Genomic DNA, 72,089 nt, shown 5'->3' on the forward strand with positions numbered 1-72,089 from the left:
CGCTAACAAAATCCTAGCTAACTGTTCCTAGCTAACTGTTAATTCCGTATTACCATTTAATTATCGCAATTTATTTATCGCATTTTATTTATCGCAATTTACATTCTCGCAATTTTATTTATCATCATTTAATTTCTGTTATTTACTTTACGCACTTTAATTATCGTCATTTAATTTCTGTTATTTATTTTACGCACTTTAAATATCGGGACACGTATACAAGGTTTTGACATATTATATCGACGCATCTATATATATTATTTGGAATCACCATAGAGACTCTATATGCAGTAATGATCGCGTTCTCTATACAGAGTTGAGGTTGATTCTCAAATAATATATATACTTTGAGTTGTGATCGAGTCTGAGACATGTACACGGGTCACGATATTTATTAATTAATTCAAATATTATATATTAAACTATATATGAATTACTGGACTGTTACTGTGGACTATCAACTGTGGACTACCAACACTGTACAATTAAAATGAATTAAAATATTGATTATAACATATGAAACTAAACAATTCTTCAAGTTTGCCACTTGATTTCATTTTAAACCCCATTCGTATCATCACAATTACAATCTGCGTTCAAACCTTTCATGATTCTTGAAAACACCTCAATCGATAGGATGAATCAACCGCACTTCATCTACGGGAGAAAAGATTGATGCATTTAGTTATGCATCTGAAAAACTCTCGAAAACTGAGTAAACGTTTAACACATAGTTGTGATAATTCCTTTAGTGTTATTATTACCCAAAATAACTTGGTAATTCCTTTCAAAGTAGCAAATTTTGTCACAGCTCCAACAAGTCAACTTCGACCTTTCAGTTAGATTAACCTTATTATAACCTCGATATATATGCGTGCTCTTTTATTGTTACCAGGGGAACCTTTCATATCCCACCATATTATCAGTAGACGTACCAGCAACCTCGTTGCTCCTTAGTTTAAATCCCTCCGACAAATCACTATATTTATTGAAGTCTCATCATGTACACATCCGCATCTTGTAACAAGAATTGCCATACCAATTACCGGGAATCAGCAAATCTGTATTTTGAGTCTCGCAATGATTCTACATCAACAGTTATATGTATCCATATAACATTTATCTCTTAGAACTATGATCTTCCATTCTGAAATTCTGAAAAGCACTCAGTCTACAAATCAATACTCTGAATGTTGAAAAAAAAACTGAATGAAGCAGCAGAAACTGTAGACAACCGTAAACGAACTTAATCATCGGAAGTTTGATGATAAAGAATAGTATGTTGGAAAAGCACAGAAAAGTTGGAACTAAAAAAAAAACTAATTGAGGAAACTACGAAGGAGTCTCTGAACAAAACACAAGGACTAAACTTGTACATTAAGAATCCTGATGATTCTGTTTCTGATGAAATCTTTAGCGAATACCTTGCTTTTAACTCCAAACTCTGGCGGACAAATTTTCTTCACCATCCTTCGATATTAGAAATTCCAAGATATCATCATATCTTTCATTATAAATATCCTCCATATTTCTGAAGATATTTTCATAAATATTCTTATATGAAATCATTAATCTCTTCATGTTAACAGTGTTACATAATATAGAAACTGTTAGTTTCTATATTCTGTAAACTTTCGAGCTTAAATTATGAATGTTATTGAAGTAATGTTGGGAATTGATGCATGAGTTAGTATAATATAATGACACTTGATCAACGTGACTATATTACAGTAAGTCATGCTGAGTTTCTAATGGGACGTGATGATTCACAGATCATAACGTCATCATGTGCCATGTTACATAACTCTTTCATTCTGCTTAACTTCTGAACATATCAAGAAAATATATTCTTGATAGTTCTATTCTCAGTGATTCAGGTAATTTGACAAAATAAATTGTGCTACTACCTTTCCTTTATACCTTGTATATTATGATAATTCGAAACTCCATACCTATGAATTCTGGACCATTACTTGCGAAAAGTAAACAAAAGCATGAAGCTCCGAAATAGAAAGGGGGTATAAATCGCAGCAAATAAGAGAGTGCATTAACTATGGATGACAATAATTATAGGAGACAGAAGCAGGGACATTGAAATATAAGGGAAGATATAAAATCCAACAACAACGCAGAAATTACAAACCATGGATATTAATACGAATAGCAATATAAAGACACGGTATAATTAAGAATAGTATCACCCCAATGTAATAGTAGAAGTAAACAGATTCTTCTGATGGAAAATTGAAAAGAAGGATGACAGAAATAATAATTATGAAAATATTAGGGATTAGAACTAGACTAAGCATTTTCAAAATCTTTTGGATGTATGAACTAAGAAAGTAAGTATAGGAATGGTGAGAATAATGGAACGGAAGAGCTTAATTTATAATGGAAATATCAGACAAAGTAATCAAGGCGGATCACCGTATTTGATTATAGAGATCTTAATTTCCTTACTCGCCGAAGAATCAAATCTTTTAGATTTCGAAGATTTTCTTTAAATCCCTTGAATTCCGGAATTCAACCCTGATTCTGTCAAAAGTTAAGATGAATCTTTACTTTCCTATTTCACTCTTTGGTGATAGCTTCATTCGTACTCTTCGAATAATCGAATTATTTTTATCCATATTACTCAATGATGATAAAACTCAAGTTATCAACTCATATTCGTCATGAAAACATTTTTATTGTTAGCCATGACCACCTCACTCAAATTTTGGGACGAAATTTATTTAACGGGTAGGTACTGTGATGACCCGGGAAGTTCTGACCAAATTTTAAACTTAATCTTTATTGATTTCGACACGATAAGTAAAGTCTGTAATGTTGTGTTTATATAATCAACTACCTTTTGACCATTTCCGACGATTCACGAACCTATAATCGTAAATAGAAATATTTATATATATAACTATATATGTAAATAATTATATTATAAATTAAAATAGATTAATAAACTATTTTGTCATTAGATATTATTATTTCCTTTATCATTAATAATCATCAATTGTATCAGCATTAATAATATTATTGTTGTCATTATTATTATTATAATTATAACTAGTAGAAAAAATTATAATGTTAGTTATTATGATTTATATTAGATATTACTATTAAAAATTTAATACTCATTATTATATAATATATTACATAGTTACAATACATAATATGTAAAAACAAATATATTAAATATTAAATATAATTGTTATAATAGGCTGTTGTTACTGTTAATATTAAAAATGTATTTAGGAGTTATTTGTTAGATTTTAACACTCTTTATATTTTTATCTGGGATCGAAAGCGGACAGTTGATTTAATTTTTTTTTCAATGGCTGCTTTCATTTCAAATTAAACGTGATACTACTATATGAGTACTGTGCATATTTAATTTTTTTTTTCTTTTTCTTTCTTGTTCTTTACCTTTCCATCATTTATCTAATTAACTTATATATATACATATAGTTAGATATAAAAGATATGTATATACCTTTGTGTGATATAAATATATTCCACCATACATCAAACACCATCTTATATCACCAATCATCTATCACTTTCCACCCTTAATCTACTCTTACTCTATATATATTATATAAGTATTTATATATGCATAAAGACTACAAACAGTTACGTCATAAGGTACCCACTTTCTATTAAACGCTTTAACAAAACATAGGACAAATTATTACTTTATAATATATAAATAAATGTAAATATATATTACTCCTATAATAGGTGTCTGTAGCAAACATCACGGGTGCTTAAGTGAGACTTTTAAAATTTGCAAGTGGAATTTTTATTTAACTCATTACAACAACTCTTCTATATAATATGCATATAAATATATTACAGAGATATGCCAATATACATTTCACCTATCTGCTCTCTTTCTCCTGCACGACATCTTTGTTTGAGCCACCACTCAACCATCTTTGTTTTTTTTACTGCAGCTCTTGGTCATCACAACCACTGCTACAATTCACTTGTGCAGCTGTTCTATTTCTATCTCAAACATACCACAACCCGCCTGCAATTATAGCTACTTCTGTATCCGTTTTCTGTCCAAGATAAACGACCCAAGACACCATCAAATGATGCTCCCGTGCTGCTGTTTTCCTGTCAAAAACCATTACCATCTTTTCACAACAATCACCACTCCAATTATCATCTTCATCATGCTGCTGCTACACCTCTTTGTTGCTGTCACCAAAGGTCAAACCTAAAACACCACCAAACCTGCAACTTTCTGCTGCTACTGCAGTCAATGAAACCACCCAAACAATCACTATTCAACTGCTTTTATTCTCGCAATTACCACTATCTTAAAACCACCTACATTTAAAAACTAAAACAAAGCACATATCAAGATCCTGCAACTGATTACTTTAAATTGTGCTGCTATTTTTCCTACTAATTCAATCCAACAAAAATCACCACAAGTCAAAAATTATATTGTCTCTGTCTTATCAATCACCAATATCAACCATGAACCATAAATGGAACTTACTGTGTTTATTTCTTTTTCTTCTTCGACAAATAAAACTGAACCAGGCTGTTCTTATGTTTTCTGTTGAGCTGCTACCGAACTCTTATCTGCTATTCGACTTTTGTGTGCAGCACAAATGAAACCCAATCAACCTCACAGCTGTCACTGTTTGATTCCTTCTCTTCCTATTATTTGAAACTGTTGAACCTGCGAGAACAACCCACAAACAAAATCTATACTATTATCTCATCAAATTATACATACAATCAACTCACTCTCTGGTTCACCATATTGTTCTTTAAAAATCGTATTTGGGTGTTCTCCTGATAGGTTTGTTCTAAACACTGATTCAATACTCTACTTATTTTATTTTTCTGTTTCTATTTTCGATCAAGACATATATGTAATTTTTTTTATTCGTTCGATCACAACCCTGCAAACAACCATTACCATCTATCTATCTGTTATCTTTATCTCCATTCGATCAATTAAGAATACAGAAAATAATTAGAGAGATTAAAGAAATTAATAGTATATCATAGAACCGAATACTTACTGGATTAATTGGTGAATCGATTTCCTGATTAATTGATGATGGAGGCCGATGATGACGGTTATGATCTCTAGGGTTAATGATCTTGTGAATGGGTTCTTCTCCTGATCGGACGAATCAATCGATGACATATTAAACTTTGGTGATTGCTACTTGATCGATTGCTTGATTAATGAATCGATGAAACTGTGAACCGTGATTTTCTTTTTCTTCTTCAGCGAGTTTTCCATCCTCGATCTGATTGAACTGTCTGGCTTCCCCTTTTTATTAGGTATATATATTATTTATAATATTATCAAGTATTATTATTATTATTATTATTATTATTATTATTATTATTAATATTATTATTAATATTATTATTAATATTATTATTATTATTATTAATATTATTATTATTATTATTATTATTTATTAATGTTATTATTATTGTTACAATTATTATTATTATTATTAGCATTATTGATACTATTATTATTTATTTATATTATTATTAGTGTTATGGTTAGTATTATTATTATTATTAATATCATTATTATTATCATTATTAGTAAAATTACTATTATTATAACTATTATTATTATTTTGAAAGTTATTATTATTATTTTTTTATCATTATCATTAGTATTATTATTAGTAGTATTATTATCAATATAGTTATTAATATAAATAATAACATCATTATTATTATTAGTAAAAATCATTTTATTATTATTATTATTATTATTATTATTATTATTAGTATACATTATTATTAAAATTATCATTTTTATTAAAAGTATTATTTTTATTAAAGTTATCATTTTATAATTAATATTAAAAGTATCATTTTTAACTCTATTATCATTATTATTATTTTTTATCATTACTAATATTATTTTAGTATTAATATAATTTTAACAAACAAAAGATATATATACATATATAAACAAAAAAAAATGTATTAAATACATATAACATAACAAAATTAATATTTTTTTTATTTATTTAAAATATATAAAATAAATATATGAAACATATAGGTTATTAATAAATAAAAAAATGACATATCTAATAAATTCTTATATATATATATATATATATATATATATATATATATATATATATATATATATATATATATATATATATATATATATATATATATATATATATATATATATATAGATATATATAAATTTGTTCGATTACAATTATGTGTGTTAATATATATACATGATATAGGTTCGTGAATCCGAGGCCAACCCTGCATTGTTCAGTGTCGCCGTATGAATATTTTTACTACAAAATATTGTAGAGTGAGTTTCATTACTCCCTTTTTATATATATATTTGGGACTGAGAATACATGCGCTGCTTTTATAAATGTTTTACGATATAGACACAAGTAATCGAAATTACATTCTATGGTTGGATTATCGAAGTAGAATATGCCCCTTTTTATTAAGTCTGGTAATCTAAGAATTAGGGAATATACACCCTAATTGACGCGAACTCTAAAGATAGATCTATCGGGCCCAACAAGCCCCATCCAAAGTACCGGATGCTTTAGTACTTTGAAATTTATATCATGTCCGAAGGAGGATCCCGGAATGATGGGGATATTCTTATATGCATATTGTGAATGTCAGTTACCAGGTGTTCAATCCATATGAATGATTTTTGTCTCCATGTGTGGGACGTATATTTATGAGAACTGGAAATAAAAATCTTGTGGTCTATTAAAATGGTGGAAATGATTATTTATGTAAACTAATGAACTCACCAACCTTTTGGTTGAAACTTTAAAGCATGTTTATTCTCAGGTATGAAAGAAATCTTTCGCTGTGCATTTGCTCACTTTAAAGATATTAGTTGGAGTCATTCATGACATATTTCAAAAGACGTTGCATTCGAGTCGTCGAGTTCATCAAGATTATTATTAAGATAATTATAATTAGATATATTATGAAATGGTATGCATATCGTCAATTTTTGATGTAAGGAAGTTTGTCTTTTCAAAACGAATGCAATGTTTGTAAAATGTATCATATAGAGGTCAAGTACCTCGCGATGTAACCAACTATTGTGAATCGTTTGTAATCGATGTGGACTTTGTCCGGATGGATTAGTACGGGTCCTTTCAATAGGGACGATACCGTTAGGGTTGACAAACCTCGCCCTAACGAACCGGGTGATTATTCTGTTGTAACTTGTACACTTGATAGGTGTATGCTTAGAAAGGGTAAAAGGAAGATGTGTAGCGAATTAGCTATCTGCAGGTTAAGTCTTATAATCAAGTGCTCATGATAAATGTATAATTTTACGATGTTTTCAAGAAATCTCGTGGCCTAACTTACTAAATGACTTACTAAACCTGTAGATTCACTCAACGTTTTCGTTGACCTTTTGCATGTTTTTATCTCAGGTCCATAGAGGTAATGCTTCCGCTTGCTAAAGTTGTCTTGCTTGCTTATTGCTAGTACTGGAGTGTAGTCCAGTATGTTTTGTCATTTCATGTCAAGAACTTACTTTCGCATTGAAAACTATTTACTTTAATAATGATTTGAGATTATTTACGTTGGTCATTGATGTCAAACTATTTTCAGAATTATTTTACATTTAATGACTTTGTCAGTTGAATTTAATGCGAATGCTTTTCGGAAAATGTCTCATATAGAGGGCGTGACCGTTAACTGTGGGACCAAAGTTAATACGTAGTTAGTGGATTCTGACGGGGTATTACATATGGTATCAGAGCCAAACGGTTACCTAGGATTAGGCTGCATTAGATGTCGGACTTTAGGACACCTTTTGAGTCTAAACTGTAACCGTAGACTAGTAAAGTTACATAGACTATAGTTACACTGCTTGCTACTTACTAGATTTATATCTAAATGATATAATTACTAGTGTACTAACTTTGTGTTTTTCTTGAGTGCTAGATGACTTCTTCCAATCCCATTATTCTTACCGACTCCAGCACAGAATCCGAGGAAACAGTGCAGACACAGGGTAACCCTGTGCCTAAGATCGAGGGTGATGTTACGTCAGAACCTGAGAAGGAGTCTGAACCTGAGGAGGAACAGGAGGAGGAACCCGAGGAGGACCTGGAATCCGAATCCGAACTCGAAATACCCGATTCACCTACTGGCACCAAATCACCTTTCAGGGACCCAGAAAATGATAACCCCTACGGACCGAGAGGCCACCGTAGGATACTGAAGGGACCCGCCCGAGGTAATAATCTATTTTGGAAAAGCTTTTCATATGACAACCAAACACTTCAGATGTGCCGTCGTTTCCATCTCTATGATGCTTCTACTTCCAAACCTAACACCTTCACTGCTGCTACCAATAACAATGATACCGATGACCTTAAGCTGAGAGTTGAGAACCTGGAAAAGATCGTTGAGTACCTGTTCGAAAACCTAAATAGAGATGCTTTTTTAACTTGTTCTAGTTTACTAGATACTATTTCATATGATTACTTATTACTTGGTATTTACACATACATTGCTTGATGTGGTTTTCTACTATTCATGATTTTTACGTATGACATTTGGGATATTCTATTTTTTTATTAATACATGAATAATGAATGAGGAATTTGTTACTTAAAGTGCTTGGTTTGCTATTATTCTGTGATGCATGATGAGTATTAATAACTGCAGTAAATCGTTTAACATCACTACTGTTATCACTTCTTATTGCTACTTAGTGTTGATACTCACTACTGTCACTACTAAGCGCTATGTACCACTGCTATTTACTACTATCACTACTAGAATCTCTACGATTTTATATTATTTACTATACATCACTACTCGTTGCTAGTATATTTGATTATAGCCTTGTTTATTTTTTGGAACTAGTATGTTATACTATTCTGCGTCGAAGTGCTCCCCATAGTGAAGAACATCAGGGTAGCAATGCTCTGATTAGTGTCAGGTGCAAGAAGGCGTGCTACATGGCCAATGACTTTAGAGATGGAGCTTCAGTTCTTTTTGTAAAGAAAAAGGATGGATCTATGAGACTATGTATCAATTACAAGGAACTGAATAAGCTGACTATCAAGAATAGATATCCGTTACCGAGGATCGATGATTTTTTGATCAATTGCAAGGATCAGGATGTTATTCTAAGATTCATCTGAGGTCAGGTTACCATCAGATGAGATTAAAGGAAATAGATATACCGAAGACAGAGTTTAGAACACGCTACAGACATCATGAATTTACAGTAATGCCATTTGGATTGACGAATGCACCGGCATTGTTCATGGATCTCATGAACCGTGTGTGTAAGCCATATTTGGACAAGTTTTTTATTGTGTTTATTGATGATATTCTGGTATATTCTAAGGACGAGAAGGAACATGAACAACATCTCTGTTTACTACTTGAGATGCTCAGGAAGGAGCAGTTGTACGCAAAATTTTCGAAGTGTGACTTCTGGCTGCAAGAAGTTCAATTTTTGGGTCATATCGTAGGTGTCAATGGTATTCAAGTTGATCCTGCGAAGATAGAAATGGTCAAGAAATGGGAGACGCCTAAGTCGCCAACGCAGATTCGGTAATTCTTAGGTCTCGCCGGTTAGTATAGAAGATTCATTGAAGGATTTTCTACTATTGCCCGACCGTTAACATCATTGACTCATAAGGGTAAGAAGTATGAATGGACTGAGCAACACAAGTCTGCATTTCAGTTGTTATAACAGAAATTGACTACTGCTCCGATTTTGTCTTTACCCGAAGGGAATGAGGACTTCGTGATTTACTGTGATGCTTCACGACAGGTGTCATACCCCCAAATAGGGCCGGGGGTAAATATGACATTTCAATATCACAACACAAGTATGTAAAGAGAGAACGACTCTAAATGAGACGTTTTAATTAAAATTCAAAGTATTATAGCAGCGGAACTAAATTGTCATTACAAAAGGAAGCCAAAATGTAAATGTAATTGTTCTAATGCAATAACATAAATATAAAATGCGGACTCCATAGCAGCATAGTCCAAGTAGCAAGTAATCTTTTAGCAATCTTCACCTGATACAAAACATGCTTAAAGTGTCAACCAAAAATGGTTGAGTGAACAACATAGGTTTATAATTGATTTTAAGTTTTTAGACCACAAGATTTAGTTATAAAGTTTAATCAGTTCTTTAGTAGTGCTGAGGTGTATGATATCGAGACTAAACAAAATTACCCCGGGACACCTTGAACTGTCAGTGTCGTTTTAATCATTATTATGTAACCAAAGACCAACGGTCAAATGGTTAGAGACGTCGCTCTCAGTAGGCCTACTCACAATAACTAAATTTGCGTTTATACGTAGCAATTAACGATATCATGGCAGGGATTTAGCAGGAATCAAAGCATGTCATAGCACAGTTTGAACTAATCAAAATAAAGTTTTCATGTACTTGTGTCTAAGCGTAAAACAGTTTGAAAGCAATCATGTGTCTCCCCCCAAAAGTTCAAAAATAAGTAATAGAAACAGTTAAAAAGTGGGGCTATGAAGTTCACCTTAAAATAGCAGGAGAAGATATAACAAGTACACAAATAATGAAGATCAAGATTGATCTAGACTCCAACCTAAATATTATGATAGGTCAGAATATATCTAACTTACGTCATGTCATTGTATGATAGTCCTAGTGCTTGAAGTGGCTTTGGAATTATGTGACAAAAATTTTAAATAAGTTATATGCGTACTTTCTATATTTAGTAAGTTTCTATGTTTAGAAAGTTTTTACTTTTAGTAAGTTTCTATTTTTGAAAAAGTTTCTATTTTTAGAAAATTGCCTTATATAGCAAGTTTCCTTACTTAGTAAGTCAACTCAAGTCAAACGAAAGTCAAACGAGAAAGTCAATTGAAAAGTCAACTAAAAGTCAAATCTAGTCAACATAAGTCAACCTTGATATTTTATGTATCATTAATGTTAATATCATTTATTATAACGTCGCTTGATATAATATAAGTTACATTATAAGTTTACTTATATTAGATGAATTTTATTAAGTTATAATAGGTTTAAATGATATAATTATAGCTAATATAAGTATTTTATTTAATAATTAACTATTTGCTATACTATAAGCATTTTAAATAAATAATTATATATTAACTATAACATAAGTTCTATAATTGTAATTACTATGTCATAAGTATTTTAATACTTAAATTATATCATAAGAAATAAATGATCAAATTGTTATCATTAGTTTTAATTAATTAATTAATTAATAATTAAACTTTTATCCTAAGTATTTATTAAATTAATAATAAATTAATACACATAATAAATTTAGTTATATTAGATATCATTTCTTAATATAAATAATTAAATAAAATAATTAATACTATACGCGTTAAATAAAATTAGTATCTTTTTTTCAAAAGTATTATTAAACCATAATACAATTTATCTATCCAAACTTCGATTAATAATAAATATATTTTTTTATATAACATTAATTTATACGAATTAAAAAAACCCGTATCGTGCAAACCGTACGTCGGTTTTCAACGATCTCTATATACTTCTTGAATAACTCGACAACCTCGTTACATTGGTTAAGTTAGTTTTTCCAGACCTGGAACGCAAACCGAGGTCATATCTGATCAGTTTCGTCTTTTTTATATATATTTATTCCAAAACTTGATTTAATCGTATCTTACAAACCGTTCGTCCGATTTTAACGTTCTTTATATATTTTTGAGTTGCATCATCGATCCCGACATGATGGTGACGTTCAATCAGCCCAAAAACATCACGTTTTTTTGAGGCTATATCAGCTGTGATTATATATATTTAAATATAATTTTATATAAACTTTAAGAATTCATATCTTGAGTTCTACACATCCGTTTAACGCAAATCTTATGTGTAAATTGCACTATTCATCAAGAGGAACACGATGAGCAAGAAATTTTTATCATGAAATCATGACACAGTTCCCAAAAACACAGGTATAGCTGCTGTCCAAATTTTATATACCCGAAAAATATGATTTTCAAAAAAATTTAATTATCGAAACAATACCACATCAAACCACAAGCACTACAACTAATCATACAACTAAAATAACATGATAATAATTAATAATTTAAAAAGATGAAGTTTAGGTCTACCTCAAATCAAGAAATTCAAAGAAGATAGTTGTAGAGCGCGAAGAGATGAACCCGAATACGTAAAAATTATTGAATGAAGATGAAGGAATTGTATGATGATGAAAGTTGACTTGTTTGATGTTCGTGGGGTTTTTATCGATGCAAGAAAAAAAAACACAGGAACAAATTGGCAAGATTTTAAGGATTAAATTTTGTGGTTTTAGATTTAAGGTAAATGGGATAAATACATATTTATATAAAATTTTTACCAAAATTAATTTTTGGGATAAACTTAAAAAAAAGCAACCGACCTTTAACCCATCGGCACATTTTTTTCTTAAATTTATTTTTTTATAAAACAAATTAAATTCAAATATGAGATAAGATTCCAAAAAAAAAAAAAATGATACATTGACTAGGTTAAGAGAGAAAGGGAGCCGAGATTTCCATACATAACATTATTATTATTTTTCTTTTTTTTTATATATATATATTTTAAACCTTTTCACAAACTTATCTAGTTAAAAAATAATAATAATACTAACATGAAGTGGTTACTTCAACCGAGATATATGACATGCATATATTTCTTTTTTTTTTAAATCTTATCCATAAATATTATCTACCAAATTAGTTTAAATTAAAATGGACTAAAAAAAAAGGACTAGTAAAAGAAAGACTTGGGCTTAGAAAAATTTCGGCCATTTGGGCCTAGGATGGGAGCCCACTTCATTAAATTTAGATTTTATACATTGGCCCAAAGACGAAACGAACTCGATCCGATAATTAGAACATTACGCGATTTATTATACGCGAGAAGAATAATAATTCATGAAATAAAATATAGGAATATTTTATTATTAAGAATGACATAGGAATGTCATATAAAAGAATTCGGATTTGGAAATCACGAATATATATAATCATTGGATTGGAAACCGAGACAATTAATTGAAATATAATCGTTTTACGTAGAAATGTACTAACACGTAGTCACTCTTTAATTTTTAATACTTGTAATATTAACTAAAGTATATTATAAAAATAATATAAACTTTAATTAACAAAATGTGTCGACTAAAAATTAATATTTGGTCAACGTTGTATTAAATTAGAGTAATTACTTATTAATTTCAATATTAATATGCATGCAGAAATGCTAGGGGTAAAATAGTCATTTCAAGTATGAAAATTTGAGGGTTGTTATAGTAACCCCTTGTTAATGGAAACTTCGTCCCGGAGTTTTAGGTAGACGTCTCGGATGCATCAGCGGTTGAGAAGAGAGAGATGGGAATATTTTCCATTTCATTTGGTCTTCACGTTCCCAGGTATACTTGGGGCCATGTCGTGAATTCCAATGGATTTTTAATATAAGAATATTGTTCCTTTTCAAGCATTTGAATCTTACGATCCATAACTTCTACAGGTTCTTCTATGATGTGCATTTTATTATCAATGCGAAAGTTATTCAAAGGAATAACAAGAGTGTCATCTGACTAGGTTTCCTCAAAAGAGATGATGATGCCATACAAGCTGGGTGCATGAAATGCGGCATGAACATTACTAGGCTCAAAACCTTGAGTGTTTATGCCATAGTATTAGGGCAGACAAACAGATAGGAGTTTGTGGAGATCATAGCCATGAATTTTGATGCATGGCTTGTGTTTGTTAGAGATGGTACCAACCTTCAAATTCCAGAAGGTAACCATAGAAATTCCTAATGTGAATCGATAAAAGGAGATGTTAGCTGAGCAGTCACTAATCAGGCTTATATACAAGTATGCCATAATTACTAAGATGCCCTCAGGATGGTATGAAAGATTAACGAAATATTATAATACATGTGAACTTATCCTTGGAAAGAGTTTTTGAAAGCACATTTGCAGAATGTATCTATAGCTATATGTTGAAACAGAGGTCGAAACTTGACTAGGATAACATCTAGTTGTAACTAGTGAGGAAGAAATGTTTAGTGTAAACACATAAACACCATAATCGTTTAAAGTACTACTTTAGAGAGGATAGCGAGGATCATAAATTATATTTCTGATAGGAAACCACACGAAAGGTGTGATCTTTTAATGAGAAAGACGTTCTCGCACCTATGACAAGTCGATCTATCATTCACTTATGAGTTTAAGTGCGGATGAAAAGAAATATGAATCACTGGCTACAAAAAATAATTTACACCGGGTGAGGAAATATCTGAGAAATGCTTTCTTGTGCCAAAAAGATATTAAATCATAGTATTGACGTTTTACGAGGTCGCCGTGGTTTAGCCGTGGGATATCAGAAGTAAAATCTTCTTAACGGTCAACCTTACAAGAGAAAAGTTACTGAGAACATAGAGGTTTGAATGATGAACTCAATGGTAATTTTTGAAGGGCAAGAGGAATTGTGATTACTACGTGGTGTAGAATAATACGAAAATTTTTATACAAACAAGTAATGAAAATTTTATAAAAGTTCGAGTCGTTTAAGGTGACAATGTAAAAAGAAACGAAGTTCTTAGTAAAACTAGAGTTATGTACAACATGTACTATTTTAAGAAAAAATATCTTTTGAATAAAATAATTGATTTGTAAAAGTGAGAGTATAATTTTTATATGTACTAGTCAAGAATAAGTAAAGGTAAATTTTATTTACTTTATTATGTAAACATATTCAATTTATAAAATTTGCACGAATGGAAGTAAATAAATTTATAAAATTTCGAGAGGATCGCACAGTAAAATAGTGTGTGTAAAATTTTGGTAAGCAGAATTTTCATATTTTCGAGGTTACGAGTTAGAGAAAGACTAAGAAAAATCGAGTGAAGGACCTTAAAAATTCCGGGTGATATTTGAGCAAAAATGTTACGAGGTAATGATAACAATTAAATTTTAGTGTGGTTGATGACTAATATAAGTTCTTCGAATTCAAAACGTTCATGTGTGAAGCTGTTGCTGTCAAGTGAGATATGAATGGTAGAGTATGAGAACGTGAAATTAATCCCTTGTTGACTTTGAAATGCCAACAGGCCATGACTAATATTGGAGTCGGAAGGCTAGCTGTAAGTGCCGTTATTATATACTTATGGATTGAATCCATCGTTAACTCGAGCATGAATAATCCGATGTTCACATAGACAAGTATGAAGACACGCTAATGCAACTATGTGATGATCATTGAAAAATTAAGTTATCAAGCTCCCGCTAAAGCTGTGATTATTATCGGGATGGTATGAATTTTCCCAATGAGTAAGGGCGATGTAAGGACACGGTGTCACTTGCCTATTATTAGAACCATTAATATATAATCATTTAATGATACATCTAACATGCTTTTAACACCGAGGCGAAATCGTAAGATTTTTAGAAAAATGGTTAACGGTTCAAAGGTCGTGACAAATCACGCGATGTTTGACCATAAGTAACGTAATGATAATCATATCAATGCTACCTTTGATCATATGGAGCGTGTGAGGGATCACGTGCTTTTCAATATGGTGATGGAAATATATGTATACTTCAGCCTTAACTGGCCAGGAATGTGGATACTATCTACTAGAGTATGATGGGGTTCTTTTAATTGCTATAGTAGTTTTCAGATGTAATTGGGGGGGGGGGGGTATAGCTCAAGCCGCAGCTCGCGAGAAAATGAAAAAACTTCAGGTGGTGTATCTAACCCTAGATTTTGAATTAACAGTGATCGATTATTGCATGGTGCAAAGTAATAAATGCATGAGCACAAATGTGACGACCCGAAAATTTTCGATCAAATTTAAACTTAATCTTTATATGATTTCGACAAGATAAGCAAAGTCTGTTAGGTTGAGTCTCAATAACTTTGAACTGTGTTTCATATATTCATTTGACCTTTGACTGTTTCTGATGATTCAAAAAACAATTGTGCGTTAATAAATATGTAAATATATATATATATATATATATATATATATATATATATATATATATATATATATATATATATATATATATATATATATATATATATATATATATAAATATAAGCAGATATATAATAAATTGAATTAATAAAGTACACTTAATCAATTGGAATTAAAAATGTAAAATAATAAATAAAATAATTAAGTTACTATTATATGTATATATATAAATATATAAATATATATATATATATGATATTATTATGAATCTATATATATGATTTCTACAAATAATTATTATTATATTGTAAAGTATAAATATTAAATATTAAATATATGTTATTAAACATATATATGTATTATATATAATTATTAAATATTACATGATTAATAAATTGTAATATTAATATATTTAATTACAAGTTAAAATAAATGTTATAATAGTATTATTGTATTTACTTTCATTATTAATATTAATATTAATATCAGTATACTATTATTTAATATAATATACAGAATTGATACATTAGAATTAATAGTAAAATTATAATTTTAAGATATTATGATTATTTGTTATTATTATTTCCTTTTACCAATATTATTATTATTATTATTATTAATATAGTTATATTATTATTAAATAATACAATCTATTATTATTATCTTTAATAATATAATTATTATCATTTTTATGATTCTAGTATTATTATTATTTATTATTATTGTTATAATAAAAATAATTATTAATAATATATTTTATTAATATTAATTTAATTATATAAATTATAAAAGTCTACAACTGGTACGGTTTTGGATTGATTTCGCCATCAAAACTTCTTTTAAATTTGTTCTTGTCTGCAATTTGATTCCAATCAACCTCAACTTATAGGTATCAAACAAATTCAATTGTATTCTTGTTATTTTTTTTTACGGATGGAATATTTCCTGTCTTTAAATCGTTAAGCATCAATTTCAAATCACTGTACGACACTGGTGATCAATTGTAACAACTACTCTTTATATTCAATCATTCTATGTAAACCCCTTACTGCAATTTGGGAAATTAAAACAGAAAAATCAAATAAATCAGTCGACTTCTCTGTTTCTTGCTCATTATATCAAAAACTCAATTTCGAAAGTAATTTCAAAATCTTTAAATGCAAAAGTGTTAGAATTTATCCTTTTAAACTATCTGCAAAGTCTTAAATTCCAATTTTCTATATCGAATTCAGATTTTGAGGTCAAAGTTTTTAAATAAAAAGTCAACCGATTGTTCTTCACCAAAATTCGAATTCATTTTTGTGTTTCAAGTTAAATTGATGATTCCTACAGTTTGTAGGAATGAATTAAAAACTTTTTCATGAAGGAATCCAGAGCTAAAACAGTCTATAATTGAAAATCAAGTTTGAAGTGATGTGTTCTTCGTGAATACTGTACTGCCATATTATTATTATTTTTTTATTTATTTCTTTCGTTTCTGTTTTGATTAATCCCCAATCACCACACATAAACGTTTAGGTAATGATTGAAAATTCTAAAAACCGTTCACTTTTAATAGCTATTAAAATGGTATTTAATATTTTGGTCGATTGAATTTGGTTGAAGAAGAAGAGGGAGAAACGGCTACAAGAAAACGGGTTAGATAAATTTGGGTGGAGAATTAAAACAGAAATAAAGGGATAGAGGGACAGTTTGTATGGGTTTCGGATGAGCGAGAGGTCTCGGGTTCGAGTCCCATCCTAGGCAGTTTATCTGTTTTTAGTGTTTCTAAGGTATAATTTGATTATTATTATTATTATTATTATTATTATTATTATTATTATTATTATTATTATTATTATTATTATTATTATTATTATTATTATTATTATTATTATTATTATTATTATTATTATTATTATTATTATTGTTGTTGTTATTATTATTGTCATTGTCATTGTTATGATTGTTATTACTAGTGTTACAATTATTATTATTAATATCATAGTTATAAATATTATAATAATAATAATTATTATTATTAGTATTAGTATTAGTATAATCATTCGTAGTAATGTGATTAATAAAATTATTATCATTATTATTAGCGTTATCATTGGTACTAGTATTATCATTTAAAAACTATTAGTATTATTACTAACATTATCATTACTAGTATTATTATTATTATGATTATGATTAAAATTATTATTATTAGATATTCATCAATATTGTTAGAATTATTATTGTTATCTATATCAAAATCAATAAAAGTATTTTTATTAAAATTCTAGAATTATTAGTATTATTAATATAGGAATTTCTACTATCACTATAATTAAGATTAATATTATTATCATGAAAATAATCCAAATTATTTTCATTAATAGTATTACTTGCATCATTTTATAATTATTAGTATTATTATTATCATTAACATAGGTATTATTATTTGTATTATCATTATTATTATTAATATTACAAAGTATCATTAATCGACTTATCAGTTAAACATTAATATTAGTAATACTGTATGATTACTGAAATTTCTATTAAAACTATTAAAAATTACCATTGTTATTAAAAGTATTATTTTTACTAAAACTATCATTATTAACATTATCAGTATTATCTGTATTATTATTATTAAGATAATTATGAATATAAAAATAAAAGTATTAATGACATTATTAAAGTTATAAGCACAAAAATAAAGATTATATATATAAATATATATTTAATACACATAACTTAACTATATTTATATATCTATATATATAAATGAAAATATATATATTGAAACTTATTAATCTACGGTATAAATGAATTACATCATTAATAATAACATATAGAATTATTCGATTACAATAATATGTTTTAATATATATACAATTGATATAGGTTCGTGAATCCGAGGCCAACCATGCATTGTTCAGTTTCGTCGTATGAATATTTTTACTACAAAATATTGGATAGTGAGTTTCATTTGCCTTTTTACCCTTTATATTTTTGGGCTGAGAATACATGCGCAATTTTTATAAATGTTTTACAAAATAGACACAAGTAATTGAAACTACATTATATGGTTGAATGATCGAAGCCGAATATGCCCCTTTTTGCTTGGTAGTCTAAGAATTAGGTAACATCACTAATTTTGAGAATTAGTGCACCCCTAATTAACGCGAATCCTAAAGATAGATCTATTGGGCCTAACGAACCCTATCCAAAGTACCGGATGTTTTGGTACTTCGATGTTATTTTTATCATGTCCGAAGGATTTCCCGAAATGATAGGTGTAGTGACCCGAACTTTTCCATGTTTATATATATTAATTGAGATTGATATTTACATGATTAAATGTTTCCAACATGTTAAGCAATCAAACTTGTTAAGACTTGATTAATTAAAATATGTTTCATATAGACAATTGACCACCCAAGTTGACCGGTGATTCACGAACGTTAAAACTTGTAAAAACTATATGATGACATATATATGGATATATATATAGTTAACATGATACTATGATAAGTAAACATATTATTAAGTATATTAACAATGAACTACATATGTAAAAACAAGACTACTAACTTAATGATTTTTAAACGAGACATATATGTAACGATTATCGTTGTAAAGACATTTAATGTATATATATCATATTAAGAGATATTCATACATGATAATATCATGATAATATAATAATTTAAAATCTCATTTGATATTATAAACATTGGGTTAACAACATTTAACAAGATCGTTAACCTAAAGGTTTCAAAACAACACTTACATGTAACGACTAACGATGACTTAACGACTCAGTTAAAATGTATATACATGTAGTGTTTTAATATGTATTTATACACTTTTGAAAGACTTCAATACACTTATCAAAATACTTCTACTTAACAAAAATGCTTACAATTACATCCTCATTCAGTTTCATCAACAATTCTACTCGTATGCACCCGTATTCGTACTCGTACAATACACAGCTTTTAGATGTATGTACTATTGGTATATACACTCTAATGATAAGCTCTTAGCAGCCCATGTGAGTCACCTAACACATGTGGGAACCATCATTTGGCAACTAGCATGAAATATCTCATAAAATTACAAAAATATGAGTAATCATTCATGACTTATTTACATGAAAACAAAATTACATATCCTTTATATCTAATCCATACACCAACGACCAAAAACACCTACAAACACTTTAATTCTTCAATTTTCTTCATCTAATTGATCTCTCTCAAGTTCTATCTTCAAGTTCTAAGTGTTCTTCATAAATTCTACAAGTTCTAGTTACATAAAATCAAGAATACTTTCAAGTTTGCTAGCTCACTTCCAATCTTGTAAGGTGATCATCCAACCTCAAGAAATCTTTGTTTCTTACAGTAGGTTATCATTCTAATACAAGGTAATAATCATATTCAAACTTTGGTTCAATTTCTATAACTATAACAATCTTATTTCAAGTGATGATCTTACTTGAACTTGTTTTCGTGTCATGATTCTGCTTCAAGAACTTCGAGCCATCCAAGGATCCGTTGAAGCTAGATCCATTTTTCTCTTTTCCAGTAGGTTTATCTAAGGAACTTAAGGTAGTAATGATGTTCATAACATCATTCGATTCATACATATAAAGCTATCTTATTCGAAGGTTTAAACTTGTAATCACTAGAACATAGTTTAGTTAATTCTAAACTTGTTCGCAAACAAAAGTTAATCCTTCTAACTTGACTTTTAAAATCAACTAAACACATGTTCTATATCTATATGATATGCTAACTTAATGATTTAAAACCTGGAAACACGAAAAACACCGTAAAACCGGATTTACGCCGTCGTAGTAACACCGCGGGCTGTTTTGGGTTAGTTAATTAAAAACTATGATAAACTTTGATTTAAAAGTTGTTATTCTGAGAAAATTATTTTTATTATGAACATGAAACTATATCCAAAAATTATGGTTAAACTCAAAGTGGAAGTATGTTTTCTAAAATGGTCATCTAGACGTCGTTCTTTCGACTGAAATGACTACCTTTACAAAAATGACTTGTAACTTATTTTTCCAACTATAAACCTATACTTTTTCTGTTTAGATTCATAAAATAGAGTTCAATATGAAACCATAGCAATTTGATTCACTCAAAACGGATTTAAAATGAAGAAGTTATGGGTAAAACAAGATTGGATAATTTTTCTCATTTTAGCTACGTGAAAATTGGTAACAAATCTATTCCAACCATAACTTAATCAACTTGTATTGTATATTATGTAATCTTGAGATACCATAGACACGTATACAATGTTTCGACCTATCATTTCGACACATCTATATATATTTCGGAACAACCATAGACACTCTATATGTGAATGTTGGAGTTAGCTATACAGGGTTGAGGTTGATTCCAAAATATATATAGTTTGAGTTGTGATCAATACTGAGATACGTATACACTGGGTCGTGGATTGATTCAAGATAATATTTATCGATTTATTTATGTACATCTAACTGTGGACAACTAGTTGTAGGTTACTAACGAGGACAGCTGACTTAATAAACTTAAAACATCAAAATATATTAAAAGTGTTGTAAATATATTTTGAACATACTTTGATATATATGTATATATTGTTATAGGTTCGTGAATCAACCAGTGGCCAAGTCTTACTTCCCGACGAAGTAAAAATCTGTGAAAGTGAGTTATAGTCACACTTTTAAAATCTAATATTTTTGGGATGAGAATACATGCAGGTTTTATAAATAATTTACAAAATAGACACAAGTACGTGAAACTACATTCTATGGTTGAATTATCGAAATCGAATATGCCCCTTTTTATTAAGTCTGGTAATCTAAGAATTAGGGAACAGACACCCTAATTGACGCGAATCCTAAAGATAGATCTATTGGGCCTAACAAACCCCATCCAAAGTACCGGATGCTTTAGTACTTCGAAATTTATATCATATCCGAAGGGTGTCCCGGAATGATGGGGATATTCTTATATATGCATCTTGTTAATGTCGGTTACCAGGTGTTCACCATATGAATGATTTTTATCTCTATGTATGGGATGTGTATTGAAATATGAAATCTTGTGGTCTATTATTATGATTTGATATATATAGGTTAAACCTATAACTCACCAACATTTTTGTTGACGTTTTAAGCATGTTTATTCTCAGGTGATTATTAAGAGCTTCCGCTGTCGCATACTTAAATAAGGACGAGATTTGGAGTCCATGCTTGTATGATATTGTGTAAAAACTGCATTCAAGAAACTTATTTTGTTGTAACATATTTGTATTGTAAACCATTATGTAATGGTCGTGTGTAAACAGGATATTTTAGATTATCATTATTTGATAATCTACGTAAAGCTTTTTAAACCTTTATTGATGAAATAAAGGTTATGGTTTGTTTTAAAATGAATGCAGTCTTTGAAAAACGTCTCATATAGAGGTCAAAAACCTCGCAACGAAATCAATTAATATGGAACGTTTTTAATCAATAAGAACGGGACATTTCAGTTGGTATCCGAGCGTTGGTCTTAGAGAACCAGAATTTTACATTAGTGTGTCTTATCGAGTTTGTTAGGATGCATTAGTGAGTCTGGACTTCGACCGTGTTTACTTGAAAAATGATTGCTTAACAAATTTTGTTGGAAACTATATATTTTTAACATGTGAATATTATGTGATATATTAATCTCTTAACGCGTTTGATATTATGTGATAGATGTCTACCTCTAGAACAAGTCCCATTGACTCACCTAATAATAATGAAGAGTCAAATGTAAATTGGAATGATTCGTGGACTGATTCACAAGTTCCCGAAGAGAAACCGGAAGAAGAGTCGGAACCAGAAGAAGAATCGGAACCGGAAGAAGAATCGGAACCGGATGAAGAAATAGAATCGGTGGGGGAAATAATAAAACGGTTAAGTAAAAGAAAATCCTCAACCAACCGACCAAGGTTAATTATGGTCAATGGTGTTTTCCGCCAAGGAAGCAAAATATTGGGAGGATTACCAATTCTCCGATGAATCGGATTCCGACGAGAATTCCGATGATGTTATAGAAATTACCCCAACTGAATTTAAAAAGGCAAAAGAAACTAATAAGGAAAAGGGCATAAAAATAGAGAAATCTAATTCCAACCCCGATGAACTTTATATGTATCGTCAACCCCCGAAGTCCTTAAGTTGTAACAATGACCCGGGAACCTCTAAACCACCAGGTTTTTCTAAACCAATATGGAAAACGACGGCTCGTATTAGGGGAACATCATATATCCCTAGAAACTTGGCAAAACGAACCAAAACCGAAGAAGAAGAAACAAGCAAGTCGGAATAAGATAGTTGTATTCGTGTGGTGTAATATATGTAATATAGTGTGCTTATGCTTTATGATATATGTAAAAATTGCTTGTATTAATAAGTATTTTTTTTATGAATCTAACTCTTGTCTATTTTACAGTATAAAAACACAAAATGGATAGACAACCCAATATTTTAAGAGACCTACCCGGAGACATGATTGATGAAATCTTGTCTAGAGTCGGTCAGAATTCTTCGGCACAACTATTTAAGGCGAGTTTGTAAGACATTCGAAGAAAGTTCCAAGAATGCCTTGGTTTATAAAAGGCTTTCGTTCGAAAGATGGGGGATATCACATTGGGAAATCCATAAGTTACGATGTATTTACTTTGACGCATATATTGCGGGGAACCCAAATGCTATTTTACGCAATGGGTTAAGAAATTATTTTGACTCAATATATCCGAATATTGGACTTCGTGATTTAGAAAAAGCGGCTAACATGCAACATAAAGAAGCATGTTATGCTTACGGATTAGTAATGTTCGCTTCTCACCAAAGTGAGAACAAGAACATCAGGCTACAACTATTAAACAAAACGTTCCCACAAGTGACGGAGTCGGTAATTGGGGTAAGAAATGAGGTTTTTAGATTGTTACGGGACTGTTGGACATTACGTAACCCTCGTCCCTTTGACGACGTTACAACACGCTGTCTTATCAACGGCCATAACGGTTATGTTCCACAAGACCAAGGATGAGAAGTAATCCTAGTAAAACCAGAATGCATGACTTGTTTCTGGACGTATGAATTACGTGTCTTTATTGCCTTTGCTGAACGACTTGTGTACTAGCTAGAATTATCTTCACAACCATCTTGTATCAAATTTATTGTGTGCTATATTTCATGCTATATGTAAAATAAGCGGTATTGTAAGTTTGTAAAATATTGTGTAAAAGTTTGAACGCGAAATATTATTATAATCAGTTTTTCATATAGAATTGTAGTAGTTGAATTGTATATTAGCTACTAAGTATGAACTTAACGGGTAGGTACTACCCGAATTTAAACTTATAAAACGCTAATATGAAGAAAAAGCTTTTATAAATGAGTTCATATTATGCTACGAAATACTATTAACTACTCTTAATATTCTGTATGATTAACTTGTTCCATTTGACTATTTTGAAGGAAATGGCACCGACTACTCGACACACCGTGAATATGAATGAAGAGGAATTCTGTACTTTTCTAGCTTCAAACATAGCCGCAGTACAGGCTGCGCTACATACTAACAATAACCTTGGATCTAGCAGTACAGGAAATCGTGTAGGATGCACCTACAAAGAATTCACTGCCTGCAAACCTTTGGAATTTGATGGAACCGAAGGACCGATCGGATTGAAACGGTGGACCGAGAAGGTCGAATCGGTGTTTGCCATAAGTAAGTGTACTGAAGAGGACAAAGTGAAGTACGCTACACATACCTTCACAGGTTCTGCGTTAACATGGTGGAATACCTATCTAGAGCAAGTGGGACAAGACGATGCGTACGCACTACCGTGGTCAGCATTCAAGCACTTGATGAACGAGAAGTACCGTCCCAGAACCGAGGTCAATAAGCTCAAGACAGAACTTAGAGGGTTACGAACCCAAGGATTTGATATTACCACGTACGAAAGACGATTCACAGAATTGTGCCTATTGTGTCCGGGAGCATTCGAAGATGACGAAGAGAAGATCGACGCGTTTGTGAAAGGATTACCGGAAAGAATCCAAGAAGATATAAGTTCACACGAGCCCGCCTCCATACAACAGGCATGTAGAATGGCTCACAAACTAGTGAACCACATTGAAGAAAGAATTAAAGAACAGACTGCTGAAGAGGCCAATGTGAAGCAAGTCAAAAGAAAGTGGGAGGAAAACGGTGATAAGAATCACCAATACAACAACAACAGCAATTACAACAATAATCGCAACAATTATCCCAACAATCGCAACATCAATCGCAACTACAACAAACGGCCCAACAACAACAACAACAACAACAACAACAACAACAACAACAACAACAACAACAGCAGCAACTACAACAATCATCCCAACAACAATAATAACCGCAACAACAACAACAATCAGAAGCAGCTATGCCAAAGGTGTGAAAAGTATCACTCGGGGTTCTGCACCAAATTTTGCAACAAGTGTAAAAGAAATGGTCATAGCGCGGCTAAGTGTGAGGTCTACGGACCAGGGGTTAATAGAACGAAAGGAACAAATGGTGTCGGAACGAGTAATGGCGGAGCAAGTAGTGTCGGAGCAAGTTATGCCAATGTAGTTTGTTATAAATGTGGAAAACCGGGCCACATTATTAGAAATTGCCCGAACCAGGAGAACACGAATGGACAAGGCCACGGAAGAGTTTTCAATATTAATGCGGCAGAGGCACAGGAAGACCCGGAGCTTGTTACGGGTACGTTTCTTATTGACAATAAATCTGCTTACGTTTTATTTGATTAGGGTGCGGATAGAAGCTATATGAGTAGAGATTTTTGTGCTAAATTAAGTTGTCCATTGACGCCTTTGGATAGTAAATTTTTACTCGAATTAGCAAATGGTAAATTAATTTCAGCAGATAATATATGTCGGAATCGAGAAATTAAACTGGTTAGCGAAACATTTAAGATTGACTTGATACCAGTAGAGTTAGGGAGTTTTGATGTGATAATCGGTATGGACTGGTTGAAAGAAGTGAAAGCAGAGATCGTTTGTTACAAAAATGCAATTCGCATTATACGAGAAAAAGAAAAACCCTTAATGGTGTACGGAGAAAAGGGCAACACGAAGCTACATCTTATTAGTAATTTGAAGGCACAAAAACTAATAAGAAAAGGTTGCTATGCTGTTCTAGCACACGTCGAGAAAGTACAAACTGAAGAAAAGAGCATCAATGATGTTCCCGTCGCAAAAGAATTTCCCGATGTATTTCCGAAAGAATTACCGGGATTACCCCCACATCGATCCGTTGAATTTCAAATAGATCTTGTACCAGGAGCTGCACCAATAGCTCGCGCTCCTTACAGACTCGCACCCAGCGAGATGAAAGAACTGCAAAGCCAATTACAAGAACTTTTAGAGCGTGGTTTCATTCTACCAAGCACATCACCGTGGGGAGCTCCTGTTTTGTTTGTCAAGAAGAAAGATGGTACATTTAGGTTGTGTATCGACTACCGAGAGTTGAACAAACTTACCATCAAGAACCGCTACCCACTACCGAGAATCGACGACTTATTTGATCAACTACAAGGCTCGTCTGTTTATTCAAAGATTGACTTACGTTCCGGGTATCATCAAATGCGGGTGAAAGAAGATGATATTCCAAAGACTGCTTTCAGAACACGTTACGGTCATTACGAGTTTATGGTCATGCCGTTTGGTTTAACTAATGCACCAGCTGTGTTCATGGACCTTATGAACCGAGTGTGTGGACCATACCTTGACAAGTTTGTCATTGTTTTCATTGATGACATACTTATTTACTCAAAGAATGACCAAGAACACGGTGAACATTTGAGAAAGGTGTTAGAAGTATTGAGGAAGGAAGAATTGTACGCTAAATTTTCAAAGTGTGCATTTTGGTTGGAAGAAGTTCAATTCCTCGGTCACATAGTGAACAAAAAAGGTATTAAGGTGGATCCGGCAAAGATAGAAACTGTTGAAAAGTGGGAAACCCCGAAAACTCCGAAACACATACGCCAGTTTTTAGGACTAGCTGGTTACTACAGAAGGTTCATCCAAGACTTTTCCAGAATAGCAAAACCCTTGACTGCATTAACGCATAAAGGGAAGAAATTTGAATGGAAGGATGAACAAGAGAAAGCGTTTCAGTTATTGAAGAAAAAGCTAACTACGGCACCTATATTGTCATTGCCTGAAGGGAATGATGATTTTGTGATTTATTGTGACGCATCAAAGCAAGGTCTCGGTTGTGTATTAATGCAACGAATGAAGGTGATTGCTTATGCGTCTAGACAATTGAAGATTCACGAGCAAAATTATACGACGCATGATTTGGAATTAGGCGCGGTTGTTTTTGCATTAAAGACTTGGAGGCACTACTTATATGGGGTCAAAAGTATTATATATACCGACCACAAAAGTCTTCAGCACATATTTAATCAGAAACAACTGAATATGAGGCAGCGTAGGTGGATTGAATTGTTGAATGATTACGACTTTGAGATTCGTTACCACCCGGGGAAGGCAAATGTGGTAGCCGACACCTTGAGCAGAAAGGACAGAGAACCCATTCGAGTAAAATCTATGAATATAATGATTCACAATAACCTTACTACTCAAATAAAGGAGGCGCAATAAGGAGTTTTAAAAGAGGGAAATTTAAAGGATGAAATACCCAAAGGATCAGAGAAGCATCTTAATATTCGGGAATATAGAACCCGGTATAGGGCTGAAAGAATTTGGGTACCAAAATTTAGAGATATGAGAGAAATGGTACTTAGAGAAGCTCATAAAATCAGATACTCAATACATCCTGGAACGGGGAAGATGTACAAGGATCTTAAGAAACATTTTTGGTGGCCGGGTATGAAAGCTGATGTTGCTAAATACGTAGGAGAATGTTTGACGTGTTCTAAGGTCAAAGCTGAGCATCAGAAACCATCAGGTCTACTTCAACAACCCGAAATCCCAGAATGGAAATGGGAAAACATTACCATGAATTTCATCACTAAATTGCCAAGGACTGCAAGTGGTTTTGATACTATTTGGGTAATAGTTGATCGTCTCACCGAATCAGCACACTTCCTGCCAATAAGAGAAGATGACAAGATGGAGAAGTTAGCACGACTGTATTTGAAGGAAGTCGTCTCCAGACATGGAATACCAATCTCTATTATCTCTGATAGGGATGGCAGATTTATTTCAAGATTCTGGCAGACATTACAGCAAGCATTAGGAACTCGTCTAGACATGAGTACTGCCTATCATCCACAAACTGATGGGCAGAGCGAAAGGACGATACAAACGCTTGAAGACATGCTACGAGCATGTGTTATTGATTTCGGAAACAGTTGGGATCGACATCTACCGTTAGCAGAATTTTCCTACAACAACAGCTACCATTCAAGCATTGAGATGGCGCCGTTTGAAGCACTTTATGGTAGAAAGTGCAGGTCTCCGATTTGTTGAAGTGAAGTGGGGGATAGACAGGTTACGGGTCCGGAGATTATACAAGAAACTACCGAGAAGATCATCCAAATTCAACAACGGTTGAAAACCGCCCAAAGTCGACAAAAGAGCTACGCGGATATTAAAAGAAAAGATATAGAATTTGAAATTGGAGAGATGGTCATGCTTAAAGTTGCACCTTGGAAAGGCGTTGTTCGATTTGGTAAACGAGGGAAATTATATCCAAGGTATATTGGACCATTCAAGATTATTGATCGTGTCGGACCAGTAGCTTACCGACTTGAGTTACCTCAACAACTCGCGACTGTACATAACACTTTCCACGTCTCGAATTTGAAGAAATGTTTTACTAAAGAAGATCTCACTATTCCGTTAGATGAAATCCAAATCAACGAAAAACTCCAATTCATCAAAGAACCCGTCGAAATAATGGATCGTGAGGTTAAAAGACTTAAGCAAAACAAGATACCAATTGTTAAGGTTCGATGGAATGCTCGTAGAGGACCCGAGTTCACCTGGGAGTGTAAAGATCAGATGAAGAAGAAATACCCGCATCTATTTCCAGAAGATTCATCAACACCTTCAACAGCTTAAAATTTCGGGACAAAATTTATTTAACGGGTAGGTACTGTAGTGACCCGAACTTTTCCATGTTTATATATATTAATTGAGATTTATATTTACATGATTAAATGTTTCCAACATGTTAAGCAATCAAACTTGTTAAGACTTGATTAATTGAAATATGTTTCATATAGACAATTGACCACCCAAGTTGACCGGTGATTCACGAACGTTAAAACTTGTAAAAACTATATGATGACATATATATGGATATATATAGTTAACATGATAATATGATAAGTAAACATATCATTAAGTATATTAACAATGAACTACATATGTAAAAACAAGACTACTAACTTAATGATTTTTAAACGAGACATATATGTAACGATTATCGTTGTAAAGACATTTAATGTATATATATATATATCATATTAAGAGATATTCATACATGATAATATCATGATAATATAATAATTTAAAATCTAATTTGATATTATAAACATTGGGTTAACAACATTTAACAAGATCGTTAACCTAAAGGTTTCAAAACAACACTTACATGTAACGACTAACGATGACTTAACGACTCAGTTAAAATGTATATACATGTAGTGTTTTAATATGTATTTATACACTTTTGAAAGACTTCAATACACTTATCAAAATACTTCTACTTAACAAAAATACTTACAATTACATCCTCGTTCAATTTCATCAACAATTCTACTCGTATGCACCCGTATTCGTACTCGTACAATACACAGCTTTTAGATGTATGTACTATTGGTATATATACTCCAATGATCAGCTCTTAGCAGCCCATGTGAGTCACCTAACATATGTGGGAACCATCATTTGGCAACTGGCATGAAATATCTCATAAAAATTACAAAAATATGAGTAATCATTCATGACTTATTTACATGAAAACAAAATTACATATCCTTTATATCTAATCCATACACCAACGACCAAAAACACCTACAAACACTTTCATTCTTCAATTTTCTTCATCTAATTGATCTCTCTCAAGTTCTATCTTCAAGTTCTAAGTGTTCTTCATAAATTCTACAAGTTCTAGTTACATAAAATCAAGAATACTTTCAAGTTTGCTAGCTCACTTCCAATCTTGTAAGGTGATCATCCAACCTCAAGAAATCTTTGTTTCTTACAGTAGGTTATCATTCTAATACAAGGTAATAATCATATTCAAACTTTGGTTCAATTTCTATAACTATAACAATCTTATTTCAAGTGATGATCTTACTTGAACTTGTTTTCGTGTCATGATTCTGCTTCAAGAACTTCGAGCCATCCAAGGATCCGTTGAAGCTAGATCCATTTTTCTCTTTTCCAGTAGGTTTATAAAAGGAACTTAAGGTAGTAATAATGTTCATAACATCATTCGATTCATACATATAAAGCTATCTTATTCGAAGGTTTAAACTTGTAATCACTAGAACATAGTTTAGTTAATTCTAAACTTGTTCGCAAACAAAAGTTAATCCTTCTAACTTGACTTTTAAAATCAACTAAACACATGTTCTATATCTATATGATATGCTAACTTAATGATTTAAAACCTGGAAACACGAAAAACACCGTAAAACCGGATTTACGCCGTCGTAGTAACACCGCGGGCTGTTTTGGGTTAGTTAATTAAAAACTATGATAAACTTTGATTTAAAAGTTGTTATTCTGAGAAAATGATTTTTATTATGAACATGAAACTATATCAAAAAATTATGGTTAAACTCAAAGTGGAAGTATGTTTTCTAAAATGGTCATCTAGACGTCGTTCTTTCGACTGAAATGACTACCTTTACAAAAACGACTTGTAACTTATTTTTCTGACTATAAACCTATACTTTTTATGTTTAGATTCATAAAATGGAGTTCAATATGAAACCATAGCAATTTGATTCACTCAAAACGGATTTAAAATGAAGAAGTTATGGGTAAAACAAGATTGGATAATTTTTCTCATTTTAGCTACGTGAAAATTGGTAATAAATCTATTCCAACCATAACTTAATCAACTTGTATTGTATATTATGTAATCTTGAGATACGATAGACACGTATACAATGTTTTGACCTATCATGTCGACAAATCTATATATATTTCGGAACAACCATAGACACTCTATATGTGAATGTTGGAGTTAGCTATACAGGGTTGAGGTTGATTCCAAAATATATATAGTTTGAGTTGTGATCAATACTGAGATACGTATACACTGGGTCGTGGATTGATTCAAGATAATATTTATCGATTTATTTCTGTACATCTAACTGTGGACAACTAGTTGTAGGTTACTAACGAGGACAGCTGACTTAATAAACTTAAAACATCAAAATATATTAAAAGTGTTGTAAATATATTTTGAACATACTTTGATATATATGTATATATTGTTATAGGTTCGTGAATCAACCAGTGGCCAAGTCTTACTTCCCGACGAAGTAAAAATCTGTGAAAGTGAGTTATAGTCCCACTTTTAAAATCTAATATTTTTGGGATGAGAATACATGCAGGTTTTATAAATGATTTACAAAATAGACACAAGTACGTGAAACTACATTCTATGGTTGAATTATCGAAATCGAATATGCCCCTTTTTATTAAGTCTGGTAATATAAGAGTTAGGGAACAGACACCCTAATTGACGCGAATCCTAAAGATAGATCTATTGGGCCTAACAAACCCCATTCAAAGTACCGGATGCTTTAGTACTTCGAAATTTATATCATATCCGAAGGGTGTCCCGGAATGATGGGGATATTCTTATATATGCATCTTGTTAATGTCGGTTACCAGGTGTTCACCATATGAATGATTTTTATCTCTATGTATGAGATGTGTATTGAAATATGAAATCTTGTGGTCTATTATTATGATTTGATATATATAGGTTAAACCTATAACTCACCAACATTTTTGTTGACGTTTTAAGCATGTTTATTCTCAGGTGATTATTAAGAGCTTCCGCTGTCGCATACTTAAATAAGGACGAGATTTGGAGTCCATGCTTGTATGATATTGTGTAAAAACTGCATTCAAGAAACTTATTTTGTTGTAACATATTTGTATTGTAAACCATTATGTAATGGTCGTGTGTAAACAGGATATTTTAGATTATCATTATTTGATAATCTACGTAAAGCTTTTTAAACCTTTATTGATGAAATAAAGGTTATGGTTTGTTTTAAAATGAATGCAGTCTTTGAAAAACGTCTCATATAGAGGTCAAAAACCTCGCAACGAAATCAATTAATATGGAACGTTTTTAATCAATAAGAACGGGACATTTCAATAGGGGATATTCTTATATGCATCTTGTTAATATCGGTTACCAGGTGTTCACCATATGAATGATATTTTTGTCTCTATGCACGGGACGCTTATTTATGAGAACTGAAAATGAAATTCTTGTGGTTTATTAAAATGATGAAAATGAATATTTATGATAAACTAATGAACTCACCAACCTTTTGGTTGACACTTTAAAGCATGTTTATTCTCAGGTATGAAAGAAATCTTCCACTGTGCATTTGCTCAATTTAGATATATTACTTGGAGTCATTCATGACATATTTCAAAAGACGTTGCATTCGAGTCGTTGAGTTCATCAAGATTATTATTAAGTCAAGTATAGTTGGATATATTATGAAATGGTATGCATGCCACCAACTTTCGATGTAATGAAAGATTGTCTTTTTAAAAACGAATGCAATGTTTGTAAAATGTATCATATAGAGGTCAAGTACCTCACGATGTAATCAACTATTGTGAATCATTTGTAATCGATATGGACTTCGTCCAGATGGATTAGGACGGATCTCTACAGTTGGTATCAGAGCGGTAGTCTTAGCGAACCAGGTCTTGCATTAGTGTGTCTAACTGATAGTTGTTTAGATGCATCAGTGAGTCTAGACTTCGATCGTGTCTGCATGTCAAAAGTTTTGCTTATCATTTCGTGTCGAAAATTACCTGTTTATCATCCTTAGTCTTGATGTTATACGAGGCGTATATGAAATAGTGTATATTTTACTAGGAAAAACTATTAAATACGATACAATTTTACACAAGATATTTATTTATTTATAGAATGGATATACCTAAACCTTGCTACAACACTTATAGGCAGTGTACCTAATCGTACAGTAGTGTAGTTTTTAGTAAGTCCGGTTCGTTCCACAGGGAATCTTTTAAACAAAGCTTAACGCTATATTAGTTTTAATTTATAAAAATACAAATATATATAAGTAATATTATTATTATAAAAGGGGGTTTTTACCGTTTAATGATCGGGTTGTCGATTTTTAAAACTTTAGTCGCAGTTAAAACCTAATGTAAAATATTAAATAAATAAAAGACTTAATTTAAAGCGTAAAATAAATAACGATAATGAAATTGCAATAAATAAAAGTGCGATGAAATAAAATTGCGATAATTAAAAAGTGCGATAATTAAAAGTGCAATTAAATACAATGACAATAAATAAAAGTGCAATAATTAGAAGTGCAATTAAATATGAAAATAAAGGAATTATGCTTATTTAAACTTCCGTAATTATGATGTTTGACGTGTTGATTTTAGTTTATTCTCATGGGTTAATTGTTCTTTGTCCTGCATTATTTAATATGTCCGTCTGGTTTTTGTCCATAACAGTCCATCAGTCATAAATATAAAGTGCGAGTGTCCTCGTCAAATTATCCTTATACTCGAAGTCAAATATTCCAACTAATTGGGGACTTAAACTGTAACAAGGTTTTAATACTTTGTTAACAATTACGCCAAGTGTCCTTGTACATAATTTCACCCTTTTTTTAATAAATCTATTAACTATTAATCCATTCCCATGTTCGGTTAAATGAACGATTATTCGTACATATAAATATCCCGCCCATCGTGTCCGATCGAGTGTATATGGTTATTTAAAGGTACGTCCAAATGTAAATCTTTATATTAAAATTAACAAACTATCATTTAGTTAAACAAATATAAAGCCCATTAATAGCCCATAGTCTAATTTCCACAAGTGTCGTTCTTTTCTCCAAACCCCAATTATGGTACAAAGCCCAATTACCCAATTTTAGTATTTAGCCCAACATCATGATTACTTCGTTTTAAATAAGCATAATAATAACTTAGCTACGAGACATTAAATTAAAAAGGTTGAACATATCTTACAATGATTAAAAATAGCGTAGCGTTACACGGACAGAATTTTGACTTACACCCTTACAACATTCGCTAACATACCCTTATTATTAGAAATTAAAATTAAAATTAAAATATAAATATATATATATATATATATATATATATATATATATATATATATATATATATATATATATATATATATATATATATACATATACGTTGATGAATGAGGAGAAAAAGATGTGTAAAAATTGGCTAAATGCTCGGCCTTTTATAGGCCCACGTAATACTGTTTGACCTCCGCGAGTGCGGAAGTTTTTGTCTTCAAAGCTCCGCGAGTGCGGAGCCCCTGATTCCAGCTAACATAAGTTTGGCTCCTAGCTTGCCGACGGATTTTATTATATAAATATAATATAAATATATAATTTATATAATTAATTATATATTATATTATATTTATATACATAATTAATTTGTAACTTTCGGTCCGTTGCGTCGTACGTTGAAAGCTGGTTCATGTCTCAGTTCCGGATTTTTGAACGTCCTTTCGTATAATTTAATATCTTGTACTTTGCGTTTTGCGGCTTGTACTCTTGTAATTTTGAGACGTTTCTTCATCAATAATTGGAACCACTTTGATTGTACTTTGTACTTTTGAGCTTTTTGGTCGTTTGCATCTTCAATTCATCGAATCTGCCTTTTGTCTTAACCTTTTAATAATTAAACGAATATTCATTGTAAATAGGACAACTGCAACTAAAAGCTTGTCTTTCTTGAGGGATAATGCTATGAAATATATGTTCGTTTTTAGCATTATCAAATATTCCCACACTTGAGCGTTGCTTGTCCTCAAGCAATATAGTCTTGAAATATACTAGAATCACTTCTTTATTCTTCACACTTTGTACAGCAGTGATTTCATTACGGCGGTATGAACAATGGTAGTAACGTTATGGTTTACAGTCCCACATGACTATAAAAATTTAGATCCGTTAGGAAATTGGATCTTTATGAAAACATTTGATCTTTTTGAAAATTCAATCTAGTTTTTACCTTAGATAAGTTTTTCGGGATAACCCTTCACCGGTGTTTGTAAATTGTTTTTATGGGTTTCGTGGGTTTCAGATTTGAAAACTTTAGCTCAAAACTTGTGGTTTTGTGTCACCCACTTGCTAACCTTGTATTGGGAAAGCAACACGTCCAGTATACTTGTTCCGTATATTACCTTTCGATAAACTACCGTCCGGTTGTAAAGGAAAGCGTTGAACAAGCAACTGTTAAGGCAATGTCCCATGACATGCTTTTAATTATGGTCTATAACGTATCGGATGCAATTACTATCCTTGGTAGGAGCAATAGTAAAGCTCACCCTTATAATTTTCCGGTCTCGCACAAGGTCCTATCTTTGACCATGCTATGCAACCACCGTTCTTACGGTTGACACCCGATTTGGTTCAGGTGACCTAATGAATTCCAGGTGAATTCCTAGGATTTTACGTTCAATGGTAATGAACGCATTCAAAATGGGTTTTCAGAAAACAAATCGATTTATAATTTTGATCAAAATATTTTCTCGTTCAAGCTCGAGTTTAGATATCATTAAATTCCATGAGTTTGTATCTCAATCTTTAAGGTCAATCTCAAGGATTGAGTAATATCAGTCTTAAAAGCTGATTTTTGATCTTTAAAGGAGATTATCCTTTCTGGGGATCTGATTCATTAGTCTTATCTAGCTAATTTTCACGGCGTCCTCCCCATTTTACAAGACAGATCCACTCACGGTTAGGATAAGTCTGACCACTTGGCGACCCTGTTTGATTCTGAGGTCCGTGGATTTCCTGCTGATTTTAGAGATGACTTTTCTAGATTTTTTGTCAACCTACAGCTGGTCTGGATGACAACTTCATGACCTAAATCAAGAGGCGCGTTTCTTTTTCGGAAGACTTTACTCCCTTTTAACGATGGAATTGATTCATCGTGTAGATCCATCTTTCTTACAGTAAATCGGGTAAAACTGTTTAGTTTAGTCCAAAGCAAAATTATCTTCAATTATTTGTTACAAAAATATGTGATATAAGTTTTAAATAACTTTGGTAAATTTTCCCACACTTGGCTTTTATTTTCTTTTATTTGCCTTTTTATTGTCCTCTATTCCATTTTAAATGAATTCTAACATTTTGGTTTGTTTCTCAATTTATGTCCTTTCCGAAGTAACAATAATTTCGGTGTTAACACCTAGTTTTATCGTTCATAAATATGTATAAACATGATTTTGAGTTCATTTAATTGAAAATTTTGAAAAATTTTACTAGAAGTGGGTAGTCAGTATATAAGACTAGGGCTGTTCTTTATTATCAGAGAGCACTAGATTCTAATACAACTACTACGTTACTAGTATTTTTAGTGATAACCAAGTGTTTAAGTTAAAATTTTTAAAAATCTGAAAGAATTTAACCCCTTCCCACACTTAAGATCTTGCAATGCCCTCATTTGCAAGAAATCAGTAACAATTTAAATTATTGAGGGTGATTAGCGTAGAAAAATGATTAAATTTTACCAAAGTTTCCAAACATATTGGCGTTTGTTTGCTGAATGATAAATGGTGCATATCATTTGTTCATTCTGTCTGTTGGTACATCACATTTGTTTTTCGTTTTGTCGTCAAAATTAATAGCTTTTGCTGAACTTAATGCCAGTCTTTGAAAATTCGCTGTTTTACCCTGTTTTGTACATGAGATAAACTACAAACACATATATACATATTTTTGAAGTTGGGTTTTCACACCACATTCAAAAATTATTAAAATCTAATAAAGTTAGAAAATTATAAAAGCTATTATAATAATAAAATAAGAAATAAGAAAATTAAGAATTAGTAACATTACAATAAAATAAACAAAAATAGAAAATTACGGATGAGGAGGATGGTTCCAGTATGGGTCCCAAGCGTATCCATAGATGCTGTAAAATGCTTGGGCCGGGTCATATGTAGGATATGGTGGTCGGCTCTCTAAAGTCCAAGGAGCAAATTCGGGCATAACGGTAGGAATGTAGTCTCTACCTACGTGTGTACAATGACTTATGATTTGGCTTTGACGATACTGCCAATCTTGAAATGCTTTTTGTCTAGCCATTTCATACTCGTGTCGAGCCATAAAAATTTGCATTTTCGTCATTGGATTACCCCCTCCCGGTTGACCTTGCTGTTGATCTCTCTCAACTTGTGGATGCCTGCCATCATAACGTGCTGCCGCGTTGTTTCGTTTCTTTAAGACCTTAGCACCATGATAAACACGCAAATCTATTCTATCGCGGGGTTCTGGTTCTGCCATTAATATTCCCCCCGACTTCTATTCACACCGAGATATTCAGCAATTAAAGTAATAAATATACCACCTCCTATTATGCTACCACGCCTCATACCCCTAACCATAGTCAATAAATAATAACCCACACAAAAAGGTATACTTATAGCGCTATGTGGGTCTCGAATACACATGTGTAAAACAAATCCTGTTCATTTACCTTTTCCTTATTCTTACCTCGTTTTGTAATCGAATTGGCTAAAAACCTATGGATTACTCTTAATTCAGCTCTATCAATATCAAGATAAGAGTATAATCCCCCCTGGAATCGGCGATGGCTAGTCATCCTACTCCATACGTCATTTGTATCAAAATTCTCATCCACCTTTTACCATAAACTATTAACCTCTGGCAATCATAAGATGCTAGCTCCTCGGGCGTATATATACCTAAAGCCCGAGCCATGTCTAGTAAGGACATATGGTGCATCTCCCCTCCTAATAAAAATCTAATAAAACTACGATCGGTTAAAGTATCTACCCGATCATTTATTTCAATAGTATACAATAACTCTATACACCATTCTCTATATACAGGTCTGCGCATGTTGAATAAATGTACCCAATCACTAAAAGTAGAATTACCATACCTTTGAGTAAGTAATTCCCTGATTGGCTCGGCCAATTCCACTACCTCTAATGGTGCCCAATCTATAACTCTGGGTACCTCAACATTATTAGACACAAGGTTGTGCAGGTTCTTTTGATATTTTGGATAGTCTATCCAATATCTATCAAATCTCAAATTCGGATGTAAATCTGCCTCATGAATGTTTGAATATGAAACAATTGGGTGAGGCATATCTTGTCGGTATTGGTTATTAATTTCCTGTTGATTTGCATCTTCCGGAGGAGCATTGCGAGCCTGGGATGAAGATTCGCCCCTTTCAGTCTGCAAAATAAACACAATTTTTGTGCATCCAAATATGCATTAGTTTTAGCAAAATCATAAATCTAAACAATTACAATGACATGTTTAATCCATATTAAACTCTATACACATTTTCAAAATATTAACAATTCTACACTTTTACAAATATACTTTTACAAAAATGTACACAAAGTTCCTTCGCATTTATCTTTTAAAACATGTCAAAAACAATCATTATAACAATTAAACAAGTTCCTCATGGCATTCATATCAATTAAATCAAGTTTATGCAATTTTGGTTCAAAAAGTCCACTTTAATCTTCATAAATCATGTTTAGGATCAAAGTTTTGATCATTTAGCAACCTAAACATGTTACACTACTCAATTTAGCATAAACTAACAACAAAATTCGGCCATAACCTGTTTATATCAAAAAGCCCTAATTTTGCTCAAGAACACAAACCCTAGATTATTCAAAAATTGAAGTTCAAAGCTTCTAATCATGTTAAATAGCATCAATCTAGGTTATACAAGCATAATACACAAACAATTGAAGCATTATTACATTAGAAAGCATCAAAATCGAATTAGGCATAAAATTGTTCAAGAATACTAAAAATTCGGATTAAATGGTGTTTAAGTGTAGAAATTTACCGATTTCCTTGAGTAATTCCTTGATAATAGTCTCCTCATTGTGATTTTATGAAAGATTTGATGAAAAATGGTGAAAAATCAAGAATTTGGGCGATTTTTTTGTGTGTTTTTCGCAGAAAAATGGGTGTGTGATAATGCTAAAAACGAACATATATTTCATAGCATTATTCCTCAAGAAAGACAAGCTTTTAGTTGCAATTGTTCTATTTACAAGTGATATTCGTTTAAATAATAAAAGGTGAAGACAAAAGACAGATTCGATGAATTGAAGACGCAAAGGTCCAAAAAGCTCAAAAGTACAAAGTACAATCAAAGTGGTTCCAAATATTGATGAGAAACGTCACGAAATTACAAGAGTACAAGATTCAAAAACGCAAAGTACAAAATATAAAATTGTCGCAAGGACGTTCGAAAATCCGGAACCGGGACATGAGTCAACTCTCAACGCTCGACGCAATGGACTAAAAATTACGAGTCAACTATGCACATAAATATAATATAATATATAATTAATTCTTAAAATTAATATATATATTATAATATATTTATAAATCGTCGGCAAGAAAGAAGCCAAAGGAGGGTGAGCTGTATTTTCAAACTCCGCGACTCGCGGAGTTTGAAGGCAAAAATTGCCGCGAGTCGCGGAGTATCCCTGAACTCAATTCCCTATAAAGCCAAACGAATTCTGATCATTTTTATCATCCAAATTCAATCTCTCTCTATATATGTATACGTAAATATATTTATATTTATATTTTAATTTTAATTTTAATTATAATTCTAATAATAAGGGTATGTTAGCGAATGTTGTAAGGGTGTAAGTCGAAATTATGTCCGTGTAACGCTACGCTATTTTTAATCATTGTAAGTTATGTTCAACCTTTTTACATTAATGTCTCGTAGCTAAGTTATTATTATGCTTATTTAATCCGAAGTAATCATGATGTTGGGCTAATTACTAAAATTGGGTAATTGGGCTTTGTAACATAATTGGAGTTTGGACAAAAGAACGACACTTGTGGAAATTAGACTATGGGCTATTAATGGGCTTTATATTTGTTTAACTAAATGATAGTTTGTTAATGTTAATATAAAGATTTACAATTGGGCGTCCCTATAAATTATCATATACACTCGATCGGACACGATGGGCGGGGTATTTATATGTACGAATAATCGTTCATTTAACCAGACATGGGAATGGATTAATAGCCACTAGAATAATTAAAACAGGGGTGAAATTATGTACAAGAACACTTGGTATAATTGATAACAAAATATTAAAACCTTGGGTTACACTCAGTCGACATCCTGGTGTAATTATTAAACAAAGTATTAAAATCTTGTTACAGTTTAAGTCCCCAATTAGTTGGAATATTTAACTTCGGGTATAAGAATAATTTGACGAGGACACTCGCACTTTATATTTATGACTGATGGACTGTTATGGACAAAAACCAGACGGACATATTAAATAATCTAGGACAAAGGACAATTAACCCATGGGCATAAAACTAAAATCAACACGTCAAACATCATGATTACGGAAGTTTAAATAAGCATAATTATTTTATTTCATATTTAATTTCCTTTATTTTATATTTAATTGCACTTCTAATTATCGCATTTTTATTGTTATTATATTTAATTGCACTTTTAATTATCGTACTTTTTAATTATCGCAAGTTTATTTTATCGCACTTTCATTTATCGCAATTTCATTATCGTTATTTACTTTACGCTTTAAATTAAGTCTTGTATTTATTTATTATTTTACATTTGGTTTTAACTGCGACTAAAGTTTTAAAATCGACAAACCGGTCATTAAACGGTAAAAATCCCCCTTTATAATAATAATATTACTTATATATATATGTATTTTTATAAAAGTAAACTAATATAGCGTTAAGCTTTGTTTAAAGATTTTCCCTGTGGAACGAACCGGACTTACTAAAAACTACACTACTGTACGATTAGGTACACTGCCTATAAGTATTGTAGCAAGGTTTAAGTATATCCATTCTATAAATAAATAAATATCTTGTGTAAAATTGTATCGTATTTAATAGTATTTCCTTGTAAAATATAAAGCTATTTTATATACACCTCGCATAACATCAAGTATTTTTGGCGCCGCTGCCGGGGACAATCTAGCTTAAAAGCCGGAAGCGCAAAGCTACATAAAAAAAAAAATTTATTTTTAGTTTACTTTTATTAAAATTCACTTTTGTAAAAATACGTTTTAAATATTCGAAAATATAAAAAGAAAAACAAAAATTTATATATTTTTAAGATTTTGTTAAATATTTAAGTTTTATAAAGTTTCTTTATTTTTATTTTATAAAAATATAAGTCTTATTTAAATATTTGGTTTTTATTTAAAACATATAAAAAAAATCAAAACCGAAAAAAACTAATTATATATAAATCTATTTTTTTTAGATTGTTATTTATAAAATTATAAAGTATTTTATTTCTATCTTAGTTTTTAAAGATAAGTCTTATTTAAATTATATAAATATATTAATTAAATTAAAAACAGAAAAATAAAAAATATATATATATAAATAAATAAAAAAACCGAAACCTGTCAAACGAACCTGCCTGATCTGAAAATTAAAATCCCGCAACTCGCGGAGTTTGCAGCTTCGAATACCGCGACTCGCGGAGCCACCCTGACACCGACAGAAACCCTAATCTCGCATTTAATACGGAGTAATTAATTAATTATTATTATTTAAACCCTAATTAGGGTATTATTAGTATAATATTTAGTTTTAATTTTCTTATTTTATTTAGTTTTAATTAGTTTAATATATATATAAAATTAATAGTTTTATAAAATAAATAATATAAAAATAATATTTTTATAAAAATTGTAATTTTTACAACTTTTTATATATTTTTATATTTTGTACCTTTTTAATAGTTTTAGCGTAATATTTGTATTTTTCGCTAGTTTTTAGTTTTAAACTTAGTTTTTGCCATAGTTATATTTTTATTTCTAGATTTTTAGGCTTTGCCGTAAAATCCCTTAAGTGCTTTTTCTTTAGACTAAGATTTAGGTGCTTTAGAATTTTGCGACGCCTTTTTAAGTTTTAGTACCTTTTTAAGTTATTTCCATTTGGGATATAGTTTTTCTTGTAAGCTTTAATATTTTTAGACACCTTTTACCTATGTATCAATTATCATTCCAATTAGTAATCTCAATTTGCGATTATAATTTTAAGTTAGTGATAGTAATAAGGTTGGGTTAGTCTAGTGTTTTTAAGTTCTATAAGTCATTCTTTTTCTTTCTTATTTTTATTTTTCGATCTTTTTCCGACACGCTCTTTTTCTTTCTTATTTCTCGCTATTCTAGTTTTTAGGACATAGGTTTTTATTCTACTTCTTATCTAAATTTCTTAAAATTACGAAAATTTATTTTAAGTGGTTAAATTGATAGACATCAAAATTTTCTGGTTCGTAGTAATAGTTGGATTTGTATGTGGACCAGGTTATTGGAGCCAAACAGTCCTCAATTATATTGAGACCAAACGAATCCTGCCCCTCTGCTGCATCTTTTGGCTATTCGAAACGTGGGCAAAATCAGAAAAGTCTATTAATTGGATAACTTATATAATTTTTCTTTCCTTTTAAAAACTAATAGGATATTCAGTGAATGCACCGAGCAAGACGTTCACCACCTGTAACTAGATCAAGACATTTAGCAAATATTACCGCCGTTGATTTTTCTTTAGAATCGTCATCCAGTCGACCAAGTACTCCAGTTCAAATTTCCGATAATCCATTTTTTGAACCCGACCTCACAATTGAGAATTCGGAGAATATTCAGGGACGATTCATAGATTCTGAACCATTAAATTTTCCTCTGGAACCACCAGTCATTCAAACAGAGATTGTTGAGGAACGAACCATTAAATCAGAATCCTCTAGTGATTCCGATTCAACAAATTCAATTATGGAGAATCTGGAACCTTTAAGTATGGAAGACCGAATGAGAGCTAAATGCACTGGCCAAGGTCACGCAATTACTCATCCAGACATTAATGCGCCAGATTATGAAATCAAAGGACAAATTCTGTAACGACCCTACTTTTTCCGTTATCTTTTACCGTTAACTATTTAACGACCGTTAATTGTTATTCGTGCCACGTCATTTCTATGACCTATATTATTATTTTTGTAATAATATATTAATTATTATGTGTTATATGAATATTTGTATTCATATTTTAAATTATACGTTCCTACGAGTCGCGGATTTCTATCCGGCGAATCTTTTCGGTTTTCAAACCAACGTTCGAGTTTTTGGGATTTTTAAGTCCTAATTATTTTAAATATGATATTTTGATGTCATATGATTATATATAGTGTTTATATATTTTATTCGTCGCGTATTTATTATCTCTCCGAAAAATCAATCGCGTAGCGGTGTTTTCGCGTTTCGGGTTTCGTTCGGGCGTTCGGGCCACTAGGATTTTGTCATTTATCAAATTGGGTCACTATGGGGCCCACCCCATTCAGTTCTTGGCCGAAATTGTCAAGGGGAGGGGGTATTTTTGCCAAACTTTGTAAATTGTGATACATATTGATCAAAACTCCACAATACTTCTCATTTCAACCTAATTCATTTTTTTTTTTGCAAACCCTCTCCTCTCCTCTCATCCTTGCCGTCACCACCACCACTAAACATCATCATCATCTTTCAATTTTTGCTTTAAAGGTTTAGAGCTTTCATCATAATCGGGTTCACCGCATCGTTCTCTACCCGTTCATATCCTTCAATTCTTGATTAGGGTATAAACCCTAACCCTAGCTTTTCAATTTTTCATTTATTTTACTGATTTTATATGTTATATTGATAGTATGATGATTACATGTTATTGTATTGATGATTGTATGCGTAGAATTGCTCGATTATACATGTTTTCGATTTGATTTAATTGGGACAGCAGCTTTTTCGTGTGTTTCTGACTTTGTAACTGATATAAAAGTTAAAATAAAATATATAAATGAGTTCCTCTCATCAAGACATTAATTTTAGACTCCGGATTCATGTCGTTTCGATTCCCGGAGCCCTAGATATGCTTAATTTGATTTTTGGTAAAGATTGAAAGGTGTTATGGGCAAGAACAAGGTATGGTCCGACTTTGTGATCATCCTTGGTGTCTTTAGGGTGTGTCATTTGGTTAGGACTGATGGTGGGACGAATTTTCATGTTCGGCTCACTTAAATCCGAGCCACGGTTCACCCGTTGTGCCTAAATCACTGTTTTGAGTAAATTGAATTCCCAAGTGTTGTCATGGCTGATATCCACGACCTAGGGACTGTTCTTGGAGTGTTCTTGAGTACATAATTGTGTCGGGTGGTTTGAGTAGGCGGAGATGCATATGTGGCTCGCCCGAAACCGACACCCGGGGCTCAAGATACGACCCGATGAACTTTTAAACTTAAAACTTATGGTTAATGATTAAAATTATGTTAAAATGAATGGCTTTCATTATTAATAAATTACTTATGATAAAATAAGTAATTATTATTATTTAAGACTTATGATATAAATATTTATTATATCATTTAATTATTAATTATGATTTAATTAACATTTTAATTAAACTTATGATTAATAATACTTTTATTATTAAAGAAAAATACTTATGATAAGTATTAAATTTATTTTTGAGAAATTATTATAAGACTTATAATAAAGATTAAATAATTATTTAATTATTGTAAGACTTAATTATTATTTAATTATGATTTAATTATTAAATACTTATGATTTAATAATTTTAATTAGAAACTTATGATATAATTAATAATTCATTATTAATTTATAATACTTATGATATGAATTAAAATTCATTATTAATTAATAAAACTTATATAATGATTAATATTTAATTAATTAATTAAATACTTATGTTATACTAATTATAACATTTCAACTTATATTAACTTTAATAATTCATTTTATTTAATTAAACTTATGTTATGACATAACTTTACACTTTTGACTTTAATAAACATTATAACCTATGTTATTATTATAACTTACACTTTTCAAATTAATGTTGACTATGTTGACCAAGTTTGACTTTTGAGTTGACTTTCGGTTGACTTTGACTTTCAGTTGACTTCTGTTGACTTTCTAAATAAGGAAACTTTCCTAACTTCAAAACTTTCTAAAAATAGAAGTTTCTAAATTTGGAAACTTTCCAAAAATAGAAACTTTCCTAAAATAGAAACTTTCCCAAAATAGAAACATTCCAAAAATGGAAACCTGGTAAAAATAGAAACTTTCTAAAAATAGAAAGTGTGTGTCCTTATGCTGTTCCAGTCAAACCGATGCTTGCTGAGTAATGTTCTATGTCTACTTGCAACATGTACAATAGCTATCATACTAAGACTTGACCTAAGTTAGTTATTTATTTCGACCTGCTTTATTTATAGGTCGGCGTTGTGATCTTTCTTGATCACTTTACTTTACTTGCTGTTCGCTTGTTCGTGAGATTTCTTCAATTGCTATTTAAGGTGAGTTATAGTCCCATTTTTCTATTTAAATCTTTTGGGATGAGAATACATGCAATTTATTTTATATTTTGGACAAGTGGAAGTTGGTTTAAATTATTCATTGTGAGTTGAACAAAAATATTCCCTAGTCTGGTAACTGTAATCACTGGTTTCTACTGGTGAACGCGAATCCTATGGATAGATCTATCGGGTTTGACAACCCCATTTCGAGCTAGTCGCGCTAGCAATTTATAATCGGAATGTTTAGTACTTCGTATTTAGTTGAAGATACACTTGTTCAGTGTATATTATTTATTGTGTTTGGCAAGGGTAAATAAAGGGTTAAGTGGTTACCAGGTGGCTCACGGAAAATGGAATAATGTTTTATTATATGTTTTCTAGCATATAATTTGGTGGTTTAAAAGGAGTTTTATGTTTTCAAACATAAATTTTTATTGTTTAAATTAAATATTGTTTGCAATATTAAACCTATAATTCACTCAACATTTTTGTTGACAGTTACTCGCATGTTTTATTCTCAGGTTTATGATTGACTGCTTCCGCTGTGCTTAGAGGGTCTGCATATTTATGATGACAGCTTTTGTTAAACATTAACTTGCATTCTGTTTTGTTACATTAAAAAGTGGATGTTGTTGACTTTGTTTGGTCAACATTTGGTTAAAGTATTTATGTATAGTTTTTCTAAATTTATACAATTTAGTAGATTTTCTTTATAGGAAATCATTTTTAAATAAAGAATGCAAGGTTGTTTTATAAAATTCATATAGAGTTTCGATCAAGCTGTGGGACCAAGTGACGGAGCCGTTAAGTGTTTTGACGGAGTCGTCACAGTTGGTATCAGAGTGTTGGTTGTAGGGAATTAGGCTGCATTGATGTCGTTACCCGAGTCAATAGGGTGCATTAGTGAGTCTAGTCTACAGCCCGGCCTATTATATATTATTATATGTGATTATTTGTATCGTATTGGTATGTATATGGTTATCACACATACATTTCTATTATGTTCTGAATCCGGGAGGAACTCCCATTCTGATTTAAACGTATTCTCAGACTCATGCGAGTTCATCTTTTATAGGAACGCCTCGGTTAGTGAAACCGAGGGGGTGTCATTCTTGACTTCTGAAATTCTCGACATTTCTATGTCATAATTTGTGTTTATTGATATAACGTTTGAGTTATATTACGTGTTCTAGGATTCTAGGCATTTCTATGTCATCTATTAGGGTTATGTATATAACGTTTGAGTTATATTACGCGAGATGTCATTCTTGACTTCTAAAGGCTCGGCATTTCAATGTCAGCTATTGTGTTTAGGTATATAACATTTTTGTTATATTACTTGCCTTTGTGCCGTTGTGCCTATGTGCTTTGGTTTTTGAAAAAGAAAACGTCATTCTTGACTTTTAGAGATTCTGGGTACTTCGAAGACATTCTTATGTCATCGTTACTCCTATTCATTACTTTCGATGTCTTTGTCTCTTGTGCTATCCTTAGCACATTGTTAAGAAATTGTTTTAGGGAAATTGTGTTGAAATTCGAGGTTGACCACGTGTCCTGACCTTATGTAGTGATATTGGAATGGAACTATGAGTTAGTGAAATATAATGGCGTCAGGCCAACGTGATTATATTACGTTAATTCATAAAAAGTCCCAATATTGTGACATGAGGAATAGAAAGTGAGTCAAAGAAAATTTGTACACCACTCATTCAGAAATTCTAACGTTGTTACATGAGTAAGGAAGATACTCATTATCTTATTTTTTGATATACGAGAGACTCATCTTAACCGAACTACTTACCCCATGTTTTATCATTCATAACTCGCTTGTTAGTGACAGCTTCGCACGTGACTAGTTTTGACCCAAGGACTTGTGTCCTGATAAAAGTCAAAACAATATTTAACTCATTGGTTTTCATGACCTCGTAGCATTTATTGATTAGATGTCGCAAGACGATTCAAGTCCTTCACCCGAGCTTTAACGGTCTTACTTCAACTCGTAACCTTTATAATGCGGATACCCTGCTTTTCATTTAAAATTTTTACACATTTGTGTAATTGGGCGGTTCTCGTGAGATTTATGGGCGAATAGAAGTAATGAAATATTTTGTCATGTATACTAATTATAAAATCATATATGTACGTATGAATTCGAATGGATAAATTTACCCTTACCTATTTTGGCTAGTATACACTAAATTGTACCTTCAAAATTATTTTAAAATCACTCATGTCGAGTTGTCTAGTTAACTCAAATGGTTTTACGTAAAATGGTACACGTTGTACATACTTCTAAATTTACTAAGAGCTTCGTTCCATTTATGGGGTTACATCAGACGTTTAAAGCTTTTTCAAAACTTCTTTGATTGATTACATTAGAATTTTCGCATTACTCTACAGAGTGCTTGGATCACAGTTCTTCTCATCCTCCGTTTAAGGATGAAATTTACCATTAAGTTCATTGATAGAAATTCTTACACCAGTTTGGATGTCGGTTTTATAAAATTTGTTGGAAAGTCTTTGCGCCCATAGAATTTTCCCTCTTATGGTTGGACATGGCCGAAACGCAGACCGATAAATCAAGTTTCTGGGGTACACTCGATGGTCACCCTATTGTAGAAAAGGCGCTAAGTGGGTTTCTACCCCAACTGTTGTTATGGCGGGTATCATGGATATATATTACACTAGACTGATTGAGGAGTTTCTACTCTCAATATTCACTGTCAATCGCAACACCCTCATAAACATCAATCCTAGGATTCAATACTTTGAGGTACATGAAATTATTTTTGGAGATTCATCTCAACCGGAGTCGACCATTCTTTATAACCCATGATTCGCATTCTTTTCATCCGCACATAAATTTAGGAATATGGATGAATCCTAGACTTCCTCGCTCATTGTACACGAAAGTTCACTCTCGTTGAATTATCACACTTTTCGTACGTCTTCCTTTTGAAAATGTAATGAAAATTTACTTTGGAATCTATGATCCTTGTTATCCCCTTTGAGAGAATTGCCATAAACATCCTCGCAAAGGTTGTCATGCTATTCTAGCCCATGTTGTTGATTCCGATAAAGAAGAGAAGAGTATTAAGGATGTTCCCATTGTTAGTGATTTTCCCGAGGTATTTCCCGAAGATTTACCTGGTCTTCCGCCGTAACGCGCGGTAGAATTTCAAATCGATCTTGTTCCCAGTGCTGCTCCTGTAGCACGTGCTCCTTACCGACTTGCGCCTTCCGAACTTCAAGAATTGTCGAGTCAACTCCGTGAGTTGTTAGACAAAGGTTTTATTCGTCTCAGTTCGTCCCCTTGGGGAGCTCCTGTTCTTTTTGTTAAGAAGAAAGATGGTTCGTTTCGTTTATATATTGGTTATCGCGAGTTGAACAAGCTTACGGTTGAGAACCGTTACCCTCTTCCGAGAATTGATGATCTGTTCGATCAACTTCAAGGTTTGCCCGTTTATTCTAAGATTGATCCTTGTTCCCGTTATCACCAACTACGGGCTAAAGACACTGATGTTTCGAAAACTGCTTTCCGCACCCGTTACGGTCACTTTGAATTTCTTGTTATGCCGTTCGGATTGACAAATGCACCTGCTGTGTTTATGGACCTCATGAACCGTGTGTGCAGACCCTATCTGGACATATTCGTTATTGTTTTTATCGACGACATCCTTATTTATTCTAAGAGTGATGAAGAACACGAAGAATATTTGAAGTTGGTGCTTGATTTATTGAGAAAAGAAGAGTGGTACGCTAAGTTCTCTAAGTGTAATTTCTGATTAAGAGAAGTTCAATTCCTTGGATATATTGTTAGTAAACAAGGAATACTAGTTAATCCCGCCAAGATTGAGGCAATTGAAAAGTGGGAAATTCCGAAAACTCCTACTCAAATTCGCCAGTTTCTAGGATTAGCAGGTCATTATAAAAGGTTCATTCAAGATTTCTCTCAAATAGCTAAACCTCTGACTGCTTTAACGCACAAAAGGAAAAAGTATGAGTGGAAGAATGAACAAGATGCTGCTTTTCAAACTCTGCAGGAGAAGTTAACTTCCGCTCCGATATTGTCACTACCTGAGGGTAATGACGATTTTGTTGTCTATTATGATGCATCGCGTCAGGGCTTGGGTTGCGTTTGATGCAACGAAAGAAAGTCATCGCTTATGTGTCATGTCAGTTGACGATCCATGAACAGAATTATACAACCCATGATTTAGTGTTAGGAGCTGTTGTGTTTGAACTTAAGATTTGGAGACATTATTTATATGGGGTCAAAAGTACAGTGTACACTGATCACAAGAGTCTTCAACATATTCTTGATCAAAAATAGCTAAATATGAAGCAGCGATGACGGGTTGGGACGTTGAATGATTATGATTTCGAACTTTTATATCATCCTGGAAAGGCCAATGTTGTGGCTGACGCTTTGAGTCGAAAGGAGAGAGTTGAACCTCGTAGGTTTAGAGCCTTAAATATGACCATTCGAACAAACCTCACAAGGCAGATTCTTGAGGCACAACAAGAAGCCTTGAAGGAGGAAAATTTTGTAACGGGAAGGTCCGAGGCTTGAGTAAATAGTTAGAGGTACAAACCGATGGTACTCGGTATTTTGCGGGATGCCTTTGGGTTCCGAAGTTTGGTGATCTACGAAAACTTGTTTTAGATGAGGCTCATAAGTCTAGGTACTCTATCCATCCTGGTTCAGGAAAGATGTATCGTGATCTTAAGGAGCTGCATTGGTGGCCTAATTTGAAAGCTGATGTGGCTACGTATGTGGCTAAGTGTTTGACCTGTGCTAAGGTTAAAGCTGAACATCAGAACCGTCAGGACTTTTGGTGCAACTTGAAATTTTCGAGTGGAAGTGGGAAGGTATTGCAATGGACTTTATTACGAAGTACCGAGAGTTGTGGGTGGTTACGATACCATTTGGGTGATTGTTGACCGACTCGCTAAGTCAACTTTTTTTCTTGCCAATTAAGGAAACATATTCAATGAAGAAGTTTACTCGTTTGTATTTGAAGGAGATTATTTCGAGACATGGTGTTCCCGTATTGATTATGTTGGACTGAAGCAGTCCTAACAAGGTGCTCTAGGAACTAAATTGGATATGAGCACCGCTTATCTTCCACAGACGGATGGTCAGAGTGAAAGGACCATTCAAATGTAGAAAACATGTTAAGAGTGTGTGTTATTGATTTTGGAAATGGGTGGGATAAATATTTGCCGCTGGCTGAGTTTTCTTATAACAGCAGTTATCATGCAAGTATTAAAGCCGCACCATTTGAAGCTCTGTATGGTAGAAAGTGTAGGTCTCCTGTCTGCTGGAATGAGGTTGGGGATGCTCAACTCACAGGACCAGAGATCATTCACGAGACTACCGAGAATATTGCACAGATTAAGGAAAGATTGAGAACCACCAGGAGTAGGCAAAAGAGTTATGCTGATAAGAGAAGGAACGATATCGAATTTCAGGTCGGTGATCCTGTTATGTTGAAAGTTTCACCTTGGAAGGGTGTGGTACGTTTTGGTAAAAGGGGAAAGTTGAATCCTCGATTTGTTGGACCTTTTGGGATTATTGAGAGAGTTGGACCAGTGGCTTATCGTTTGAAATTGCCACAAGAACTCAGTGCTATTTGTGACGTTTTTCATGTATCAAATTTAAAGAAGTGTTTGGCCGAGGCCAATGAAACTATTCTTTTTGATGAACTTCATGTTGATAAGCAACTACATTTTATTGAGGAACCTGTTGAAATTATGGACCGAGAGGTTAAGACTCTCAAGCAGAGTAGAATTCCTATTGTTCGAGTTACATGGAACGCCAGACGCGTTCCCGAGTTCACTTGGGAGCGTGAAGTTCAGATGAGGCAGAAGTACCCGCATTTGTTCCCAGATGCTGAGTCAACCCCTGCACCTGCTTAAATTTCGGGACGAAATTTCCGTAACGGGAAGGTACTGTAACGACCCTACTTTTTCCGTTATCTTTTACCGTTAACTATTTAATGACCGTTAATTGTTATTCGTGCCACGTCATTTCTATGACCTATATTATTATTTTTGTAATAATATATTAATTATTATGTGTTATATGAATATTTGTATTCATATTTTAAATTATACGTTCCTACGAGTCGCGGATTTCTATCCGGCGAATCTTTTCGGTTTTCAAACAAACGGTCGAGTTTTTGGGATTTTTAAGTCCTAATTATTTTAAATATGATATTTTGATGTCATATGATTATATATAGTGTTTATATATTTTATTCGTCGCGTATTTATTATCTCTCCGAAAAATCAATCGCGTAGCGGTGTTTTCGCGTTTCGGGTTTCGTTCGGGCGTTCGGGCCACTAGGATTTTGTCATTTATCAAATTGGGTCACTATGGGGCCCACCCCATTCAGTTCTTGGCCAAAATTGTCAAGGGGAGGGGGTATTTTTGCCAAACTTTGTAAATTGTGATACATGTTGATCAAAACTCCACAATACTTCTCATTTCAACCTAATTCATTTTTTTTTTTGCAAACCCTCTCCTCTCCTCTCATCCTTGCCGTCACCACCACCACTAAACATCATCATCATCTTTCAATTTTTGCTTTAAAGGTTTAGAGCTTTCATCATAATCGGGTTCACCGCATCGTTCTCTACACGTTCATATCCTTCAATTCTTGATTAGGGTATAAACCCTAACCCTAGCTTTTCAATTTTTCATTTATTTTACTGATTTTATATGTTATATTGATAGTATGATGATTACATGTTATTGTATTGATGATTGTATGCGTAGAATTGCTCGATTATACATGTTTTCGGTTTGATTTAATTGGGACAGCAGCTTTTTCGTGTGTTTCTGACTTTGTAACTGATATAAAAGTTAAAATAAAATATATAAATGAGTTCCTCTCATCAAGACATTAATTTTAGACTCCGGATTCATGTCGTTTCGATTCCCGGAGCCCTAGATATGCTTAATTTGATTTTTGGTAAAGATTGAAAGGTGTTATGGGCAAGAACAAGGTATGGTCCGACTTTGTGATCATTCTTGGTGTCTTTAGGGTGTGTCATTTGGTTAGGACTGATGGTGGGACGAATTTTCATGTTCGGCTCACTTAAATCCGAGCCACGGTTCACCCGTTGTGCCTAAATCACTGTTTTGAGTAAATTGAATTCCCAAGTGTTGTCATGGCTGATATCCACGACCTAGGGACTGTTATTGGAGTGTTCTTGAGTACATAATTGTGTCGGGTGGTTTGAGTAGGCGGAGATGCATATGTGGCTCGCCCGAAACCGACACCCGGGGCTCAAGATACGACCCGATGAACTTTTAAACTTAAAACTTATGGTTAATGATTAAACTTATGTTAAAATGAATGGATTTCATTATTAATAAATTACTTATGATAAAATAAGTAATTATTATTATTTAAGACTTATGATATAAATATTTATTATATCATTTAATTATTAATTATGATTTAATTAACATTTTAATTAAACTTATGATTAATAATACTTTTATTATTAAAGAAAAATACTTATGATAAGTATTAAATTTATTTTTGAGAAATTATTATAAGACTTATAATAAAGATTAAATAATTATTTAATTATTGTAAGACTTAATTATTATTTAATTATGATTTAATTATTAAATACTTATGATTTAATAATTTTAATTAGAAACTTATGATATAATTAATAATTCATTATTAATTTATAATACTTATGATATGAATTAAAATTCATTATTAATTAATAAAACTTATATAATGATTAATATTTAATTAATTAATTAAATACTTATGTTATACTAATTATAACATTTCAACTTATATTAACTTTAATAATTCATTTTATTTAATTAAACTTATGTTATGACATAACTTTACACTTTTGACTTTAATAAACATTATAACCTATGTTATTATTATAACTTACACTTTTCAAATTAATGTTGACTATGTTGACCAAGTTTGACTTTTGAGTTGACTTTCGGTTGACTTTGACTTTCAGTTGACTTCTGTTGACTTTCTAAATAAGGAAACTTTCCTAACTTCAAAACTTTCTAAAAATAGAAGTTTCTAAATTTGGAAACTTTCCAAAAATAGAAACTTTCCTAAAATAGAAACTTTCCCAAAATAGAAACATTCCAAAAATGGAAACCTGGTAAAAATAGAAACTTTCTAAAAATAGAAAGTGTGTGTCCTTATGCTGTTCCAATCAAACCGATGCTTGCTGAGTAATGTTCTATGTCTACTTGCAACATGTACAATAGCTATCATACTAAGACTTGACCTAAGTTAGTTATTTATTTCGACCTGCTTTATTTATAGGTCGGCGTTGTGATCTTTCTTGATCACTTTACTTTACTTGCCGTTCGCTTGTTTGTGAGATTTCTTCAGTTGCTATTTAAGGTGAGTTATAGTCCCATTTTTCTATTTAAATCTTTTGGGATGAGAATACATGCAATTTATTTTATATTTTGGACAAGTGGAAGTTGGTTTAAATTATTCATTGTGAGTTGAACAAAAATATTCCCTAGTCTGGTAACTGTAATCACTGGTTTCTACTGGTGAACGCGAATCCTATGGATAGATCTATCGGGTTTGACAACCCCATTTCGAGCTAGTCGTGCTAGCAATTTATAATCGGAATATTTAGTACTTCGTATTTAGTTGAAGATACACTTGTTCGGTGTATATTATTTATTGTGTTTGGCAAGGGTAAATAAAGGGTTAAGTGGTTACCAGGTGGCTCACGGAAAATGGAATAATGTTTTATTATATGTTTTCTAGCATATAATTTGGTGGTTTAAAAGGAGTTTTATGTTTTCAAACATAAATTTTTATTGTTTAAATTAAATATTGTTTGCAATATTAAACCTATAATTCACTCAACATTTTTGTTGACAGTTACTCGCATGTTTTATTCTCAGGTTTATGATTGACTGCTTCCGCTGTGCTTAGAGGGTCTGCATATTTATGATGACAGCTTTTGTTAAACATTAACTTGCATTCTATTTTGTTACATTAAAAAGTGGATGTTGTTGACTTTGTTTGGTCAACATTTGGTTAAAGTATTTATGTATAGTTTTTCTAAATTTATACAATTTAGTAGATTTTCTTTATAGGAAATCATTTTTAAATAAAGAATGCAAGGTTGTTTTATAAAATTCATATAGAGTTTCGATCAAGCTGTGGGACCAAGTGACGGAGCCGTTAAGTGTTTTAACGGAGTCGTCACAAATTCTACACATGGTGACTAATCAATGCCAATTTAGTGGTGCGCCGAAGGAAGATCCAAATGAACATCTTCGTACCTTTAATAGGATCTGCACACTATTTAAAATCCGAGAAGTGGAGGATGAACAGATATATCTCATGTTATTTCCCTGGACTTTAAAGGGAGAAGCCAAAGATTGGTTGGAATCGTTACCTGAAGGGGCGATTGATACATGAGACGTTTTAGTTGAAAAATTTCTTAAACAATTCTTTCCGGCATCTAAAGCCGTAAGACTTCAAGGAGAAATTGTTACGTTTACACAGAAACCGAATGAAACTCTATATGAGGCGTGGACAAGATTTGGAAAGTTATTAAGAGGATGTCCGCAACATGGTTTAGATACCTGTCAAATAGTACAAATATTCTACCAAGGATGCGACATCACTACAAGAAAAGACATCGATATAGCAGCTGGTGGTTCCATTATGAAGAAAACCGAAACTGATGCTTATAAAATTATTGATAACACTGCTTCCCACTCACATGAGTGGCACCAAGAAAAAGATATCGTTAGATCATCTAAAGCAGCTAGAGCCGATTCTAGCCATGACTGAGATTCCATTTTCGTAAAGATAGATGCTGTCGAGAGACGAATGGAAAAGATGACTAAAGATATTCACTCAATACGAATTAGTTGTGAGCTGTGTGGAGGACCACATTTGACAAAAGATTGTCTCAGTATTGAATTAACAATGGAACAAAGAGAGAATATTTCATACATAAACCAAAGGCCTGGAAATAATTATCAGAATAATTATCAACCGCCAAGACCGATCTACAATCAAAACCAGAACTATAACCGAAATATTCCATACAACAACCAACAAGGTCCTAGCAATCAACAAGTGTCCAACAATAATTACAATCAGCAAAGACCTAATTTTCAAAACAAACCACCACAAACCGATGATAAAAAGCCGAATTTAGAAGATATGATGACGAAGCTAGTTGAAACTCAAACGCAGTTTTTCACATCTCAAAAACAAACTAATGAACAAAATGCTCAAGCATTTAGAAATCAACAAGCTTCTATTCAAAACTTGGAACAAGAAGTAAGTAACCTAGCAAGGTTAATAGGTGAAAGAAAATCGGGAAGTCTACCTAGTGATACAAATGCTAACCCCCGGAATGAAACAGCTAAAGCCATTACCACAAGAAGTGGTACAACACTTAAACCACCTGAAATACATGTAACTTCTGATGAAGCTATTCCTACTCCACAAGAACCACAACCTGATCAAGATAAGGAAAAAGAACCGGTAGTTGAAAAGGTTAATGAAGATAACACAATTAAGGATAAACCTTATGTTAAACCATACCAACCACCACTTCCTTACCCGAGTAAAATGAAGAAAGAGAAACTTGAAGCCGAGCAATCCAAATTCTTGGATATGTTTAAACAGATAAATGTAAATCTTCCTTTCATTGATGTGATTTCAGGAATGCCTAGATATGCTAAATTCTTGAAAGATCTAATCTCGAATAGAAAGAAAATGGAAGAACTCTCGGCTGTTACTATGAATGCTAATTGTTCAGCAGTGCTGTTGAATAAGATACCAGAAAAACTATTTGATCCAGGAAGTTTTACAATTTCATGTTTTCTGGGTAGTCTTAGTTCAATAGAAGCATTGGCAGACTTATGTGCTAGTATAAATTTAATGTCGTATTCACTATACGCTAAACTAGACCTTGGAGAATTGAAACCAACCAGAATAAGTATACAACTAGCCGATAGATCAATAAAATATCCTAGAGGGATAATGGAGAACATGCTAGTTAAAGTTGGTACTTTAGTATTTCCAGTAGATTTTGTTGTTCTTGACATGGAAGAAGATTCTCAAGTTCCTCTCATATTAGGAAGACCATTCTTAAACACGGCTAAAGCAATGATAGACGTGTTTGGTAAGAAACTGATCCTAAGTATAGAGGATGAGAGTGTTACCTTTTCAGTTGATAGAGCAATGCAACAACCGCACTCTGCAGATGATACATGTTATTATATTCAAACTATAGATTCACATGCAGAATTGTTAGAAGAATTTCCAGAATTACAAGGAACAGGAGAATGTTCTTTAGGAGAAGGAACAGAACAAATTAATGAATCTGAAATGTTAGCTACACTTATAGCTAATGGATATGAACCAACAACAGAAGAAATTCAAATGCTAAAAGAAGAAGACAGATATCGATATAAATCATCGATAGAAGAACCTCCGAAATTAGAGTTAAAGCCACTTCCAAACCATTTGGAATACGCTTATTTACATGGTGAATCTGAATTACCTGTAATAATATCGTCTTCTCTTACTGAAAATGAGAAATCACAACTCATTTCTGTGTTGAAAGCTCATAAACCAGCCATTGCATGGAAGATTCATGATATTAAAGGAATAAGTCCTTCGTATTGCACACATAAAATCCTTATGGAAGAAGGTCATAAAACGTATGTGCAACGCCAACGAAGACTAAATCCGAATATGCAAGATGTAGTTAAAAAAGAAATTATTAAACTGCTAGACGCAGGTCTAATTTATCCAATTTCTGATAGTCCATGGGTAAGCCCAGTTCAATGCGTGCCTAAGAAGGGTGGCATGACTGTCATTACAAATGAAAAAAATGAGCTTATTCCTACTAGGACTGTAACAGGATGGCGTGTGTGTATTGATTATAGAAAATTAAATGACGCCACCAGAAAAGATCACTTTCCCTTACCTTTCATTGATCAAATGTTGGAAAGGCTAGCCGGAAATAGTTACTATTGTTTTCTAGATGGATTTTCCGGATATTTTCAAATTCCAATAGCACCCGAAGATCAAGAGAAAACCACATTCACGTACCCTTATGGTACTTTTGCTGACAAACGCATGCCATTTGGACTTTGCAACGCCCCTGCAACCTTTCAAAGGTGCATGATGGCGATTTTTCACGACATGATAGAAGAATGCATGGAAGTTTTCATGGATGACTTTTCAGTCTTCGGTGATACATTTGAAACATGTCTAGCTAATCTTGAATGAATGCTTATTAGATGCGAACAATCAAATCTAGTACTTAATTGGGAGAAATGCCATTTCATGGTTAAAGAAGGCATTGTTCTTGGACATAAAATTTTGAAGGAAGGAATTGAAGTGGATAGAGCTAAAGTAGATGTAATTGCTAAACTTCCACATCCCACCAATGTTAGAGGAGTTAGGAGTTTTCTAGGGCATGCCGGTTTTTACCGACGTTTCATAAAAGATTTTTCTAAAATTGCCACTCCTATGAATAAACTCCTAGAAAAAGATGCTCCATTCATCTTTTCAGATGAGTGTATCAAATCTTTTAATATTCTTAAAGAGAAACTAACTAATGCGCCGATCATGATAACACCAAATTGGAATCTACCATTTGAACTAATGTGCGATGCAAGTGATTTTGCAATGGGAGCCGTTTTAGGACAAAGGATTGAAAAACGATTTCAACCTATATATTATGCTAGTAAGACGTTACAAGGAGCACAAACGAACTATACAACTACTGAAAAAGAACTCCTTGCTATTGTCTTTGCTTTTGACAAATTTCGATCATATCTCGTTCTAGCAAAAACGGTGGTCTATACCGACCATTCTGCTCTTAGATACCTATTTTCGAAACAAGATGCTAAACCACGATTAATCCATTGGATCTTACTCTTACAAGAGTTTGATATTGAAATCCGAGATAAAAGAGGAGCAGAAAATCTCGCCGCTGATCATCTTTCTCGACTTGAAAATCCCGAATTAGAAGTTCTAAATGAATCGGCCATACAAGACAACTTTCCTGATGAATATCTATTGAAGATAGATTATAAAGAAATTCCATGGTTTGCAGACTATGCAAACTACTTAGTTTGTGGATTCCTTGAAAAAGGATTATCGTACCAAAAACGAAAGAAATTCTTCAGTGATATAAAACACTATTTCTGGGAAGATCCACATCTGTTTAAAAGTTGTCCAGATGGAATAATACGCCGATGTGTATTTGGAGATGAAGCTAGTAAAATTTTAAACCATTGTCACACAGGACCAACAGGAGGGCATTATGGGCCTCAACTAACAGCAAGAAAAGTGTATGAAACTGGATTCTATTGGCCTACAATTTACAAAGATGCACACCTTCTTTGCAAATCCTGTGATGCTTGTCAAAGGGCCGGAAAAATAAGTCAACGTGATGAAATGCCACAAAATGTCATTCAAGTATGTGAAGTATTTGACATTTGGGGTATTGACTTTATGGGTCCATTTCCAAAATCTCATAATAATCTCTATATTCTCGTAGCCATTGATTATGTATCTAAATGGGCTGAAGCACAAGCTCTCTCAACTAATGATGCACGAGTTGTAGTCAACATTTTAAAACGTCTTTTTGCAAGGTTTGGAACACCGAAAGCTTTAATAAGTGATCGGGGTACTCATTTCTGTAATAATCAACTTGAAAAAGTTCTTAAAAGATATGGAGTAACTCATAAAATCTCCACCGCATATCATCCACAAACAAGTGGACAAGTTGAAAATACCAACCGAGCTTTAAAACATATTCTAGAGAAAACCGTAGGATCAAATCCGAAGGAATGGTCCATTAAATTGGAGGATGCACTCTGGGCTTTTAGAACAGCCTACAAAACTCCAATTGGAACCAAACCTTTTAGACTTGTTTATGGAAAAGCATGTCATCTTCCAGTAGAAATTGAACACAAAGTATTTTGGGCTTTGAAGACATGTAATCTTGATTTACATGAAGCTGGACGTCTACGGTTAAGTCAACTAAACGAATTAGAAGAATTAAGACATGAAGCATACGAAAATTCGTTAATCTATAAAGAAAGAACTAAGAAATGGCATGATAAAAGAATCAGAAGTTTAAAAGAATTTAAAGAAGGAGACAGAGTTATTCTTTTCAATTCACGATTTAAGCTATTTCCTGGAAAATTGAAATCAAGATGGTCTGGACCATTCATAGTCAAAAGAGTTTTCCCATACGGAACGATAGAATTAATAAATTCAAAAGGGATTGAATTTAAAGTTAATGGTCACAGAGTTAAACACTACATAGAGAGTCCGATGGAATTCGACAATGAAGTTAATCACAATTTCGATACCACAGCTAACTAAGTGTGGGGAGAATCAAGTCTTTAAAGGATAATATGTATTTCTGTTAGAGTTAGATTGTCTGTTTTCGTGTAGTTCTCGAAAATGGAACCCGAATGGTCTTTCCCTAGCAGACCCTAAAGAACTAGTCTTCTCCCCCCATTCTGAATTTTTATTTTTTTTAGGAAATGAAGACTGCCTGTGAACTAAACCATGGTCTAATGCTACACGCTTTGATCACTAAACGTAATAATGACACACTTCCGAGTGAAATAGTATCAGTAATCAGAGAAAGATTGGACGGAGTAAGAAAAGAATCCAGATGCGAAGATAATAAGTTACAATTTGGTAAAGAAAAATCAAAATCCGCAGCGAAGAGGAGAGCACGACACCTAGAAAGATGTCACAAATGCGGAAAATGGTCACATGGAGGTAAATGTTCAAATAATCAAACCTATTCAAACACCGAATTTGTTACTTTATGCAGAGACGGACCGTACATATGTTTAGAAGAAAAATCATTGAATGCTTGAGGTTACGCCTATGTAGCCATGGAAAACCAATTAAACCGACTATCTTATGAATGGGATAGATCGTATAACTAAGAAATCTATTTCACAGGTATGTCTGTACAGTTTTTATTTTTATTTTTATTTTTATTTTTAACCTTTTGATAATAAACGCTAATTTGTTCGCTAAAAAGTATTAAATTAGTATTGAATAAAATTAGGTTTGGCGACCGAAATTATTGATATCATACAAAAATTTATTACATCACTGCAAAATTTAACGTTTATTCTTAAGGTATAAATATCTTTAATCAATCAACCCAAAATATTTCAAAAATTCGTCATGAGTTAAATTAGGTTATGGAACCGAAATTACTTTACCGAAAAGAGGGGCGCGTATTTTTGATAATATTTGATTGATTAAAGTGGGATAAAAAGCCAAAAAGATTTTTAATTTTATTTTTACCATGTTTTTAAAATTAATATATAAATCTTAAATTAATATTGTAAACTTTGTAAAAACAATATATTTAAAATTATAAATATTTAAAAAATATAATATAAGTTTGGTGTGATTTTATAATATGAATTTTTAAATTAAGTTTGGTGTGAATTTTTAATTTTTAAAATATGAATTTTATTTTTATGAATTTTTAATTTAAGTTTGGTGTGAATTTAAAAACAAAAATTTACTTTATTTCGCTAAGTTAAAAATATGATTTTTAAAATTCGTCGTAAGTTGAAGACTAGGTTTTTGAACCGAAATTGCTTTACCCGAGGGAGGGACGAGAACTTTTATTATCATTATTTTTAATCTTATTGAATTAAAGTATGCCAAAAACATTAAAAAAAAAAACCCAAAAATCTAAGCTTTTAAAACAATCGCTTGAAAAAGACAAATTTTAAAATTTTGTCGAAGGACGGACTAGGACATCGATCCGAAACGACCTCGTCCTAAAACAAAGGGAAACAAAATTTTAAAATTAATTACTTAATTGTTTCATAAGTTAAGATTTTATAAAAAAAAAAAAAAAAAATACAAACCTCGCGACTCGCGGAGTTTGAAGGGTAAAAACCCCGCGACTCGCGGAGGGACCGAATTACAGAAAAAAAATAAAGGAGCTGGAACAGCTCAGTCCACACAACACCCACAAAACATACTGCGAAAAAACCCAAAAATATCACACAAAAAATCGAATTTTTTCACCATTAATCATCTAATCTTTTACTAAAATCATGTTGAGAAGGATGCTATCAAGGAATTACTCAAGAAAAATGACTGAAAGGGGTGAATCTTCATCCCAAGCTCGCAATGCTCCTCCTGAGAATGCGGACCAACAGGAGGTGGATAACTACTACAAGCAAGATATACCTCATCCAGTAATGACATTTTCTGATATGCACTTAGAAGATTTGCACCCGAACTTGAGATTTGACAGACGTTGGATAGATTATCCAAAATACCAACGGGGATTGCATACTCTTCATTCTAAAGCTGTTGAGGTACCTAGGGTCATAGAATGGGGACCATTAGAAGCTGTAGAATTGGCCGGGCCAATTAGGGAATTACTTGCACAGAGGTATGGTAATTCTACTTTTAACGACTGGGTACGTTTATTCACCATGCGTAGACCTGTATATAAAGTATGGTGTGAAGAATTATTGTGTAGTATAGAAATAAATGATCGGGCAGTTAGTTTAACCGATCGATCTTTTATTAGATTTTTGTTAGGAGGTTCGATGCGCCACATGTCTTTACTAGACATGGCTCAGGCCTTACGTATATATACGCCTGAGGAGCTAGCATCTGCCAATTGTAGAGGGTTGATATTGAACGGTAGGAAAATTGATGAAAATTTTGATACGCATGGTGTATGGAGTCAAATGACTAGCCATCACCGGTTCAAAGGGGGGAATTACTCTTATTTGGATATAGATAGAGCAGAGTTAAGAGTAATTCATAGGTTTTTAGCGAACTCGATTACACAAAGAGGTAAGAATAAGGAAAAGGTAAATGAACAGGATTTGTTTTACCACATGTGTATTCGAGACCCACAAAGTGCTGTAAGTATACCGTATTGTGTGGGTTTTTATTTATCAGCTATGGTTAGGGGGATGAGACCGCATAGCATAATAGGAGGTGGTATATTTATTACTTTGATTGCTGAGTATCTCAATGTGGATATAAGTCGGGGGGGATTATTAGTAGAAGAACCAGAACCCCAAGATACAATAGGTTTAAATTTATACCATGGTGCTAAAGTTTTGAAGAGGCGAAATAATGCCGCAGTACGATATAATGGTAGACATCCACAGGTTAAGAGAAACCAACAGCAAGGTAATGTAGGAGGGGGAAATGAAATGCAAGAAATGCAAAGGTTTATAGCTTCACAGGAGTACGAAAATGCTAGACATAGAGCATTTGAAGATTGGCAAGTTCATCAAAACCAAATCATAGCTTATTGCCAATATATAGGTAGAAACTATATTCCTACTCCAACGCCCATATTCCCTCCCTGGTCTATAGAGATGCAACCACCGTATCCTACGTATAACCCTGCCGAAGCATTCTATAGCACATACGGTTTTGCATGGAACCCCTACTGGTATCAGTATCATCCCTAGTGTACTTAGTTTTATTTATTTTTTTATTTGTAATGTTGATACATTTAATACTTATGTTGGAATTGTATTAGTTTTTTTTACTAATTTTTATTTTTAGATTTTAATAATGTTTGAATGTGGGGTAATATACCAAACTTCAAAAATATGTATATATGTTTGCATTTTATCTTATGTACACAACAGGGTAAAACAACGCATTTTCAAAGACTGGCATTAAGTTCAGCAAAAGCAACTAATTTTGACGACAAGATGCAAAATATATGTGAAATAACAACAAGACAGAATGAACAAATGATGTGCACCATTTATCATTCAGAAAACAAACGCCAATATGTTTGGAAACTTTGGTAAAATTTAATCATTTCTACGCTAATCACCCTCAATAATTTAAATTGTTACTGATTTCTTGCAAATGAGGGCATTGCAAGATCTTAAGTGTGGGAAGGGTTAAATTCTTTCGGATTTTAAAATTTTTTGATCTTAAACACTTGGTTACCATTAAAAATGCTAGTAAAAGCAGTAGTTGTATTAGAATCTAGTACTCTCTGATAATAAAGAACAGCCCTAGTCTTATATACTGACTACCCACTTCTAGTAAAATTTTCAAAATTTCCAATTAAATGAACTCAAAATCATATTTATACATATTTATGAACGATAAAACTAGGTGTTAACACCGAAATTATTGTTACCTCGGAAAGGACATAAATTGAGAAACAAATCAAAATGTTAGAATTCATTTAAGAATGGAATAGAGGAGAACAAAAAGGAAAAATAAAAGCCAAGTGTGGGAAAATTCTCCAAGTTATTCAAAACATATATCACATATTTTTGTACAAATAACTGAAAATACTTTTGCTTTGGACTAAACTAAAAAGTTTTACCTGATTTAATGTAAGAAAGGTGGATCTACACGATGAATCAATTCCATCACTAAAAGGAAGTAAAGTCTTCCGAAAAAGTCACGCGCTTCTTGATTTAGGTCATGAAGTTGTCGTCCAGACCAGCTGTAGGTTGACGAAAAATCTAGAAAAGTCATCACTAAAATCAGCAGGAAATCCACAGACCTCAGCATTAAACAGGGTCTCCAAGTGGTCAGATTTATCCTAACCATGAGAAGGATTTATCTCGTACAATGGGGAGGCACCGTGCAAATTAGCTTGATAAGACTAATGAATCAGATCCCCAGAAAGGATAATCTCCTTAAAGATTAAAAAATTAGCTTTTAAGACTGATATTACTCAATCCTTGAGATTGACCTTAAAGATTGAGAATTACTAACTCATGGAATTCAATGATATCTAAACTCGAGCTTGAACGAGAAAATATTTTGATCAAAATTATAAACCGATTTGTTTTCTAAAAACCCATTTTCAATGCGTTCATTACCATTGAACGTAAAATCCTAGGAATTCACCTGGAATTCATTAGGTCACCTGAACTAAATCGGGTGTCAACCGTAAGAACGGTGATTGCATAGTGGTCAAAGACAGGACCTTGTGCCAAACCTACAAATTATAAGGGTGAGCTTTACTATTGCTCCTACCAAGGATAGTAATTGCGTCCGACACGTTATAGACCATAATTAAAAGCATGTCAGGGGACATTGCCTTAACAGTTGCTTGTTCAACGCTTTCCTTTACAACCGGACGGTAGTTTATCGAAAGGTAATATACGGAGCAAGTAAACTGGACGTGTTGCTTTCTTAATACAAGGTTAGCAAGTGGGTGACACAAAACCGCAAGTTTTGAGCTAAAATTTTCAAATCTGAAACCCACCAAACCCACAAAAATATTTTGCAAACACCGGTGAAGGGTTATTCCGGAAAACTTATCTAGGGTAAAAGCTAGATTGAATTTTCAAAGATCAAATGTTTTCATAAAGATCCAATTTCCTTAATGGATCTAAATTTTTATATAGTCATGTGGGACTGTAAACCACAACATTACTACCATTGTTTATACCGCCGTAAAGAAATCACTGATGTACAAAGTGTGAAGAATAAAGAAGTAATTCTAGTATTTCAAGACTATATTGCTTGAGGACAAGCAACGCTCAAGTGTGGGAATATTTGATAATGCTAAAAACGAACATATATTTCATAGCATTATTCCTCAAGAAAGAAAAGCTTTTAGTTGCAATTGTTCTATTTACAAGTGATATTCATTTAAATAATAAAAGGTGAAGACAAAAGACAGATTCGATGAATTGAAGACGCAAAGGTCCAAAAAGCTCAAAAGTACAAAGTACAATCAAAGAGGTTCCAAATATTGATGAGAAACGTCTCGAAATTACAAGAGTACAAGATTCAAAAACGCAAAGTACAAAATATAAAATTGTACGCAAGGACGTTCGAAAATCCGGAACCGGGACATGAGTCAACTCTCAACGCTCGACGCAATGGACTAAAAATTACGAGTCAACTATGCACATAAATATAATATAATATATAATTAATTCTTAAAATTAATATATATATTATAATATATTTATAAATCGTCGGCAAGAAAGAAGCTAAAGGAGGGTGAGCTGTATTTTCAAACTCTGCGGAGTTTGAAGGCAAAAATTGCCGCGAGTCGCGGAGTACCCCTGAACTCAATTCCCTATAAAGCCAAACGAATTCTGATCATTTTTATCATCCAAATTCAATCTCTCTCTATATATGTATACGTAAATATATTTATATTTATATTTTAATTTTAATTTTAATTATAATTCTAATAATAAGGGTATGTTAGCGAATGTTGTAAGGGTGTAAGTTGAAATTCTGTCCGTGTAACGCTACGCTATTTTTAATCATTGTAAGTTATGTTCAACCTTTTTACATTAATGTCTCGTAGCTAAGTTATTATTATGCTTATTTAATCCGAAGTAATCATGATGTTGGGCTAATTACTAAAATTGGGTAATTGGGCTTTGTACCATAATTGGAGTTTGGACAAAAGAACGACACTTGGGGAAATTAGACTATGGGCTATTAATGGGCTTTATATTTGTTTAACTAAATGATAGTTTGTTAATGTTAATATAAAGATTTACAAATGGGCGTCCCTATAAATTATCATATACACTCGATCGGACACGATGGGCGGGGTATTTATATGTACGAATAATCGTTCATTTAACCGGACACGGGAATGGATTAATAGCCACTAGAATAATTAAAACAGGGGTGAAATTATGTACAAGGACACTTGGTATAATTGATAACAAAATATTAAAACCTTGGGTTACACTCAGTCGACATCCTAGTGTAATTATTAAACAAAGTATTAAAATATTGTTACAGTTTAAGTCCCCAATTAGTTGGAATATTTAACTTCGGGTATAAGAATAATTTGACGAGGACACTCGCACTTTATATTTATGATTGATGGACTGTTATGGACAAAAACCAGACGGACATATTAAATAATCCAGGACAAAGGACAATTAACCCATGGGCATAAAACTAAAATCAACACGTCAAACATCATGATTACGGAAGTTTAAATAAGCATAATTATTTTATTTCATATTTAATTTCCTTTATTTTATATTTAATTGCACTTCTAATTATCGCATTTTTATTGTTATTATATTTAATTACACTTTTAATTATCGTACTTTTTAATTATCGCAAGTTTATTTTATCGCACTTTCATTTATCGCAATTTCATTATCGTTATTTACTTTACGCTTTAAATTAAGTCTTGTATTTATTTATTATTTTACATTTGGTTTTAACTGCGACTAAAGTTTTAAAATCGACAAACCGGTCATTAAAAGGTAAAAATCCCCCTTTATAATATAATATTACTTATATATATATATTTGTATTTTTATAAAAGTAAACTAATATAGCGTTAAGCTTTGTTTAAAGATTTTCCCTGTAGAACGAACCGGACTTACTAAAAACTACACTACTGTACGATTAGGTACACTGCCTATAAGTGTTGTAGCAAGGTTTAAGTATATCCATTCTATAAATAAAAAAATATCTTGTGTAAAATTGTATCGTATTTAATAGTATTTCCTTGTAAAATATAAAGCTATTTTATATACACCTCGCATAACATCAGTGTGAGTGTGCAAACTGGTCTATTCGACCAGTTATGTTTTTTTCTGGATTTTTGATGCTCCGCGAGTGCGGTGGTGGGAACCCACAAAGCACCGCGAGTCGCGGCGATATATATATATATTTTTTTAAAACCTTATAACTTTATAAAACATAAAATTAATTTAAAAATTAAAATTTGTTTCTTTTTAGGATAAGGGCGTTTCGGATCGATGTCCTAGTCCGTCCCTCGACAAAAATTTTAAAATTTGTCATTTTTAAGCGCGATTTTAAAAGCAAAGATTTTTGGGTTTTTTTTTTAATGTTTTTGGCATACTTTAATTCAATAAGATTAAAAATAATGATAATTAAAGTTCTCGTCCCTCCCTCGGGTAAAGCAATTTCGGTTCAACGACCTAGTCTTCAACTCACGACGAATTTTAAAAATCATATTTTTAACTTAGCGAAATAAAGTAAATTTTTGTTTTTAAATTTACAACAAACTTAAATTTAAAATGCATAAAATTGAAAATTCATATTAATAATTAAAAATTCACACCAACTTATATTATATTTTTGTTTTTATACATACAAACTTATATTAAAAATATTAAAATTTTCAAATATTTACAAACTTAAATATATTGATTTTAAAAAAAATTCACAATATTAATTTAATATTTATATATTAATTTTAAAAATATGGTAAAAATAAAATTAAAAATCTTTTTGGCTTTTATCCCACTTTAATCAATCAAATATTATCAAAAATATGCGCCCCACTTTTCGGTAAAGTAATTTCGGTTCAACGACCTAGTTTAACTCATGACGAATTTTTGAAATATTTTTGGTTGATTGATTAAAGATATTTATACCTTAAGAATAAACGTTAAATTTCGCAGTGATGTAATAAATTTTTGTATGATATCAATAATTTCGGTTGCAAGACCTAATTTTATCGAATACCAATTTAATACTTTATAGCGAACAAATAGCGTTTATTATCAAAATGTTAAAAATAAAAATAAAAATAAAAACTGTACAAACTTACCTGTGAAATATATTTCTTATTGATATGCTCTAGCCCATTCATAAGATAGTCGGACTAATTGATTTTTCATGGCTACATAGGCGTAACCTCGAGCATTTAACGTTTTTTCTTCTAAACATATGAACGGTCCGTCTCTGCATAAAGTAACAAATTCGGTGTTTGAATAGGTTTGATTATTTGAATATTTACTTTCGTGTGACCATTTTCCGCATTTGTGACATCTTTCAAGGTGTCATGCTCTTCTTTTCGCTGCGGATTTTGATTTTCCTTTACCAAATTGTAACTTATTATTTTCGCATCTGGATTCTTTTCTTACTCCGTCTAATTTTTCTCTGATTACTGATACTATTTCACTTGGAAGGGTGTCATTATTACGTTTAGTGATCAAAGCGTGTAGCATTAGACCATGGTTTAATTCACAGGAAGTCTTCATTTCGTAAAACCTAAAAAAAATAAAAATTCAGAATGGGGGGAGAAGACTAGTTCTTTAGGATCTGCTAGGGAAAGACCATTCGGGTTCCATTTTCGAGAACTACACGAAAACAGAAAATCTAACTCTAACAGAAATACATATTATCCTTAAAAGACTTGTTTCTCCCCACACGTAGTTAGCTGTGGTGTTGAAATTGTGATTAACTTCGTTGTCAACTTCCATCGGACTATCTATGTAATGTTTAACTCTGTGACCATTAACTTTAAATTCAATCCCATTTGAATTTATTAATTCTATTGTTCCGTATGGGAAAACTCTTTTGACTATGAATGGTCCAGACCATTTTGATTTCAATTTTCCAGGAAATAGCTTGAATCGAGAATTGAAAAGAAGAACTTTGTCTCCTTCCTTAAATTCTTTTGAACTTCTGATTCTTTTATCCTGCCATTTCTTCGTTCTTTCCTTATAGATTAGCGAATTTTCGTATGCTTCTTGTCTTAATTCTTCTAATTCGTTTAGTTGACTTAATCGTAGACGTCCAGCTTCATGTAAATCAAGATTACATGTCTTCAAAGCCCAAAATGCTTTGTGTTCAATTTCTACTGGAAGATGACATGCTTTTCCGTAAACGAGTTTAAAAGGTGCGGTTCCAATTGGAGTTTTGTAGGCTGTTCTAAAAGCCCAGAGTGCATCCTCCAATTTAATGGACCATTCCTTCGGATTTGATCCTAAGGTTTTCTCTAGAATACGTTTTAATGCTCAGTTGGTATTTTCAACTTGTCCACTTGTCTGTGGATGATAAGCAGTGGAGATTTTATGAGTTACTCCATATCTTTTAAGAACTTTCTCAAGTTGATTATTACAGAAATGAGTTCCCAGATCACTTATTAAAGCTTTCGGTGTTCCAAACCTAGCAAAAAGGCATTTTAAAAAGTTGACTACAACTCGTGCATCGTTAGTTGGGAGAGCTTGTGCTTCCGCCCATTTAGATACATAATTAATGGCTACGAGAATATAGAGATTTTTATGAGATTTTGGAAATGGACCTATAAAGTCAATACCCCAAATGTCAAATACTTCACATACTTGAATGGCATTTTGTGGTATTTCATCACGTTGACTTATTTTTCCGGCCCTTTGACAAGCATCACAGGATTTGCAAAGAAGGTGTGCATCTTTGTAAATTGTAGGCCAATAGAATCCAGCATCGTAAACTTTTCTTGCTGTTAGTTGAGGCCCATAATGCCCTCCTATTGGTCCTGTGTGACAATGGTTTAAGATTTTACTAGCTTCATCTTCGAATACACATCGGCGTATTATTCCATCTGGACAACTTTTAAACAAATGTGGATCTTCCCAGAAATAGTGTTTTATATCACTAAAGAATTTCTTTCGTTTTTGGTACGACAATCCTTTTTCAAGGAATCCACATACTAAATAGTTTGCATAGTCTGCAAACCATGGAATTTCATTATAATCTATCTTCAATAGATATTCATCAGGAAAGTTGTCTTGTATGGCTGATTCATTTAGAACTTCTAATTCTGAATTTTCAAGACAAGAAAGATGATCAACGGCGAGATTTTCTGCTCCCTTTTTATCTCGGATTTCAATATCAAACTCTTGTAAGAGTAAGATCCAACGGATTAATTGTGGTTTAGCATCTTGTTTCGAAAATAGGTATCTAAGAGCAGAATGGTCGGTATAGACCACCGTTTTAGCTAGAACGAGATATGAACGAAATTTGTCAAAAGCAAAGATAATAACAAGGAGTTCCTTTTCAGTAGTTGTGTAATTTGTTTGTGCTCCTTGTAACGTCTTACTAGCATAATATATAGGTTGAAATCTTTTTTCAATCCTTTGTCCTAAAACGGCTCCCATTGCAAAATCACTTGCATCGCACATAAGTTCAAATGGTAGATTCCAATTTGGAGATATCATAATCGGCACGTTAGTGAGTTTTTCTTTAAAAATATTAAAAGATTTGATACATTCATCTGAAAAGATGAATGGAGCATCATTTCTAGGAGTTTATTCATAGGAGTGGTAATTTTAGAAAAATCTTTTATGAAACGTCGGTAAAAACTGGCATGCCCTAGAAAACTCCTAACTCCTCTAACATTTGTGGGATGTGGAAGTTTAGCAATTACATATACTTTAGCTCTATCCACTTCAATTCCTTCCTTTGAAATTTTATGTCCAAGAACGATGCCTTCTTTAACCATGAAATGGTATTTTTCCCAATTAAGAACTAGATTTGATTGTTCACATCTAATAAGCATTCGTTCAAGATTAACTAGACATGATTCAAATGTATCACCGAAGACTGAAAAGTCATCCATGAAAACTTCCATGCATTCTTCTATCATGTCGTGAAAAATCACCATCATGCACCTTTGAAAGGTTGCAGGGGCGTTGCAAAGTAAAAATGGCATGCGTTTGTAAGCAAAAGTACCATAAGGGCACGTGAACGTGGTTTTTTCTTGGTCTTCGGGTGCTATTGGAATTTGAAAATATCCGGAAAAACCATCAAGAAAACAATAGTAACTATTTCCAGCTAATCTTTCCAACATTTGATCAATGAAAGGTAAGGGAAAGTGTTCTTTTCTGGTGGCGTCATTTAATTTTCTATAATCAATACATACACGCCATCCTGTTACAGTCCTAGTCGAAATAAGCTCATTTTTCTCATTTGTGATGACAGTCATGCCACCCTTCTTAGGCACGCATTGAACTGGGCTTACCCATGGACTATCAGAAATTGGATAAATTAAACCTGCATCTAGCAGTTTAATAATTTCTTTCTTAACAACATCTTGCATATTAGGATTTAGTCTTCGTTGGCGTTGCACATACGTTTTATGACCTTCTTCCATAAGGATTTTATGTGTGCAATACGAAGGACTTATTCCTTTAATATCATGAATCTTCCATGCAATAGCTGGTTTATGAGCTTTTAGCACAGAAATGAGTTGAGATTTTTCATTTTCAGTAAGAGAAGACGATATTATTATAGGTAATTTAGATTTACCATGTAAATAAGCGTATTCCAAATGGTTTGGAAGTGGCTTTAACTCTAATTTCGGTGGTTCTTCTATCGATGATTTATATCGATATATGTCTTCTTCTTTTAGCATTTGAATTTCTTCTGTTGTTGGTTCATATCCATTAGCCATAAGTGTAGCTAACATTTCAGTTTCATCAATTGGTTCAGTTCCTTCTCCTAAAGAACATTCTCCTGTTCCTTGTAATTCTGGAAATTCTTCTAACAATTCTGCATGTGATTCTATAGTTTGAATATAATAACATGTATCATCTGCAGATTGCGGTTGTTGCAT

The sequence above is a fragment of the Rutidosis leptorrhynchoides genome, chromosome 10 (assembly GCF_046630445.1).
Source record: "Rutidosis leptorrhynchoides isolate AG116_Rl617_1_P2 chromosome 10, CSIRO_AGI_Rlap_v1, whole genome shotgun sequence".
Taxonomy (NCBI): Eukaryota; Viridiplantae; Streptophyta; class Magnoliopsida; order Asterales; family Asteraceae; genus Rutidosis; species Rutidosis leptorrhynchoides.